At 42.3% G+C, this 72,089-nt stretch overlaps 2 protein-coding genes and 1 pseudogene across 4 annotated transcripts; 2 read left to right on the forward strand and 1 right to left on the reverse strand.

Moving 5' to 3' along the window:
* Positions 1–14,506: 14,506 nt before the first annotated feature.
* LOC120737800 (low affinity immunoglobulin gamma Fc region receptor II-c-like) lies at positions 14,507–17,202 on the forward strand. 3 transcript variants are annotated; one of them, XM_040038653.1, is made up of 6 exons: positions 14,507–14,700; positions 14,780–15,025; positions 15,111–15,233; positions 15,637–15,714; positions 16,532–16,618; positions 17,113–17,202. In XM_040038653.1, the coding sequence occupies exons 1-6, from the start codon at positions 14,619–14,621 to the stop codon at positions 17,166–17,168; spliced, it is 672 nt and encodes a 223-aa protein (XP_039894587.1). In that variant the 5' UTR covers positions 14,507–14,618; the 3' UTR covers positions 17,169–17,202. The 3 variants fall into 3 exon arrangements, with proteins under 3 accessions (XP_039894587.1, XP_039894588.1, XP_039894586.1); XM_040038654.1 differs by having other exon boundaries at positions 16,562–16,618; XM_040038652.1 differs by lacking the exons at positions 16,532–16,618; positions 17,113–17,202 and having other exon boundaries at positions 15,637–16,037.
* A 3,764-nt stretch (positions 17,203–20,966) lies between these two features.
* Positions 20,967–25,313, forward strand: LOC120737799 (Fc receptor-like protein 5; the record flags this gene model as incomplete). Its single annotated transcript, XM_040038651.1, has 3 exons — positions 20,967–21,066; positions 24,792–25,007; positions 25,087–25,313. Coding segments are annotated over exons 1-3 (543 nt in total), but the record flags the coding sequence as incomplete, so codon positions are not given.
* Positions 25,314–55,467: 30,154 nt separating this feature from the next.
* On the reverse strand, positions 55,468–57,563 carry LOC120737798 (annotated as a pseudogene).
* Between the last annotated feature and the right edge of the window lie 14,526 nt (positions 57,564–72,089).

Below are 72,089 nucleotides of genomic sequence, written 5' to 3' on the forward strand. Positions count from 1 at the left end.
TCAGCTTTGTCCAAGGGCGCGAAATGAAGAATGTTCCAGAATGGGGGGACGGGTTTGAGAAAACCTCGTGATATTTCATGAAATAACGCGAGATTTCGAAAAGCACTCCTACATGGAGTGAAATTTTTTTCCCACTCAAATGTAAAACCATTTGTTTTATTTTATTAAGCGTCTTACAATTTTAAGTCACATCTGTTCTTTGTGTTTCACTTATATTAATATATTTTATATGTATATTTTGTTATTAATTAAATATACATATGCTGCCTCTGGCATACTTTATTATCAGTTATTTCATCTTAATTCATGTTTATACTTACACATGACTAATAATTATACTTAACTAAGATCGTTAAACTCAGTTGCCTGTTCATGCAACTTCCCATATGTTACCCATATGGTGCCCATAGAACATAGCCCATCTGGGCTGGCTCAAGTGGGTCCTACTTGGCTAACCCAGGTGGGTCCCAGATTGGATGCCCATTGTAAGCCCATCCCCACTTGGAACCCCCATAGCCCATGTGGGGCCCACATACTGGTGTTTACTGGGGTGTTGGTCCAAGCATCGCCCGCCTAGACACCAACTACAGGCGCTCAATCCCACCTGCAGAGCGCCTGGCCATCTGCCTGAGGTTAGTAAAAGTGTTTAATACGGTAGTCCTTTATTGATACCCGTGCTAATATATGCTAAACTATCCATTTATACACTGCTAACATGGATGTGCTATGCTATCAATGAATGCCGTCGGTGTTTACTGATAGCAAACTGTGGTATGGAGACGGCTGTTTATAATATTTCTAGTGATAATCAAAAGGTCTCATCAAGTCCCGATTTAATTCAATTTATGCTGTTATCAGTGTTTGCAATGATAGCATGGCTGTGGTGTCATATCAGTGTATGCTCTCGGTGTTTGCTGATATCAAACTGGTACGAGGACCACTGTGGGTTAATCTTTGTTGTGATACTCACTCCTTTTTTTTTATTCAGACCTGGTTTAATTCTGGTATAGATGAATATTTGTATATAATCCCTGCAGCTGTCAGACTCTATAGCAGGGGTCACCAGCCTTTCTTAAAACTGAGAGCTAGATAAAACTGAACAGTTTGGTTCATCTTTAGTTATATGGGTCTATCTAGCATATTCTATCTTGATATGCTGTCCTATTACAGGTTAATCTTTCAAAAATATTAACAATGAATTAAGCAAGGAAAGGGCCACATGTCAACATACAACTCTTTATTCCTATTAATCTCTTACTTCATTCCTACCTGATTGACATGTTTAGGAATTATGAGTGATTGGCACACTGTAGTTGTAAAAGTTGTTACCGATCAAATTATATGTTAAAGTTAAAACAAAACACAACTGATTGTTTTATATTATATCTAATATACATTATGTAATTATCCTTATAAAATGTTTTATGTAAGATTTAAGTTTTGTGATTTAAATCTGACATCACAAAAGTGTTTTGGAATTTGAATAATGTATTTTGTAACTGCAGTACACATAATATTAATTTTGAACAATTTTGTCCAGGTTCCTTGTCACCGGGGACTCCTTCAGGACCAAGCGTTCAGTTACAGAGTCGGTGTGTCCACGGTGAGCCAGATCACCCCACAGGTAGCGACGGCCATCTGGGACTGTCTAGTGGATGACTTCATGGCTGTGCCTTCACCTGGAGACTGGCGGTCCATCACAGAGGGATTCCAGGAGCGCTGGAACTTCCCTCTCTGCTGTGGAGCTCCGGATGGGAAGCACGTCCAGACAAAGGCACCCCATATATCATATAGGAGACACACACATTGATATACACTAAATATTTATTTCATTTCTTTTTTTGTGGTGCCCAAATTTATGCACCTGCTTGATTTTGTTTAAATAATTATTGAACACTTTTTGTAAATCCAGTAAACTTCTTTTCACTTCTCAAATATCACTGTGTGTGTCTCCTGTATGATATTTAACTGACATTTTTTATTGTAACAACCAAGGATTTATACAGGAAAATAATGTCTATTAACAAGGTTGCCCAAACTTTTGCATCCCACTGTATTAGTATATTTTGTCATTAGTATAATATGAAATAAATTCTACTGTACATGTGTCAAGTCGTGTGCTAACATTTGCTGTGTAGTAGAACTGAGACATTAGTCATTATAAAAATGTATTTGAAATAATATTAAAATTCTCAGACAGAAAAACATTAAGCATAAATATATAAAATATAAGTATTTACAGAGAGACAGGAATAAAAAGGACCCAGCTGCTCTCCAGAGCAGGAACAAGGCTGAGGAGGAAATGCTCCATTGGAGACTGGTGTGAACTCTTCAGGGACACCAGGATGGCCAGCTCCACCGCCGATGGACCGTCCTGGGACCCGTCCCTCATCTGCCTCGGAGCCGTCCTCCTCTGTGGGCCTGTAAAACAGCACAAAACAAAAAGAAATGAGAAGACTGCTACTAGATTTTAATTTCAACATTGAAAAAACAAACAAACCAAAAACAGGATATAATCAGATTGGTTGTAGATTTTTTAGTCAAGCTGATCACAAGGCAATCCCACCGAGTAAAAAGCTATCAGTGCTTGCTGTACCTGTGGGACTGGGAAGCCAGGAGAAGCAACAGGGGATGCTCTGCTGCAGAATCAGTTGGTTCTATCAAGACAATATTAAATGTTAACAGGTTGAATACAACAATCATAGAGAAAGTATATACAGTGGTCCCTCATTTATTGCAGCAGGGGTTCTCAGAATAACTAGCCCCTCGCCACGCACTTTATACACTTTTTTTTCACACACACATGAACATTAGTCACAGTTCTCACAAGTTGATTCTCAAAGTGCAAACCTTTGTAGATTGCAAAATGTAAAAGTATTATTATGCCGCATTTTGTCTTCATCTGCCTGCCACTTTTGTGCGCCTTTTTCCCTCCCGGTGCAGGTGTCTATTTCCGAATGAAGGTCATAGTTATGGGTGTTTTTGTGCTGTTTTTTTTCTATTGGTCGTGATGGTTATCAAAACCAAACGTGATAAATTTGGCAAACGCAGGAGACACGACACGGAGCAGATTTGTCAATCAGGCTGCAGAATGCAATGCTGTACTGTGCAAAAAAAAAATCAGCGAAAAAGCGAAGCAGTGACGGATGAGTGGGACCACTGTGTGCTGTTTATTAATAAACAAAATATATTCCTATATGACAACATGCATAAAAGCAGAACGGTATTTGTATGTCAGTGGGAAAATAGCGGTGGCTTGCTAGCTTTTGTGCGGCTTCCCCCGGGTCAGCGAAAACTTTCAAAAGAGAAATGAATGAACTTACCAGGTTGCCCGATCTCTTCACATATCATCCTCCAAGCTCGTCCTTTATATTCCTGTCTCGGTACAGAAAGCAGCTCCGGGTTGTTTGCTACAGCGTTGATTAGCCTTCCCTCCATTGAAGTATGAAAGGCTTTGGCTGGATCTGCGCCTTTGACCTAGGTCACAGCCACGTCACCAGGCTCCTGATTGGTTGTTTTTCCAACTCGAGCAGTAGACGCGAAACACACGTATGCACAAAATGCAACACAAAAACTCACGTGCTGGGCTTTTTTTGCAAGTCAAACGCGCCAGAAGCGCTACACTGACGCGCGTTTCATGCGTTTTCGCGACGCAAATCAGCTTCCGAATTTTCGCGGGACCCGCAATCGCGTGTCATCGCGCTTTTGCATTGACTTTACATGTAAACCTGACGCTCTGGCCGCCTCTATCGCTTTCAGTGTGAACACAGTCGTGATGATGGCACGTTAATGCTGACATCACAAAAGAAAAGTTGCCAATATGGGATTTCTTTAGCTTTAAACCAGATGAAAGAAGTAAACCTAACAATGTACCCAAAGCAGTGTTCCACTTCTGAAGATGAACATGTAGGTATCCCCCATCCATCTGAGTATGCTAGGCTTTTACCAGCTCCATAAACAAGCATTTGGGCTTTGAGGAGGTGCATTTGCTCACAGATAAAAGAGGGTGCCTGTAGAGCAGCGTTATTATTATTTTTTCTGTTGACTACTTCTGTGGGGCGATCGTGGCTCAAGAGTTGGCAGCTTGTCGTGTAATCGGAAGGTTGTCAGGTTGTCCTGACTCGGACAATCTCGGTCGTTGTGTCCTTGAGTAAGACACTTCACCTACTGGTATTGGCAAGAGGGGCCGATGGGCACAATATGACAGCCTGGCTTCTGTCAGTCTGCCTCCACCAGTGTGTGAGAATGAATGAATAGTGCGCTTTGAGGGTCTTGAAAATTGCTATATGCAATCCATTATTATTATTATTCTATTGGCCCCATCGTTATTAGCAAACTTACTCATGGGCAAATAAATGAATAAATCGCCCTTGTAAAAACAATCAACGATGGGCTCAGCCTATCATCAAGAGTATATATATTTGTCCAATCTATGAACAACATGTGACGTTTAGTGGTCCTCAACGTCACATGTTGTTCATAGGATTCAAATTGCTTACAACTGATATGGAAAAGCACTTTGTTCCAGGACATATGTTACATTTCACATACAGATGCTTGCCTTTTATCTCTTTGAGAGAAAAAAATATTATCTGTACCTCCACTTAACTTTTTGGTGAAAGAGGTTACAGCAGAGCTACTGCTTTATAACAACAGTTAAATAGTTTAAGATCCACTAGTAAGACCATAAAACCAATGTAACCAATTAACTGTAGGTTTAGGTTACATTTTACCTACATGCTGAAGAAAAAATAAGTGGAATGAATAGGAGGGTATCATGAAATAACAGCAACCTACGTGTTATTTTATCATCGGCAGTGTTAATTTAAGTAAGTTTTTTTTAAGAAAAATAATTCTTCCATTGTTTATATTAGAAGTATGACACCATTTCCACAGTCCGTTTCATTACATCAGGCTTTACCAGGAACTGCACATGTGTGAGGACAGTGTTATTGTAAAATGTGAATCATACTGTTCCAGTCAGTCATCAGCAATTTTCCCTCTAAGCGTGTGTGTGCGTGTGTTACGTCCCCACTTAAAAGTCTAGGTGATGAGGGTGGGGGACAGTAACAGTTAGATCCAGGTGGAATGAAAAGAACGCCAGGCAGAGGTATTTAACATAAAATAGATCTTTATTGTAGGCAAACACCTCAATAATCATATAAATGGCAACAACAAAAGGAGACAGCACCGCTGCTTTAATGAGAAATCAGGGAGGTCAACCCAAAGTGGTAATGACCACTTCAACAAAGAAAGCAACAATAAGGCTTCAACAGAAAGAGACAGCAACGCTGCTAGCAAACAATATCCAGGCAGGCCACACAAACTAATGAAGGCCGCCGTCACTCATGGGCAATCACTGCTCAGTTAAACACTACTCACAAAGAGCCACACACCAGAAGGCTGGTCATACGCAGCAGGCTGTTCCACACCTAAGCCAGTAGCAGACTCTGACCAGCACAGAGGAAATCCACCAGAAACCTCTCCCTCCTCCACACTGCTCTTCTCCAGCTTATATCACCCCTGAGGGTAATTGGTTGTAACGAGAGCAGATGAGCAGCAGGTGTGACCTAAAGGAGGGGCAGAGAGAGACAAGGGGAGGGGCCAGAATGAAGGAGGAGGAGAGGGAGAAGACAACACCACGCCCACACACTCCCACAGCCTCCCAGGATGTAACATTCCCCCCACCCTAAATCCACACTATACGAAACACAAAAGAAACTCATCACTATGCACTGCGTGAGAGTGCATCAACCACCAGATTTGGGCGTAAGTAAAAATGGAGAGCTCCAAGGGCTGTGACTCTGTTTCGCCAAACCATTCTCCGCTAGATAACTGACCTCCTTCCTCATCACCTCGCGCTTTCCCATAGGGCAGCGGTACGCGTGCTGTTTGATTGGGGTTGCGTCCCCAACATCGATATCATGTTCACAAACATTTGTACGCGAGGGCACATCACCAAAGAGAGAGGGGTAGGAGTGCAGTAGATTAAGCACATCTTCGCATTGTGAAGGGGACAGATGAGACAAGTGGGCCGTTACTTCGGCTAAGTAAGCTGAATTCGCCAACCGTCCACACTGTTGTCCCTCAGAAAGTATATGCAGATCGTCGTCAGCACTGGCCTCTACACTCAGCACGGTGGCGGAGACAGAGCCGGAGGTTGCCGCACTGGCAACAGTCTCATGGGTTTCCCTATCATGGTAGGGTTTTAACATGTTGATGTGGCACAGGCGTGTTTTCCTCCTGCGCTCTGGGGTACTGAGAACATAATCTGTCTCAGACACTTTCCTCACTATGTCGTATGGTCCCGCGAAACGGGCCGTAAGAGCAGAACCAGGCACCGGTAGCAACACTAAAACCTTGTCACCAGCCTGAAAATGCTTTTGCACAGCCTTTCTGTCATGCCACGTCTTCATGCACGCCTGGGCAGTACACAGGGCCTCTTTCGCTAATGAGGTAGCACGTTGCCAACGATCCTTACATGTCTTCACAAAATCTGCCACGTTAGTTTTTGGAACACCCCCACTAAGGAACCTCTCTTTCAACATCTTTAGCAGGCCCCGCACCTCGCGGCCAAACACAAAGGTAGCTGGGCTGAATCCTAAGGACTCTTGCTTAACATTGCGTATTGCAAACAGTACAAAGGGGACACCCTCATCCCAGCTTCTGCCCGTGTCATGGCAGTACTTTTTTAGCATGGCCTTAAGTGTTTGGTGCCAACGCTCAAGTGCACCTTGTGACTCTGGGTGATAAGCACTAGACACAGAATGAGAGACGCCCAGGGAAGCTAAAGTCTGTTTAAATGCTCGAGATAAGAAATTGGTTCCCTGGTCTGTTTGCACTGTTTTTGGAAGACCAAAGGTGGTGAAAAACTTGATTAGCGCCTTAGTAATGTTTGCAGTGGTGACCCTCCGCAGAGGAATTGCTTCGGGGAACCGCGTGGACAAACACATTATGGTCAACAAAAACTGATTGCTTGCTCGTGTTCTTGGCAACGGACCAACACAATCGACCAAAACATGCTCGAATGGCTCACCAACAGCAGGTATTGGACATAGTGGGGCGGGGGGCACAGTTTGGTTTGCCCACCAGTTGACACATATGACAAGTATTACAATACTTCGCAACATCTGCCTTCATTGCCGGCCAGAAGAAGTGCTGCAGAATACGGTCATATGTTTTAGTTATCCCCAAATGTCCTGACCATGAATGGTCATGGGCTAATTGTAGCACGTGCTGACGCAAACTAGCCGGGACCACTATCTGTTGGACTACACTCCAGTCCTCCCCTAGCTTTGAAGTCCACCTGCGCATTAGCAATCCATCACAAACAACAAATGTCTGCTTCCTGTCTCCTGTCAGATGATCACTCATCTACGGCAGCAAAACATTTGGTTAACGATGGGTCTTCTTTCTGAGCGATAATAAGGGCCTCCCGTGTGAGGAGAGGGGGGGCTGCGGGTTCAGGAGCAGGCTCAGCCACTTCTTGAGCCAGTTCCTTGGCATCAGGACCCACCTCCTGCTCCGAGGGCATCACATCCATCTCCAGCATAGAGCCGACCACTGACCCTGACAAGTCAACCACTTCTCCCTGCCGATGGGCCTGTGACCGGGTAAGAACACCTACGGGAAATACATCCGGGTGCTGCCGGTTTGAACCATCTGGCAAGGGGTTTGGGTCAGGGGTCTTTGTGACCTCTGGGGTAGGATAAACCTTCCCGCCTGCAATGTCATTGCCCATTATGAAGTCCACACCATCAATCGGGAAACAAGGACACACCGCTACAGGAAAAATGCCACTTACTAGGTCACTCTGCACCCAAATTTGATGGAGGGGGGCTGGCACATAAGTCATTCCAATGCCCCTAACAATAACATCAGTGCCACTGGCGGTCTTTTCATCAAAGGCAAGTGCACTAGCCAGTATGAGGGACTGTGAACCACCTGTGTCGCGTAGAATGGTCACAGTACGCCCATCTCCAGGCTTACCAGAGAGTGACACCGCTCCTTTGAAAATGAAGGGTTTAAAACATTCGTCAGGCGTTTCAGTGCTAAGAGGTCTGCTACCAGGAGAAGCGTTTTTAATCAGCCCTATCCCTTTTGGTTTACGTGGTGTTGAAACTGGCTGTCTCCGCCTGTAGGCCTCGCAGTCCGCTATTAAATGGCTGGATTTAAAACAGTAGAAACATTTCCGGTCTGACCTGGGACGAGGCACAGGCACCTCTCTCCTTGTGTCTTGCTCACCACTAGGCTTTTCTAGTGTATCGCATCGCTCATGCTTAACAACACTGGTTTTATGGACGAGTGCGAACTCGTCAGCCAGAGTCGCGGTCTGCTGCAACGTAGAGACCTTCTGCTCGTTCAGATATACCGCCATCCGCTCGGTGACGCAGTTTTTGAATTCCTCAATGAGAATTAATTCCCGTACCGAAGCTAGGTCTGCAGCTTTACAGGCCATACACCACCGATCAAAGAGGACACTCTTTTCTCTTGCGAAATCCAGGAAGGATTGACCCTGCACCTTTTTCAGCCCCCGAAATCGCTGCCTGTAAGCCTCGGGGACTAGCTCATAGGCTAACAGGATTGCACTTTTCAGTTTGTCGTAGTCCAAGCTGCATTCAGCGGACAACGAGGAACAAACTTCCTGTGCCTTGCCCACCAGCTTGCACTGTAGCAGGATGGCCCACGCATCCCGCGGCCAACGCAAGGCTGTCGCTATCCGCTCAAACGATTCAAAATAAATCTCCACCTCAGTGTCACGAAATGCAGGGACCAGACGACTATTTCGTCCTACATCATACTGTACGTCTGTCTGTGACAGCGAAGCCACCACAGGAGGGGAGGAGGCCTGCTGGAGTTCCAGCTGTCGCAGCTTGACCTTTGTCTCTGCCTCCACCTTCATCAGCTCAACCTCCCTAGCCCTAGCCAGTTCCGCGTCCAAACGCCTAAGCTCTATCTCCCTTTTCAGCTGGAACTCTCTCTCACGCTCCTCCTTCTCCAGCTGGAGACGAGCCAGACGGATTTTGAGCCTAGCATCCTGCTTAGAACCCTCTGATGACTGGATGGAGAGTGGATCAAAACGGGGCAGCGTCACTAGCCCCCCCTCGGGCAACCCCTGGTCCATAGGTGTAGACACTGATGGTTCTACAACCTGGCCTGGAACGTGAGGCGCCACACTTGGTCCAGCCGGACCGGGTGTGCTCGGGGGTTCTTGCATTACAACCACCCTCTTCTCCAACAACCCGGACACCAGAGCGGCTTTCAGCTCGGCTTTGCGTAGACCAGTGGAGACACTGATCCCGTAATATGTAGCCAGCTCATGCAGATCCCTCTTCCTACAAACATCCAGCAGAGAAAGCGACGGCTCTGCCGTAAACCCAGCAATATCAAAAGCGGCCATGAAAACTCAAAACGGCCTGCAAAACACAAGCAAACCACTAAAGGGCCACACACAACGCCTTCACTACAGAACTACACACAGGCGAAAGAAAAGTGTTGTGTCAAGTCAACCATTAAAAAAAATTCTACCCACACTCCCCCCAGTCCTGCCTGCTCAGACTCTAGCCTGTCCTAGCTTCTGGAGCGTACCAGGCTCGAGGCCACTTTAAAGGCAAATCATCAAGTGCCACAGGCACCAACAAGCCTACCCCCAACAGAGAATTAATCCCCACCCGGGTTTGCTCCGAAAATAAAAAAGGCAAAACAAAAAACGAGTGTCCGAAGGAAGAGCAATTGCTCAGCTAGACACTCCCCTGTGCTAGCCGGGGAGAGCAGCAGCTAGCCAAATGACCTTCACACAACACACAAACACCTGTTCACACTTGCAATCAACCCAATTCCTTTCATTCCGATCCCGGACGAGCCCCCACTTTGTTACGTCCCCACTTAAAAGTCTAGGCGATGAGGGTGGGGGACAGTAACAGTTAGATCCAGGTGGAATGAAAAGAACGCCAGGCAGAGGTATTTAACATAAAATAGATCTTTATTGTAGGCAAACACCTCAATAATCATATAAATGGCAACAACAAAAGGAGACAGCACCGCTGCTTTAATGAGAAATCAGGGAGGTCAACCCAAAGTGGTAATGACCACTTCAACAAAGAAAGCAACAATAAGGCTTCAACAGAAAGAGACAGCAACGCTGCTAGCAAACAATATCCAGGCAGGCCACACAAACTAATGAAGGCCGCCGTCACTCATGGGCAATCACTGCTCAGTTAAACACTACTCACAAAGAGCCACACACCAGAAGGCTGGTCATACGCAGCAGGCTGTTCCACACCTAAGCCAGTAGCAGACTCTGACCAGCACAGAGGAAATCCACCAGAAACCTCTCCCTCCTCCACACTGCTCTTCTCCAGCTTATATCACCCCTGAGGGTAATTGGTTGTAACGAGAGCAGATGAGCAGCAGGTGTGACCTAAAGGAGGGGCAGAGAGAGACAAGGGGAGGGGCCAGAATGAAGGAGGAGGAGAGGGAGAAGACAACACCACGCCCACACACTCCCACAGCCTCCCAGGATGTAACAGCGTGTGAGCAATCGCGCACTGCTGACACGGACTCCCCACACAGAAAAACAAAATCCAGCCTGAATTGGAATTAAAGTAAACACATGTATTTATTTTATGTCGCTGATTTTCTGTGCGTGGAGTGTCAGCAGTGCGATTGCTCACTCGCTCAGCTTAGAGGGAACAGTGGTCATCAGTGTGTCTCTGCACAGCTGTAATTAAAATGTGTTCAGAGGGCCTCAGTGTCTGAATGGTTCCAGTTCAGCTCCATAATAGCAGCGTCCCTGGTTTGATTCCTGTGTTTCAGCTCATATCTGCCTCTCTCACTGAGAGGGACGTCCACTACATGGACATGGATTTGTTTATCAACCAAACTACAGATCACTGAGAGCAGAGGAAACTTGAGTTTGTTATGTGTGTGCATATATGACTGTCTAAAGGCAGGTTGGATACATATTCTGCTGTCTTTTTAAAACACTGCTTATTTTATATATTGCACAGGTTTTTATGTCTGCTGGTCATTATGTTTAACACATCTTAGTTATGAGACAGGCAAACTGACAGGCAGATTTTAAAAGCTGTCTACCGATATAAGGTGAAATAATGTTAGCATTTGTACCTTTACATGAAAACAAAGGTGACTCTCCTACCACTTTTGGGGACTCATTATTTCTTGTGCCAATAAGAACAAACCACAGACTCAGAGGAAGAGGGCGGGCTTTAATTGGTGTCAGTGAGAGAAATGAGAAAAAGCTCAAATGAGTGAGAAGGACGATGAAGGAAACATCTGTGCTGTGTCTGCTCTGTAAGTAGAATCTCTGTGTTTGTTTGAATTCTTGTACTTTGACTGTCTGCTCTCCTGATAACTGATGATGGAGGAGAAGACATGAAAAACAAATCAGGCTGAATTCAAGTTCAAACACCACGAGGACCAACTGCAGGTCTGAACTGACTCTTTATCTTTGCTCAGGAGTCGAGGAAACACAGCAAGCAGTGAAAAGATCAAATCATTTTATTTTTCTTACACAATTTCCTTTTTTTTTTTTTTTTACGTCTAAACCTCTTCCTGCGGGAAGGAAATATGTAATCAGTTCTGTTAATTTCTGTTGTCTGTCTGTCTTTGTTAGCAAATTAGCATTCACGATTTTTCAACAAAATTTTTCAAAATAATATTTACAAATTATTTACCAAAATTTACAAAAACATTTACAAAAACATGTAATGATAGATACCAATAACAGCTCAAGCTGATTTCATTTTAGTAAAAATTGCTCTCAAGGTCACACTGATATTTATATATATATATATATATATGTGTGTGTGTGTATGTATATATATATGTATGTATATTAGGGGTGGGGAAAAAAATAGATACTGTGTAGTATCGTGATATTTTGTTTGCTAATAATGTGTCGATACAGGGACAGCAGAAACCGATATTTTGTTACAAAAAAGGTTTTTGTGCTCTGACTTCAGAGCATGTTGATCCTTTTTCTGAGCAAGAATCCGGACATTCCTTCACTGTCCAAATGTGTTTAACTTTTTTTGGCAGCAATAAACATGACAGTTTACTTATTTTAATTTAAGACATGTTTTATTTTAATTAAGTTTAAAACTTTTTTTATCTAATGTAAAACTATATTTTGTTTTAATTTACTTTCAAATTCTTCAGTTGCTGAATGGGCTGCATAGTTTTCATAAATTGCATAGTTCAGAATAGCTATAATTGTACCAGATGGTTGCATTCAATTAAGTTGGACTAGACTGTAATACAAACCGTTCAGTTTGTCAACAATAAAACTGACTGAAATGAGAGAATGACTGAGTGCGAGACTTTGATATTAGATAAAATGAATATTGATAAAGTTTACCTTTATGTACAGAATCTGAATATCGCAAAATATTTTTAAAAAAAATTGCAATAATATCGTATCGTGCGTTAAGTATTGTGATAATATCGTATCGTGGGATGTATGGTGATTCCCACCTCTAATGTCTATATATATAAATATTTGCCAAGGCTCACCAGACATTTGATTTTAATTGTTAGCGCCCAATGTCAAAGTCATGATTGCTGATTATTTTTAAAATATGAAAGAGCATGGAGGAAGTTTTACAACACAATTAACACTTTGATTTGATTTGATTTGATATACCTTTATTAGTCCCACAAGGGGAAATTTCATAAGGCTGCCGACCTATTGCACGCAATGGCGGCGCCATCTTACCCTCCGACCATACATACATTACACAAACATCACATGGGGAAGACAGGTCAGAGAGGTATAACAATGGAAAATGCACCACATGAGGAAAGATAAGGAGAAAAAAATAACTCCCCCCAGACTGAGCTCCAACAGGGAGATCAGTTTGAGAACAGAAAAAAAACACCTCTGCACATAGCGCATGAAAAAACTCTTAATACACCAAAGAAACACATGACAAGCAACAGGGATGGGTAAAGGGTGCAGCATCGGAAGGGAATAAGCGTCGAAGGCATTTGGAAAGGGAGGGGGGATGAGTGTGTGCATATCAGTGTATGTGTGTGTGTGTCCATAGTTCAGCTGAGACAGTGTCCTTCGCCCTGCCAGGCTAAGTAAACAGTCTTCCAGCCAACCCAGGTGGCCTTGCATAGAATGGGAAGGAACAGACTAAACACAGTCGTTATCAGGGTGTTGTTGTTCAGCTCCAGCCTTGCAGCTGGCGGCAAAGTGGGTATCTGCATAAGTGATGGTATTTTTTACTTTAGTGCAAACAGCTCATATGAATTTCAAAGCAGTTCTACAGTCTAACACTAGCTTCACCATGCTTGCGTTCTGTGATGTTGTCATTTCTTGTGCTCAAGGAGCCGATTTCTGAGAACTCACGGCAGTGTGCCTCCCCGAGATGTCATCCGATTTGCGCCCAGAGATGTTATTCCGAGCTAGCCCTTCCGAGATGTATCCAGTCTGCAGTCAGAGATCTTATTCTGAGTAATCAAAGCAGCCGTAGCCTCTCCAAGATCTTATCCGTACTGACTCAATGAGCCCATTTTGAGAAACTCACGCCTCTCCCATCGTTCCAATCCCAGCGAGCAGCCTTGTGGGGGTTTGAACAGCCGGTTCCGCTTCCTTAATTCTTCGATAAGTCAGGGCCAAGCCAGCTCCGATCAGCCAGAACCCTGTTACCATGGTTCCGAAAAGGTAGATATCTTCAGCACTCAGGCTCACCCAAGCCCAAACTTCTCGTTGAGAGAGGGGTGTCAGTTGCATTTAGGGACCAGTTGATCAAATCCATAATTCCTCTTTTAGGTTTTAGAGAACAGACTGTGAGAGAATGTTCCAGGGAAAATACAAAAAAAAAACCCCATGAGACTAGACAAGGACATAAGAGGCTAAGCAAGGAAGCTAAGGGAGAGGAGAAAAGTTATGAGTACAATACCCTACGATGTCACCAAGACACCAAAAAGTTTCACAAACGCAATATTAAAACTCTTTTTTTTTAAAGATTATTTTACAGAAAATGTCTTATAACATCAACATTTTAGTTTAGCCCAAACTCTCAGAGGTGAGTTATTGACAATTTGAAGGCATCAAAACAGAAAATGAGCAGATACATGAGAGAGATGAGTTTGTGTGTTTGTCAGCTGTTTGTGTGGAGTTGTTCTTTATGTTCCCCTCAAATCAACCTGAGTGTCATTTCTCTTTAGTTCTGATCTCACTGCTGAGCTGCACAACAAACCAAGGTCAGTAACCTTCTTCTGTCACAGTTTAAACCTGATAAAAGTTCACTGACATGACCTGATTGGGTTCATGTTTCACAATGGAGCTCACATATAAAACTGAAAAAAAAAGTTTGATGAGATGAATCTTCCTGCAAAATACCATTTTAAAATGGTTTTGACAAAACTCTAACAGTGATCATCAGTTTTTCATTGTAACCCTCACAGCTCGTCTGACTGTGAGTCCCAGCAGCTCTCAGTTCTTTGAAGGAGACTTTGTGTCTCTGAGCTGTGAGGAGGACGACAACTCTGCTGGATGGACTCTGAGGAGAAACACAAGTAAAGGACAGAGGACTCAGTGTGGAGATGGGTGGGGAAAACTAGCTGATTCTTCTTGTAACATCACTTTGATGGTGCCTCATGACAGTGGAGTTTACTGGTGTGAGTCCAGAGAGGGTCCCATCAGTAACATGGTTAACCTGACAGTCACTGGTAAGCTGAGTGTGTGGAGTTAGTGTTGATGAAGCTGTGTGTAAATGGATGAAATGCTGTAGTTTGTCTCTGTGTTGAGGTGGATCAGTGATCCTGCAGAGTCCTGTCCTCCCTGTGATGGAGGGAGATGACGTCACTCTGCTCTGTAAAACAAAGACCACTCCCTCCAACCTCCCAGCTGCTTTTTTCAAAGATGGTGTCTTTATTGGGGATGAGGCTACAGGTCACATGACCATCCAGCATGTTTCCAGGTCTGATGAAGGCCTCTACAAGTGTGACATCAGCGGTCATGGAGAGTCTCCATCCAGCTGGATCACTGTCACAGGTGACACACTCACCTGTCTGTGTTTCTGCAGGTTCAACATTCACAATGTGACGACAACTTAATGACTGTGTTTGCTTTATTTTAGGGGAACACACCACCTCTCCTCCTGTTCTCTCTGTGTTGTCATCTGTTCGATCAGTCTGTGTTCTGGTTCTACTGGTGTTACTGGTTCTGCTGGTGAGACGATATGTTCACAAGAAACCCGAAGGTGAGATATTAAATATGTGCTTTAACGGAAGCATTTATTATCACTACATGTCTTAAATACACAATAGTTAGAATATATAAATATGGGAAATTTTTTTCACATTACATTTTTATGTAAAAATTTAAATTTAATCTAAAAGATTAAAACAAAGATTCAGAGAATAATGTGACAGACAACATAATGTAGAGCAACAACATATCAAATAGTGAAAAACAGCCGATTTAAAACAGTACCCGTAATACTGTGAGACGCTAGCTGTTTTACCATTAGTGTAGATGTTGGGTATCCAAGAGTCCACATTTCCCACATGCTCTTTATGTTACACCTTCCACTCGAGTTACTTATGTTGTAGCATTGAACAGAGGCCTCTTCTCATCCCTTGTCCTGTGCCTTCCTATTACAGTAGCCAACCTCTCATCAGTGTGTCCTGGTTTCTCAACACCTGACACAGCTCTTGGTAATGCGGGTGACGCCCAAGCTGGTATGGCTTCTGTTATCTGTCTCTTGTTCATACCTCAGGTAGGTTCTGTTAGCATGGGGGGAACTATCATAGGGAACCTTACTGGAAACAGACACCCTGGTCGGGAGTCTGAAACTTCAAAGGCGAGTTGTGTTAACAGTACACTATCCAGCTGCATATATACATATATACACAAATGTGTTTTAGGAAGAATAAAATATCTCAGACCTGTTTAGTTCAACTGTTGCAGATCTACAGGTTTTGTGACTTTTGGCAGAGCCATAATTGAGCATTAAATCTCTCAGCAGAGTTGACTATTATTTAGTTTGTATCAGGTAGACTTTACTATCACCACGGTGTCTAAAGAAACAGACTCTTCACAGTTAATCATTCATTGATACAATGAAGTATTTTTACTTCTTTCTTTATGTGAAACCACAGAAATGACTTCCTTTTGTTGACACCAGTTAACTGTAGTCTGAGACTGATCAGACCTCTCACCACAGTGTGTCCTGGTTTGGCTAACAGAAGTGTTCATGTTGTTAGAACAAGTTTGCTTTGTGCTCTGTGGTGAAGCGTCTCAGTCTGCATTAAAAGAAAATGGCAGCTTTGTGGTCTTTTGACTTCTATTCTCACTGCTTTCTGGCAACATGTTTTTCAGCAGAGGTGGTAAGAAAGGGGGAAAAACAACTGTGAAAACCCACATCTGTGTATAAAAGCTATCATTTCATTTCTGCCTAACCCGAAATAAAACTGTACTGCCGCAGCTATAGTGTAATAATAACACAATACTGTCATCATTGTACATGCAATCATTTCTGTTTCTTTCATTGTGCAGAGAGTGATTCAACTGTAATCTACTCAACAGTGAGAACACAACCCATCAATTATGAACAAGTAACGATCACAACACACAGGACCAGAGGTACAGCTACTCCTGTTTTTTAACTTTGGATGCAGCCAAGTGAGCTACTTGTGTCTGATTTCAGTCTTTATGTTAATGTAAGCTAATCTTGACCCAAGTTCACGATATCAAACTGCCCATCTCCCCGAAAGGAAACAGTTTTCTAGTTTTTTAGAACAATTGAGTTGGTCGGTTTACAAGTCTGAAGTGACACCACTCAATCAGCCAGTGAACAGAGCAAAGAGAAAGAGAGACAGAAAAGGTGGAATTATATGGCTTTTGTCATTTAATGTCATTTAATGCTGTTTATAAGCTAAGTGCTACAGATCTGTGGGATTCAGGTTTGACCTTTGTGAATTGCGTCAACCTTTTATGAAGCAGTTGTAAATGAGCTGGTTCCCGGTAACGTCTGAAGTGGGACTGTGTGATGCAGAAAGGTGTTGATTGGAGGTCTTGATTTAACTGCAAAGCTTGTAACAATGTTTCCTGTTTGTACTGTTTCTGTTTGTGTTCAGACTTTAAACCAGAGCCAGACGTCATCTACTCTTTACTACCATTCCAGCAGAAGTAGTCCACCAGTCCAACCACTGATGTCCAGCTGCTGGTCCCCGCAGTACCTCAAACCCCTCTAAACTCTGAAATAGCGCAGCTTTAACAAAGCTCTGTTCCTTACCCCCGCAGTACCTCAAACCAGAGGACATCCACATGTTACCTGTATCTTCTTTTTCCAATTATTTCGCCATTTCAAATTGGATGTATTCTGAGCAGAGTTTTAAACGTGGACTTAAAATCACCAATAATAATATAATGGTTTCTGTTCTGTTCATACTAGTGATCTATTTTCTATGTTAGATTAATAAAACGTTTTTCTAATTTGTTTTCTTCGTGTGGTTCTGTGGGTTTTACTGAGACCTCATATGGAAAATTGGACTTATCCCAGTTTAGTTGTGGCTAACAAATACACGGGTCATTTCACTGGATAAAATTAAGAATAAGCATTAAACTGGAACAGCAGCAAGATTCAGTGAATGTAACCAGTAAAGAAGGGGTTAGTACTGAGAGTGTGTCAATAAGTTTGAGGTCTCCATTTCCTCAGTCACATAGAAAATAGGTGTATTTTTTATTTTAATTTTAGGCAGACGAGAGAAACAAAACTGAATAGATATGAATCCTTACATCTCCCTATTGTATTTATATATTGATTGCAATTAATATAAACTAAAGTAATTTTTACATGTTAGGTAGGACTTCAGAAAATTATGAAGGTTTTTCAGCTGTACTGGAACAAAAAAACAAAACAACAACAGGTAGACCCAGCTGACTCAAACAGCTGAGCGTTTACTGATAAGTAACAAACTTATGAACATGTGACCCAGAGTGGATTTCCTGAACCAGCACAGAGTCCGCACCTCAGACAAGTTTGAAACAGACATGATTCCCATTTTTAAATGTGCTGCAACCTTTCGGTGAAACAGGTTACAGCAGAGCTGCTATATAACAGCAGTTAAACATTTTAAGATGCACTATTTAGACCATAAAACCAATGTAGCCAATGTGTAGGTTTAGGTTACATTTTACCTACATGCTGAAGAAAAATCAAATGGAATGACTAGTAAGGTATCATGAAATAAAAGCAAGATATGTGTTATTTTATCATCATTAGTGTTAGTTTAATTAAGTTTTTTTTTTTTAGAAAAACAATTCTTCCATTGTTTATATATCAGAAGTATTACACTGTCTCCACAGTCTGTTTCACCAAGTCAATCTTTATGCATAGTTAAACATAAAACTGTCACTGTATCAGGAACTGCACATGTACAAATATTTCCCTCTACTGGCCATAACCATGTGGAAGGATGTGTCACAGTCTGGCTTAGGCAGTATGAAGTGAGATAGAGGTCCCAAATGCAGCCACGCAAAACAAAACTTTACTATTAACCCTTTAAAACCGGTCGGAGCAGGCACGCTCCATTTTGCGTAACTATTTTTAAATCTCTGTAGAACTGGAACCACAAAAGGAGTTAAACTTACATCTTATGCCATCAGCTTGTCCTAGGTCACGGTTTCCTTCCACATAAAGCTTTAGAAAAACTGCATAAAAAACACTTGCAGCAACAAAAACATAATATTCCAGAAAAACACTTTGTCGATCCGATCAGATGTTCGCAAAACTTCCTAGGTTTGAATAGACATTAGCGCAAACTATCGTATGTCGGCCATTGCCTGCCTAAAGCCGGAAGTGACATAATTTGCGCGAAAAATTTTGTATTTTACCTTCAGGGCCTTATAAGCCTACACTGGTGTTTTTAAAAGTCATATTTGACTTTATGCTTTTCTGTATAGTTTCTGGGATGCTTTGAAGTCAAATTGTACGTTTCTATGGACTTCATTCATACATATTATTACAATTTGGGCTATAATGGTTGTATTGATGTATAGCAACTTGAAATGCTCCCAAAATTGGCACTACAGCATGTAAAAATATAAAGATAATCTCTGGCTTACTTGGTTCTATGGTAGGTCTTAAAGGGTTAAACCTATACTGAAAAAGGACAATCTTGACAAGACACAAATGAACAACTACAGGCCGATCTCAAATCTCCCATTTTTAAGTAAGCAGTTTCTCAACAGCTCAATTACTTCTTAAAACAGAAGAACTGCTATGATGCCTTCCAGTCAGGTTTTAGACAGAACCACAGCACTGAAACTGCTCTGACCAAAGTGTTCAATGACATATGTCTGAATACAGACAGTGGAAAAATGTCAGTCTTAGTTTTACTGGATCTCAGTGCAGCATTTGATACAGTTGACCACAACATATTACTCAAACGACTGGAGAACTGGGCAGGTCTTTCAGGAACTGTACTAAACTGGTTCAAAACATACTTAGAAAACAGGAAATACTTTGTATCAATAGGTAACTTCACATCCAAGCAGACAAGTATCACATGTGGAGTTCCCCAAGGTTCCATCTTGGGACCCTTCTGTTTAACATTTACATGCTCCCACTGGCACAGATTATAAAGAATAATAAAATAAACTATCGCAGCTATGCAGATGACACACAAATATATATCACAATGTCACCAGGAGACCGAGGCCCTCTACAGGCTCTTGGTAAATGCATCGAGGCAATTAATGACTGATTGTGCCACAATTTTCTCCAGCTAAACAAAAATAAAATTGAAGTAATAGTCTTTGGTGCCAAAGAAAAATGATTTCAGGTCACCAGAGAACTTCAATCTATACATCTAAAAACCACAAACCAGGAGAGAAATTTGGGTGTAGTGATGGATGCAGACCTAAACTTAGAAAAAACACATTAAGAAAAGAGCAAAATCAGCTTACTATCACCTCAAGAATATGTCAAGGATAAAAGATCTGATGTCTCAACGGGACCTGGAAAAACCAGTCCAGTCCAGCTCTGAGGTCTTTACACTGGCTGCCTGTCAGCCAGAGGATAGACTTTAAAGTTCTGATGCTGGTCTATAAAGCTCTGAATGGTTCAGGACCAAAATACATCAGTGACCTCCTGACCCAGTATGAACCTTCCAGATCCCTCAGGTCATCTAGATCTGGTTTTCTATCAGTTCGCAGAGTCAGAACTACACACGGAGAAGCTGCATTCAGCTTTTATGCTCCATATATCTGGAACAAACTCCCAGAAAGCCTCAGATCAGCTGAAATACTCAGTTTATTTAAATCCAGGTTGAAGACCCACCTATTCTCAGCTGCATTTGAATAAAACACTAAATACACACTTTTAAGCTTAAATTACAAAACTTACATTTAACTACTGATTTTATCTACTGTTCTGATTTTATCTACTGTTTTTTTTAATAAATTTTAAGTCATGCTTTTTATTTTTTTAAATGTCTCTGTAAAGCACTTTGAATCACCTTCTTGTTGAATTGTGCTATATAAATACATTTTCCTTGCCTTTCCTTGCCTACTATCCTTGGAAAGGTAAAATGATTGGCTAGAATCCAAAGTGTATGGCGTCTTAGGGACAAAAAAGTATAATGTGCGCTACTTTTCGGTCTGGTTACCCTTTATATCAGAACCATGATGCCATAATGGCACCGGATACCGGTTCCCATCCCTAGTGCTGATGCAGCAGATCAGGAGGGTGACCACGTGGAAAGAGGCAGTGGCAATGGAATGACTGGTCACACTTGGACTGCTTGGTTAGCGGCTGGCAGCGACATGGGTGGGTACGAAGACCGTCAGTTGGCTTGGCTGGCAGTGTTAATGTGACCTCTCGGGTAGTTCCGTGGGTTTCTGTGGGCGGGCTGTCTTGACAGGCCCCAGATGCAGTCATGCCAGACGTGGACGTGGTTTGGCTGCAGGACCATAGAGGGAGGACCAGATGACGGCGTGGCAGCCGCAGCCTAAAGCATGGAAGCTGCTGGTGGTGGCTGAACGGACTCCCCAGAGCTATCAGCGGACATGGGGAGGTGCTGGACAAGGTCTCCAGAACCCCCAGCTGACGAGGCATGAAGATTGTGTTTGTCTTTCTTTACTTTATTTCCTTAAAACATCTTACAGCCTATAAAGTCTGTGTGGTCTCCCACTTCCTTGTCACATCCTTAGAGCTGGGTAGTGACATTCTGTACATATAACAGGTCTAAAATAAAAACTTTTGTTCAAAGGAAAAATAGACAGGCATTTTGAAAGGTTTTTACAGAAACAAAGTTAAATAATGTTTCTCTACACGTGTTTCTTTACATTACAAAAAAAGTGGGTCCCTCACCCCTGTGGTGTATTCATTATGTCTTGTACCAATAACAAGAAACCACAGACTCAGAGGAAGAGGGCAGGCTTTACTTGGTGTCAGTGACAGAAATGAAAAAAAGCTCAAATGAGTGAGAAGGACGATGAAGGAAACATCTGTGCTGTGTCTGCTCTGTAAGTAGAATCTCTGTGTTTGTTTGAATTCTTGTACTTTGACTGTCTGCTCTCCTGATAACTGATGATGGAGGAGAAGACATGAAAAACAAATCAGGCTGAATTCAAGTTCAAACACCATGAGGACCAACTGCAGGTCTGAACTGACTATCTTTTTAATTACTGATTTCCAGAAATCAGTGATTACAAGCATATTGTGATTCCCTGACTTACTCTTCTTAACGGGTCCAACAAAATCCATTCCGAGGCGCTCAAATGGGGTACCAATAATAGGCAGTGGTTGGAGTGGAGCTTTGGAAGGGACTTTGGAGGATGTCATTTGGCACTGAGGACAGCTCTTACAGAAGTAGGCTACATCTCTATGGAGGCCAGGCCAGAAAAAAATGTTGTTTAATGCGAGCTGTGGTTTTGTGCTTACCAAGGTGGCCAGCCCAGGGAAAAGACTGTCCCAAATTAAGCACTGTTTCTCTAACTTCTTGGGGGACCACTAGCTTCAGAAGTGAGCCCACCTGATGGTAAAGTATGCCATTTTGCAAGACACAGTCACTTTTGTTAATGCCTGCCTCCTCTACTTTGTCTTTGTCTATTGCTCGCTGAAAACAGAAAGCTAAACTAGGATCAGTTTTTTGCAACTCTATTAAATTGACAGGAATTTGAAGTCGCAAAGGCAAGTCTGAATCAGTATGCATTTCTGGGTGTACTATAGTATGCTGTAACTTCTCCTGTCTCCTCTATCTTCGACTTTTCCGAGGCTTCCCAGGTGCAGCGTCCCATTCCTCATTTAAAAAAAAAAATGGCAAGGCACTCAAAACCTCTGAGGTTTCGCTAGATTTTTGAGCTCAGGCTCTAGTAACAGTCACATTGCATTGAAGATTCTGGTCTGACTCCAACAAATCAAAAAGCACTGGAAAATCTCATCCTAGAATAGCTGAATATGGCAAGTTCTCAACCACCCCAACATTTAGAAGGCCCATTCACCTTAATGTACAGCTGTTGAGTATATCTTCTCATCTCCGTGCACACCACAAATGGGGATGGTATCACTGACACAGACAATATTGGGGGGCACAAAATCTCTGTGTATCAACGTACGAGAACTACCAGAATCAAGTAAAGCTCTTGAAGTTGTTCCATTAGCTTCATTTTTTTATCATTTTAACAGTCTGGTCACACTGGAGCCCATGTTCAGCATGTGGATGTGGCATGAAACACATTTGAACCATCTTAGCTGAGGTTTTTGGGCACATTGGCTTTGTGTGGCCCCCTAACCCACAGAGTTAACAAAAGATCTTTTTTGAATTTTTTAATGGTCTGCCAGCAAACTGGTTCTCACCCACAGGAGTTTTATCTGCTGACAATGGCCTTTGATGATACATCTGGGCTGATTTGGGGCCTTCCTTTGGCATTTTATTTGCATTACAGGTCCAAGGTTGTCCTTTCCTCCTGGCAGCTACAAATACTTCTGCCAGCTCAGCTGCCTTCGCTGCAGAAGACGGATTGTGCTCTCGAATCCAAACCTGTAGCTCAGGGGACAACATTCTCAAATATTGTTCAAGGATGTTTATTTCACCAATTTCTTGGTTTGTTCTACCTTTTGGCTGAATCCATTTGCCGTACAGATCTTTAAGTCGAGCATACAACTCCTTAGGGTTCTCGTCAAGCCCGACTTCCAGTGAACGGAATCACAGCCTGTAGGTCTCAGGGTTAACATCATACTTGGACAAAATTGCAGCTTTAACTTTGTCATAGCTGAGAGAGTCATCAATATCCATATGAACGTATGCCCCTCTTGCCTTGCCCGTTAGCAGTGGTATTAATCGAAAAACCCAGTCTGTTTTTTCCCAACGATATGCTAAGGCAATGCGTTCAAATGTAGTCAAAAAATGCTCAATATCATCACTATCAGTCAACTTTTCCAGTCTGGGTTCATGCAATGAAAACTGACCTGATAATGACTGACTGGATTCAGCTTGAGCTTGAGGTGAACTAGAAATGTGAGGTAGCTCCCTTGACTCTGGTGACTCTGTGGTAGGTAATGGTAGCTCTGGTACTGGTGATGTCCGGGACTGCACCTCTAACTGTAAAAGCTGAAACTAATGTTTCAATGCTTTGAATTTTTGTTCTTGTCGTGCAGTTACCTCTTCTTGGCTTGCTTCCCGAGCCTCCTGTTGACCCATATGCAATATTGACATCAGATCTGACAGAGATGGCTCCCTTTCTTCAACCTCAGTGCTCTCCACCATTTCAGAGACTCCAATTTCCTCCTCAGCATCAGCTTCCTTCTGAACAGTTACTCCTTTCTTCTTTTCCACCTTTCCTCCCTGATGCATTTTCCTTTTTTCTGGGGGTGAAAAAACCTCAAAGAAATAAAAAAAAAAAAACAAAACAAAAATGTGTCCTCAACTGGTAGGTCCCACTGCTGCCAGCAGTTGTGAGGGACCAAGCAGCCAAAGCATAGAGGACACAGGCAAAAAGTATCTTCACAAAAGGTTTTCTTTATTGTAACCCTCAAAAAGTGCAAAATTACCAAAATTCAAAAACATACTTAGCAGGCCCATAAAAGAGGTCAACTTAATATAACTCTATGGAAAGTAATTTCCAGAAACTTAAACAAAACAAAGTGACCTGATTACAAAGACAAACGAGGGTAGCTTTTATAATGATTTGGCCAAACCATTTACACACAATAGGGGGAAAAACAAAAAAACCCAAAACACAATATTAACTAAGCACAGAATAACCTAACTAAACCATTTATCAGCTGTTGATAAATGTTTTCTACTGGCCACTCAAATACTTTTATTCTCCCTCATGGTTAAGTCTTTAAGAGGATGGATGTGGATGGACCTTCCACCATTTAAACACTTTTTAAAAAAATGTTTTATTCAAACTTGGCATCAAATAGAAAATGAGCAGATATATAAGAGAGACGAGTTTGTGTGTTTGTCAACTGTTTGTGTGGAGTTGTTCTTTATGTTCACCTCAAATCAACCTGAGTGTCATTTCTCTTTAGTTCTGATCTCACTGCTAAGCTGCACAACAAACCAAGGTCAGTAACCTTCTTCTGTCACAGTTTAAACCTGAGAAATGCTCACTGATATGACCTGATTGAGTTCATGTCTCAGAATGGATCCCACATATACAACTGGTGAAATGAACTATTAAAAAATGTTCCTTGAACATTTCTTACAGCATGTAGCATGATCAGATCATCAGTTTATAATTTTAACCCTCACAGCTCGACTGACTGTGAGTCCCAGCAGCTCTCAGTTCTTTAAAGGAGCCTTTGTGTCTCTGAGCTGTGAGGAGGACGACAGCTCTGCTGGATGGACTCTGAGGAGAAACACAAGCAGACGACAAAGGACTCAGTGTGGAGATGGATGGGGAACATCTGCTAAGTCTTCCTGTAACATCAGTATAACAGCACCACATGACAGTGGAGTTTACTGGTGTGAGTCCAGAGAGGGTCCCATCAGTAACATGGTTAAGCTGACAGTCACTGGTAAGCTGAGTGTGTGGAGTTAGTGTTGATGAAGCTGTGTGTAAATGGATGAAATGCTGTAGTTTGTCTCTGTGTTGAGGTGGATCAGTGATCCTGCAGAGTCCTGTCCTCCCTGTGATGGAGGGAGATGACGTCACTCTGCTCTGTAAAACAAAGACCACTCCCTCCAACCTCCCAGCTGCTTTCTATAAAGATGGCTCCCTCATCAGGAAGCAGCCTACAGGTCACATGACCATCCAGCATGTTTCCAGGTCTGATGAAGGCCTCTACAAGTGTGACATCAGCGGTCATGGAGAGTCTCCATCCAGCTGGATCACTGTCACAGGTGACACACTCACCTGTCTGTGTTTCTGCAGCTTTCAACATTCACAATGTGACGACAACTTAATGACTGTGTTTGCTTTATTTTAGGGGAACACAACACCACACCTCCACCTAGATCCACCTCCATCATTCTTCCTCCATCACTATCTCCTCCTCCTCTCTCTGTGTTTTCATTTGTTGGATCAGTCTGTGTTGTGGTTCTACTGGTGTTACTGGTTCTGCTGGTGAGACGATGTGTTCACAGGAAACCTGAAGGTGAGACTCAGACTTCCTGATCTTTCATGTCTGAGTTTGTTTAGTAGAATAAAGTTCACACTCATGATGATCACAGTAACGACTTGATTAAATGTAATCTCTGTTTAGATATTTAATTTGAATTATTTTTCATTTTGTAAAATTTCAGCAGATCAACAAGCTGGAGAAGATGACATCATCACACGTGTCATGTACCATGCTGTCAAAATACAAAGTAGAGGTATCGCCGTGTTTCCTACACTCGGTTTTTAGTGTTTTGTGTCTGTGTGTGTTTTGGGAGTAGATGTGTCGTGTGTTTTATAATGTGAGGACATTCATAAATAGGTAAGGCATACTTTGCTTGAAAGTTGTAGTAACAAACATGATGGCTGCCACACTATCAAAGAGCCAATCAGCAGCACACAAAGTATATGAACATCAGAAAGTTTCAGCTTCTTTTTTATCATAGTAAGGATGGAGTTCAATATACTTATGGTAACTTCCTGGATTACTTTGTAGGTAATAAATTATTTTAGGAAAGTGATTATTAGAGGAACAGCAGCTTTTTTCACTTGTTCTTTTCACCTCTGCAAGTTTCTGCTCAGTCTGTTTATTGTTCTAATGAAGACTTATTAGAAAATCCTTACTAGAAGACCAGCTCACACATAAAGAGTAGAAGTATAACTTGTGTGGTTTACTTACTTATTTTCTATGACAAAGTCATCAAACCATTAAATCAAGTTTTATCAGATGGTGTCTGGTGATTCTGCATCTGCCCTTGTTGTTTCCCTTTCATTTAGGCAGAGGTTATAAAACAACAGCACATTTCTGCTCAGAGTCAATATAAGACTGCTGCTGAGTGTTTGACTGGAGGTAGAATTAGATTTAGTCCATGAAGACTGTTTATGACTTTGGTGATATGATGAATTTTGAGGACATTATGAAGCAGTGAGGGATGATCAGAAGTGTAGAAATGCAGATTATTGTAACAGTAAAACTATTTTTGATCAAAAGCCTGAAATCGTAACAATTAAGTTCACACCTATATATATACACATCTGTGTCCTTTTAGTAAACATTGGCTAACTTAGACGAATGTTACCATGTGTGTTTCATACTGTACTTACTGAGTGTTGTTCACTGTGAGCTGGACTGTGTGTTTGTGGTCTGTGGTTAACTGAAGCTAACAGCTCTGCAGTCGTCCAGCATCCTGTTTCTGATAGAAAGACACTTCAGCTGCAGGCGTTTCAACACAGAGCTGCTCATTTTAAACACAGGAAGGATCATGTAGACATAACTTGGAAAAGCGTTTCTCTAAACTCTGCACACAGACCATCAACTCATTGATGATAACAATTCATTTCAATTCAATTTAATTTATATTGCGCCAAATCACAACAACAGTTGCCTCAAGGCACTTAACAGTGGTCGTGTTGTGAGAACATGTTTACTTTGAGCACTGTGGTGAAGAGAGTCAATGTGCATTGAAAGAGATGGCAGCTTTGTGGTCGTCCACCTTGTTATTCTCAGAAACTCTCAGCAGTTCTTTGTGGTCAGTTTGTGTTTCTCAGCAGAGCTGTTAAAAAGAAAAAGAAACTGTACAAAGGTGCTGATTTGTTTAAAGAGATGTCAGTTAAAGTTTTCATGATGCAAGATTAAAAACATTGTAATACAAATAATAATAAAATAAAGTTAGATGTAGTAGTTGTGCCTAATGTGTTTTTTTATGTATTCAGCTGCAGTCTATTCAGAAGTGAGAACTGAAGACATCACTTACCAGCCAGGAACCATCCGAACAAAGAAGGCCCAGGTAAAACTGCTCTTTACTTTAACTTTGGATAAAGGTCACTCTGCTTCCAGGCATCCTCCTAACCTAAGCTAACCAAATCACAGCACGATTCAAGTTCAGATCTCAGATTTGTGAAGGATATCACACTCACACTTCTCATCTCAAAAAAAGCAAACACATAATATATAAAAACAAAAAACCTGTTCCTATAAAAAGAGACATGGACAGAAAAACGTTAGATCAATGATAGAGGTGCTGTCCTCCTTCTCTTGAAACAACAGTCAAGAGTTTGATGTTACATAACTTGTAAGATTTAAAGACATTTTGTAAATCTAATTGGATTGACTGACTGACTACAAACAAAAAAAGCCTCCTGATAGTCACACCTTTGGTATCCCTTTCAAAATCCTGTCACCTTGTCTTCCAGTTGTTGCATTTACAAGCAACAGCTGAAGAAAACTTGACCTCTGATCTTGACCTTGGAGGTTAATGATACTGAGATCTGAACTGATCCAAGAGTGTCAGTAGATGTGTCTATGATATCAATTTGAAGCTCATATGCCACCCTGCTCAAATGATCACATTCACAAAATTAGGTGTCCACGCTGTCCGCCCACCAGGGTGACAACAATACCCCATCAGCCTGTTACATCTGAGAGGTAAAAACTATTTTGCACAGCAGGAAAAGCAGATTCTGACAGCAGCCGGGTCCTGTTTCTATATAAGCTAATAATGATTATCCCCCAGGGTTGCAGTTTTGTGATGGTTAGCAGTATTTCCTAACAGCAGAAAGGTAACAAGTTAAAATCCATGTGCTTTTATGTGTGGATGTGCATGTTCTCTTGCATAGTCCAAAGACATCCATGGGTTTATTTTAATTTGTGATTTCAAACCGAACGTACGTGTGAATATGAGAGTTTGTTTCAGGTCTTTGGGTTCCAGTTTGACTTTTGGGAACTTCAAAAAGCTCTGTGATCTGAGCTGGTTCCCAGTAAAATCTGAACTGGGACTGTGTGTGATGCAGAGAGGTGGAGATTGGAGGTCTTGGTTAAACTACAAAGCTTGTAATCATGTTTCCTGTTGTTTGAACTGTGTGTGTTTGTGTTCAGACTTTAAACCAGAGCCAGACGTCGTCTACTCTTCACTGAAGTAGTCCACCAGTCCAACCACTGATGTCCAGCTACTGGTCTCTAACTGGTCTCCCAGCACCTCAGACCAGAGGACATCCACATTATATTATCTTTTTTTTTTCCTATTCATGGTCACTTAACTGTTTTTTTTTTTTTTGTTTGTTTTTTAATATTTCATTTATGTTTGTTGCTCTTGGGAGTAATTTTTTTCTCCTCGGGATTAAGAAACTTTTGCTGTCACTCTATTTTTATGGTGTGGTTCTGTGTATTTCACCAGTGTATCACATGGAACATCACACTTCACTGATTATCAGTGCAGATAACAAAGAATATGCATTAAACCAGAACCACACTCAGTCATCATTCAGTGGCTGCACAGAAATGATTGAGTAGAGGATGTATGTGTTTGAGAATGACTTTGTTTCCTTTGTCACCCAGAAACCAAAAGCAGCCACTGACACGACAATGATTCATTTTGTTAAATTTTAAAAGCAAAAATTAAATAAAACTCTCTGGTTTCAGGTTTCTAATTGTGAGTTCTTGTTTTTTTATGATTGCACATTCAAAATTCAGAGGAATATTGACTGTTAGTCAAATCAAATTAGGCAATTTGAACAGATGCAATTGGACTACATGGATATTTTTTCTGTTGTGATTCATCACAAACATATAATAATAGGAGTCAGTCTTTTCAATGTTAAATGTTTATCTGTCTATTATTTATTTCTAACATCCCTGTGAAGCATTTAGTGTCACACTCAGTAGTTCAGATTAAAAGCAGAGCTGAAGTGTTAATGGCTAATAAACAACAAACTCACGAACATGTGACTCAGGATCTCAAAATCTGAACCAGCCCAGAGCTCCTCCTACTAATCTTGTCAGTGAAGCTTGAAATGGCCATAAGTCATTTAAAGTCTGCTGCCATCTACTGGTAAACTACTAACTTCATAATTTTCATAGATAACTATTTCAAATTACTTGTCAATTTTATAAGAAGCTATAGTTCTTCATTTTTCCCAGGCAGTTCCTTCATTTGTGTCCTTAGTGAGATGACAGCTTTTTAACAACATCTCTAAAGACATGAACAAAAACTCTACTAGCTCACCTGGAGGAACGCTCTGTTGATGATGTCATATATGAATGTGCCATCCTGGAAAATGTTTCCAGTCTTACTGGACTGCAAGTACCATTTTATTAATCCAGGGCTGATAAATACACAGAATAGGCAAAAAGTGAGTTTTGTTATTTTTATTTAATGGTATTCTACATATAGCACTTTATAAAATATGCTTCACAACCCAAACACTTTTCTTCTACATCTAGGAGAGAGCATTCTAAATAACATTCACACTCCAATGAAGACACTGGGAGCAGCTTGGGGTTCAGTATATTGGATTAGACAGGGATTAAATTCAAATTATTATTTGTCACATACACACACATACACAGTACGATATGCAGTGAAATGCTTACACAACTGCTCGTGACCTGAAAGGAAAAAAAGAAGGCTATGAATAAGATGGGAAATAAATATGAAAAATAAAAAGGGTAAATTTAACTGGAAAAAATAAGATAAATATATAAATTAAAGTTGAAAATGAAATAACTGTACAACAAAATACACAGTATAGAAATATATAAAAATGTATGAAGATATATATATATATATATATATATATATATATATATATACACACACACACACACACACACACACACACAATAACAGCAGCCGTACAAGTATTAAATGGAATTGAAGAAATATAATGTCCAGTGTTGTGCAATCCACATTTGTAAGTGTCTTGTGCAGTGCAAATATCCTTAAAGTGATTTAATGATGAAGTGATTCGATTAGATGACCACGCATCTAACCGAATTAGTGTAAACAATGTCCAGAATGTCCAGTGTGTGTGTAAGAACCATATGTGTGGGTCAGTACTGTGTGGTGGTGTGATTGAGAGACCATATTGCCTGCGTGAAGAAGCTCCTCCTCAGTCTCTCTGTGTTGGTCTTCAGAGAGCGGAATCGCTTTCCTGACCTCAACAGAGAGAACAGTCTGTTGTTGGGATGGCTGAGGTCCTTCATGATCTTCCTGGCCTTGGTCCAGCACGGCCTGCTGTAGATTGAGTGCAGGTCAGGGAGCTTGGAGCGGATGGTGCGCTCAGCTGATCGCACAAACCTCTGTAGAGCTCGTCTGTCCTGCTTGGTGCTGTTCCCGAAACAGGTTGAGATGTTTCCCGTCAGGATGCTCTCTATGGTGCACGAGTAAAAGTTCCTGAGCACCTTGGAGGGCAGTTGGAAGTCTCTCAAGCGTCTGAGGTGGTAGAGACGCTGACAGGCCTTTTTCACCACGGTGTTGATGTGACAGGACCATGACAGGTCCTGCGTGATGTGAACTCCGAGGTATTTGAAGCTGTCCACTCTCTCCACTGGGCACTTGTTGATGACGGGGGTCTGGTAGTTCCTCTCCTGCTTAGTGCTGAAGTTCACTATCAGCTCCTTTGTCTTACTGACGTTTAGAAGGAGGTTGTTCCTCTGGCACCAGTTCTCCAGATTCCTAATCTCCTTCAGGTAGGCCGTCTCATTGTTATCAGAGATCAGGCCCACCACGGCGGTATCGTCAGCAAACGTAATGATGGTGGTGGAGCTGGTAGTGGCCACACAGTCATATGTGTACAAAGAGTACAGCAGGGGGCTCAGAACACACCCCTGGGGGGCTTCAGTGCTGGGAGTGATGGAGGCTGAGACATGTCCGCCCATCCTTACTGCCTGTGGTCTGCCAGTTAGGAAGTTGGCAATCCACTGACACATAGATGAGCTGAGTCCCAGATGCTCCAGCTTGGTGGTGAGTGTGGAGGGAATTATGGTGTTAAATGCAGAGCTGTAGTCTATGAAGAGCATTTTAACATAATTCCCCCTTCTAGTGTCCAAGTGAGTGAGTGATGTGTGGAGGAGATGAGAGATGGCATCGTCTGTGGAACGATTTGGACGGTAAGCGAACTGTAGTGGGTCCAGTGTGTCTGGTAGTGAAGAAATGATGAAGTCTCTGACCAGGCGTTCAAAGCACTTCATCACTACTGAGGTGAGGGCTACAAGGCGATAGTCATTGAGAGAAGCAGGGTGGGGTTTCTTCAGGACAGGAACAATGATGGATACAACAGTGTTGGCAGTATCTTCCTGTCTGCGGCCGTTAGCGCCGCTAGCACTAGCATCGTTGGAGTCCTTAGCTGCAGCCTCGAAGCGAGCATAGAAGGTGTTCAGCTCATCTGCCAGGGTCACGTCCGCATTCATCATACCGGTTGTTAGTGCTTTATAATCCGTTATTGTCCTTAGTCCCCGCCACAGGCTTCTAGAGTCACTCTGTTGGAGTTGTGACTGTAGTTTCCTCCCGTAGCGCTGCTTCGCCTCTTTCACCGCCTTCCGCACGTCATATGATGCGGCTTTGTACAGGTCTAGGACTATTTGTCAGGCCTTGAGGCATCCTGTTATATTCATGAAGGCCAAATGGGGAGGAGAATGCCGTGTATTTTTTGTCGTCCTCGTGGAGTCTGGAATTGTAAAACCCCGATGTGAGATCCATTGTAGAAAAAAAAAAAACATTCCCACCAAGTGCTGCGAGGGCGTCTGACTGATGAGGCAATGGATGTGCATCTTTAACTGTTCTTGCATTTAACCATCTAAAGTCATTGCATATGCGCAGGTCACCATTTGGCTTAACAACTAAGACAAGGGGGGATGAGAATTCACTCTGGGACTTACGGATTATCCCTGACTCCTCCATCTCATCTAGGGCAGTGCGAAGCTTCTCGTAATGGCATGGTGGGACCCGTCTGTATGGCAGTCTGAAGGGCTTGTCATCCACCAGGCGGATTCTGTGGACAAAGTCAGCAGCCTCACCGCAGTCCATTTTGTGCCTTGAAAAGATGGACTCATACTGCTCAACACTTAGAGCCCCCAAGAGCAGCCATTTGGCTTTTCTACCTTTAAAACCCGCCTTCCAGCCAAATGGCTGGTAGGCTTTTAGCTAGGCTTTAGCTTCAGCCAAGTGGAAGCTAAATTGTCTAGTCATTCATATGTAAATTAGGTTGTTTTCTGGGAATTCTGGAGGGGAGTGGGGGTGTGTGAATGAGGGGGTGGGGGAGCTGCTAAAAGCTGTGAACTTCCTTTTGTGTTCGTCTTGATGCATTCTCAATCATCCAGGGAAATAAATCTCCAAAATTCACCAACTTGGAGTGTTTCAGTTTCAGCAGGGAGCTTAGTCCACACTAAATGTTCAGACAAGGGCTGCAAGGTGACGCGTCTCTTAAGCTTTGCAGTGCCAAAACTTGGAGGCATTGCTCTGCCATCACAGTCATCAGAATAGGACAGCAAAGTTGCCAAATGAGGAAAAGCGTCATCCTGGGTACCAACAGTCATTTTTAACTGTGAAATAAGCCACTTTATCGCATTTCTGCCCAGAATCATGTCATCAGCCTGGCCCGGAACCACCAGAACAGGAATCACCACCTTAAAGCCATATATTGACACTGTAAGATCATACGTAGCAGAAGGCGTAACGAGGTGACCCCCACAACCAACAATGACAACGTCTTCACCTGAACGTCTCTCAATATCAGGTATCGATTGTGAAAGTTTCTCATCAACTGTTTCACTTATGGTGCACGCCATAGATCCACTGTCCACTAATGCTTTAAGAACTTGTCCACTACTAGTAGTCACTGCAGAGTAAAATAAGCTATCAGTGTTTGAGAGCCTATGCAAGCCCTGTGCAATCAGTGTTTTATTTGGTGGGACAATGCCACTCTCAGTGGAATACAAAGTGTCATAATCATTAATATCAGTCATTTCCAAGATGGGAGGCTTACTTGCTGGATCTGCGCTGTCCTCCCCTCCACGCAGATCGTTCAGTTTCCCTGATGACCACTGGAAGGAGTACACTTGCCCTCTGGGCAGTTACGTCTCGAATGACCAGGTAGGTGACACAGGAAGCACAATCTGTTTTCCCGACAGTGCGTGAGTGTGGAGTGGGAGCTATCTCTGCAGATGGAACATGGTGTGTTATCTAAGCCCGGTATTCTCGGCAGTCGGGCACTCTGTCGCCTGGCATTAGCTCGAGCATAGCCTGGGCCTTGAAGCAGCACCTTCTCTAGCATGCTGATCAACCTCTCAATAGCAGAGCCATCCTGACTCACAGCTGGCCTCTGCTCATGGTCAGCCAAGCAAGGAGTAGCATTTGTGCTAACCTCTGCCTTATTCACATAGACACAGTTACCCGTCTGTGGAGGAGACTGGAACTCCTTACCCAGGTGATACTCATCCAGTACCTCCTGAACTTCACGAGCTGACCATTTATCACATGTTTTGGTTCTAAAAATAAGAGCAAAGTCTCTGCAGGGGCAGTGTCTGATGAACATGCGTGCAACCTCCACACCAGAGTTCTCAAAAGATTTCCCCTGCTCCTTAAGACAGTTGCCAACAACATCAGCAGCCTTGTTCAGCCTCAGCCAATACTCATATGGATCCTCTCGGTCCTTCGGTAGGGTGGAATAAAAGTCAGCCAGGGGCACAGACGAGCACTGGGTGGAACTAAAATGTTTGTGCAGAAATCTGTAGATAGCTTGTGGATTATGCTGGACATCAATTCCACCATTCCTCACACCAAATTTCACAACATCTTTTGCCCTGCCTCTCAGATGCATCAAAATCTCCTCAGCTTGGTTTTCTCGAAGAATGCCACTCTTCTTTATAAAACTCTGCATGGCTTCCTGCCACTCATCAACAGACAATGAGTCCGAACTCTCCCCCCAAAACACAGGTGGGTCTTTAACCTGTCGTGGAGCCACCAGCTGGACTTGAGAGAGATCTAGTGAGCGGCTGGAGGGGAGATCTGTTGTTTCATGTGCCACCTCAGGACATGTATATGTAGCAGATGCAGGGCTCGAAGTGTATGGCGTAGTCAGGTGTGACAGAATGCTATCAGCCAGGCGTTGCCCAATTTGCTGCACAATGTCACTCATTTGGTCGACTAGACTCACATCAGTTATTGGGGGGTCTGAGGTAGATGACTTAGTGCACTGTACTGACTGCGACTCAGCCACAAGCTCACAAGAACTATCTGCTGCTCTATGCCCCACCCGACAGTCACCCAGTGAAAAAGGAACAGTTGTGAACCCTCTACCCCTACCCACAACAAGGGGAGTCACATTTGGGGTGTCATCAGAGTCACTTAGATCCATATCTAGCAGGATATTAATAGAGCTAAGGTGGACTTAATACAATATGGCAATATACAAAGCCAATATAAAAGTATGTCCAACAGTCCCCAAAGTTTGATTCCGTTACCCAACAGGCTAAACAATAAGGAAGCTGATGCTCCACGATGATGCTGCGATGAGAAGACACCAGCCCGATTCAGCAGCGTCACGAACAAGTCACGGCACCAATGTGACCTCTGTGTAGGGTCTTCTCTGGTCTGCATTCACAACACAAAGGCAATGGTTAGAATGCTCTCTTTTTAATGTCGTGCGCAATCAGCACAAAATCTCGCAGGAATCCTCCATTATTCTCAGGATTACATTTCCACTTGCAGTGTGATCGTATAGTGGTAAATTTATACAACCAAAATAGAAAAACTTCAACACCATTAACATTGCCTGTTAAATTTCCCAAATGAAAGGAATATAGAAATATATTTTAAAGATGTACATGAAACAATGTAAATTCTCTAAACAGTGTGGCACAGTCACATACCTGCATTCACAACAAAAAGGCAATGGTTAGAATGCTCTCTTTTTAATGTCGTGGGCAATCAGCACAAAATCTAAACGGGAAAGCAACAACAGAGTTAGCTAACTATGCTCCCATTTTGTTTCCTCTCCTCCCAATAAATAAATCTCACATAAACGTGCACTCAGTTCAACATAAAGACTGGAGAAATGACCCGCAACAAATGATGTATAAACAACAAAAATAATCGGGTCAGACTGTATTACTTTAACAGCCTGCGATATTATTTTTCCTCCCCACGACATTTGCGCATTCCTTACCTCGCAGGAATCCTCCATTATTCTGAGAATTACCCAGAATCCCTTGCCCTTTGTGAATGTTGCAGGGTGACTTTTTCAACAGTAGGTGGCACCAATGTCCCATTTAGCGGGATTTAACTTCAACTCTAATTAACTATGTTACACATGTCCCCCGCCGCGAGTCCCGTGTTGTAGGCAGCGGTGCGGGATCTCAGAGCGTCGCGGATGGTTTTATCCACCCAACACCAATAAACTAACAACCTTCAAATTAGTAGATAACCTGTTCTTCCTCCTGAGCTACAGGCACTCCTACAAGAAAGCATCAGGTTATTTGGGGCTATCTTGATGCTGCAGCACTTTTAGATGTGTCAAAACAGATAAACTTGATTCACATTAGTTTGTGGTTCCAATTCAGCACATTAATATCTAATATCGATTTAGTCGTTATCAATTCTGGCATCCTTCCACAGCAATTCTTTTTGCCCCGTCTTCTATGCCTCACCCCCAACCAATCAAGGCAGCTGTCTACCCCTCCCTGACCCTGGTTCTGTTGGAGGGTTCTTCCTATTAAATGAGTTTTTCCTTACCACTGTCGCCAAGTGCTCACTCAAAGGAAATCATTTGATTGTTGGGGTCTCAGTGATTTATGTTCAGAGGCGAGTAAAGCCCGCCCTCTTCCTCCTGCTCAGAGGAAGAGGGCGGGCTTTACTTGGTGTCAGTGACAGAAATGAAAAAAAGCTCAAATGAGTGAGAAGGACGATGAAGGAAACATCTGTGCTGTGTCTGCTCTGTAAGTAGAATCTCTGTGTTTGTTTGAATTCTTGTACTTTGACTGTCTGCTCTCCTGATAACTGATGATGGAGGAGAAGACATGAAAAACAAATCAGGCTGAATTCAAGTTCAAACACCACGAGGACCAACTGCAGGTCTGAACTGACTCTTTATCTTTGCTCAGGAGTCGAGGAAACACAGCAGGCAGTGAAAAGATCAAATCATTCACTCACTATATCAACACAGCTGCACAGTGGACACATGACTTCACTGGGTTGTTATAAGTAGTGGATATTTTCTATAAAATCTGTGTATTCAGTTCACATGATTGTAATCATTATGATCACTGTAAGAACTATATTTTAGATCAAACTTGTTTAGAAAGCAGTGAAGACTCCAACCTATGCAAATACTTTAATATCCATACAGGTTTTCCAGAAAGGTTTGGATTTGTTGAGAAATGTTAATGAAGCTAAGTGATCCATAAATTATATTTAACGGTACAAGTGTCACAGAGGTGTAGTGGTAGTCATTCCAAACATCAGCTGGTGATTAATGTTTTCTACTGGCCACTCAAATACTTTTATTCTCCCTCATGGTTAAGTCGTTAAGAGGATGGATGTGGATGGACCTTCTACCATTTAAACACTTTTTATCATTTTTTTCTTCAAACTTGGCATCAAATAGAAAATGAGCAGATATATCAGAGAGACAACGTTGTGTGTTTGTCAGCTGTTTGTGTGGAGTTGTTCTTTATGTTCACCTCAAATCAACCTGAGTGTCATTTCTCTTTAGTTCTGATCTCACTGCTGAGCTGCACAACAAACCAAGGTCAGTAACCTTCTTCTGTCACAGTTTAAACCTGACAAATGCTCACTGATATGATGTGATTGGGTTCATGTTTCACTATGGAGCTCAAATATAAAACTAAATGAAATAAGTAATCCAGAAAACACCTTTTATATTCTTGTATCACATTGTTGGTTTTTTATTTTAACCCTCACAGCTCGTCTGACTGTGAGTCCCAGCAGCTCTCAGTTCTTTGAAGGAGACTTTGTGTCTCTGAGCTGTGAGGAGGACGACAGCTCTGCTGGATGGACTCTGAGGAGAAAGACAAATGCAAGACAGAGGGCTCAGTGTGGAGATGGGTGGGGAAAGCCAGCTGATTCTTCCTGTAAGATCACTTTGATGATGCCTCATGACAGTGGAGTTTACTGGTGTGAGTCCAGAGAGGGTCCCATCAGTAACATGGTTAACCTGACAGTCACTGGTAAGCTGAGTGTGTGGAGTTAGTGTTGATAAAGCTGTGTGTAAATGGATGAAATGCTGTAGTTTGTCTCTGTGTTGAGGTGGATCAGTGATCCTGCAGAGTCCTGTCCTCCCTGTGATGGAGGGAGATGACGTCACTCTGCTCTGTAAAACAAAGACCACTCCCTCCAACCTCCCAGCTGCTTTCTATAAAGATGGCATCGTCATTGGGAATGAGTCAACAGGTCACATGACCATCCAGCATGTTTCCAGGTCTGATGAAGGCCTCTACAAGTGTGACATCAGCGGTCATGGAGAGTCTCCATCCAGCTGGATCACTGTCACAGGTGACACACTCACCTGTCTGTGTTTCTGCAGCTTTCAACATTCACAATGTGACGACAACTTAATGACTGTGTTTGCTTTATTTTAGGGGAACACACCACCACACCTCCACCTACATCCACACCTCCACCTACATCCACACCTCCATCTACATCCACACCTCCATCTACATCCACCTCTGCTGCTGTTCTCTCTGTGTTGTCATTTGTTGGATCATTCTTTTTTGTGGTTCTACTGGTGTTACTGGTTCTGCTGGTGAGACGATGTGTTCACAGGAAACTCGAAGGTGAGTCTCAGGATTGTTCATTTTAAAAACAGGAAGGATCATGTAGACATCATTTGGAGTTAAAGATCATTTTAAATTCCTTCTCAGCGTCTTTATTTAAATTCTTAGCCGGACTTTAATAAAGTTAATAATTTTGTCGTTTCTGTGACATCCTAATGTGTTAAAGCTTCAGCCTGATGATGAACGCTGACAGCTCTGTGAGTGTGGTTGGTCACTTACGCCTGTATTTCCTATATTTTATGCATCAAAAACTTTTCCCGGCTTCTCTGCTCTCTCTGTTCTCTCTGAACGCAAAACTGAATTTAACAACCAAAATCATATTTTTTTATTCTTTCTCCTAAAACACCCAGTAAACGTTACTTTCAAAATGAACAAAATTAATTTGTTAATGTTTTTTGTCTTTAGCAAAATTTTGTGTGAGTCACAGCAACCTGCAGTGTGTTTTCATGATAATGAAGAATCACCTCTTCATAACACCAGCTACATATACTCAGAAGCACAAGACACTTCTCTTTTGGCTAATAATAGTGTTCATGCTGTGAGAACATGTTTGCTTTGAGCTTTGTGGTGAAGCGCATCAGTGTGGAAATAATGGCAGCTTCGTGGTTGTGCACCTTTCTTGTTCTTAGAGACACCTCGCTTTTCTGTGTGCTTGTTGGCAAAAAAAGAAGAAAAACTGTAAAAAGGTGCATAAAAGTAATTAATATTAAATAATAAAACTTATTTATGTGGCTGTATTGCAATAATATCACAACGCTGTTGCAGTTGTACCTGCAATAATTTTAATGTGTTTTATTCTACAGAGAGTGAACCAGCTGCTTTTGATTTGTCACAGAGAACTGAATATGTCAGTTATTGACTAAAAACCATCAGAACGTGGTCCAGGTACAGCTGCTTTTTATCTTTCACTTTGGACGGAGAAAAGTTATCTGCTCACCTTGTTTCCATTCACCATGCTAAGCTAAGCTAACCGCATCAGGACTTGTGAAACAGACTTCTCATCACTGTCACACAAAAAAAATCGTTTGCGTTAGTACCGACTCAGATCGACTCAACAAGATTTGATTTGGATCAAGTAATTTTTTCATTATAGTCTAGTACCATAGACTATGATGGTACTAGACTCACATTATAGTCTAATGTGAGTGGTCATCGCAACAAAGGTGGGTAACAAGGCCATAATAGACCTGCTGCTCGGTCTGTGGCTTTTCGTCAGACTTGGGGACCACAGCGTTGTTTTTTCTTTGCTATTTCAATTTCTGGGTTTCACAAATGGTGTGACGCTCTCAAGACTCATCGAGGGACGGCACTGACAGTCCAATCGGTGGCATGCAGTTTGTTGACATGATATTTTCAGATGGCCTTGGATAGTATCACAGTGCAGTAGATACTAAAAAAGTACCGGATACCAGTTACTATGACCTAATGGAAAACCCTGACAGCTGTGGCGAGCTAACCTGAGTAGGTACTAATGGAAAAGTATTTCCTGAATAACTGACCTGCTCCTTTAATGAGATATGAGCAGCAGGAAGTGAGGGCAGTTACAGATGTGTGTTCCTCTTTATTCCTCTCAGAATAAAACTAGCTCCTACACTTAGTGTATTTTGTGTCACACTAAATATAATGTTTTTGTGATAATGTTCTAGAAAACGTTTTTGTCTACTTTTTCATAAGTAAGAAACACTTTGGACAGTACAAACAGAACCTGACAGAAGCCAGTTTCTATTGAAATGTAAAGAAGAAGAAAAAATGGTGATAATCTTTGTTTACAGAGGACCTGTTCTGGTGTTTCTTATTTTTTTTTGTCATATGCCTCATGTTCCTCTTGTGGATGTTTGTATTGAACAAAGTTTCTATTAATGGGTTCAGTGTATATAAATGTAACTGTGAACCTAAAGCTCAGGCTGCAACTCTAAACTAATCCCTAATATGACAGATAAGCTCCAGGGAACAGAGGGAGAACAGACAGGGAATGCAGAGGGAATAAATTCAAAGTAAAAATTCAAAGTAAAAACTGAAGCTGAGAGAAGAAACAAACTAGAAGAAATCATGTGATCAAAGTTAAAGATCAGCACAGATCTGTGAGCTCTAGGTTTGAAGAAGCAGCTAAAGTGTGAACAGAATGGAAGCTCTGTGATTTGTATCTGAGCTGGTTCCCAGTAAAGTCTGAACTGGGACTGTGTGTGATGCAGAGAGGTGGAGATTGGAGTTCTTTACTGAACTAAAAAGCTTGTAATCGTGTTTCCTGTTGTTCTAACTGTTTGTGTTTGTGTTCAGACTTTAAACCAGAGCCAGATGTCGTCTACTCTTCACTGAAGTAGTCCACCAGTCCAACCACTGATGTCCAGCTGCTGGTCTCTAACTGGTCCCCCCAGCACCTCAGACCAGAGGACATTCACATGCTAACAAGACTTCTGTGGGTTTCACAAAGGTCTCAGATGGAAACTGGACTTCTGGTTTGGTTCTGGCTAAATGACACATACCTCTATTAACTGAAGAAAACAAAGAATAAAGACTAAACCACAACCTCAGCCTAAATACAACCGGAGCATCAACCTGTGTCTTTAAATCTTCTTTTATTTGTGTTTGAGACTGAAGAGTGTTATCTCTTTGTTTACTCAGTCACCTAGAAACCAACCAGCAGCCACTGGCACGGTGAAAAAGTTTTATAATTTTTCCACTTTTCTGAGTAAATAAATATAATTGCCTGGTAGTAGTTATTTGTATTATTTCCACCTCTTCAATTAATTTTTAAATATTAATAAACAAGTCAATAAAGAATTCTTTTTACTGATGGTATGAGTTGCAAGATCTTTGGGTTGATATTGTTACAGCATCACCTTGATCACAAACTACACCGTTGTTGATCTAAAACTCATCATAAAATTCAATGTGATAAGACGGGTAAAAAAGAGACATGAAATGATCATGAACAAGCATGTCCAATTCAGCTTTGGAGACAACAGTCTTGACTTTAGCCATATTTCTTAAATGGAAAAAGCAAATAGGTCACAACCTTGATGTGAGCATAAAAAGTCAAATATTGGTCAAAAAATAACCAAAGAGTCTGAGCAGCAGCTTTTACCATGGATGAGAAAGAACCCAGATGTGAACAGTGTTCTTCAATAGTTGACTTTAGTTTCCACAAACCATTGTTGTTACAGCAGAACGGCTGATGTTTAACAACAGTTTAACCCTTAATTGACCAAGGTTCCAAGATAATTAATTGCTATGAACTGGTGGTAGTGTGGACTTGAGGCAGCCAGGTATCCCAGAATGCATTTCAATTCAATTTTATTTATATAGCGCCAAATCATAACAACAGTTGCCTCAAGGTGTTTTATACTGTAAGGTAGACCCTACAATAATACATCATTTCAATTCACAAGCAGCAATGGTGGTGGTGATCTAAACTGTAAGTAAAAGTTTTAAAATTTTTCTGTCACCAACTACACTTTAAATATTGTTTTGATATTGAATGTAGTGGCGTAATCTTCACATGTGTGCTCAGGTTGTCAGCATAGAACGTGTTCGCTAAAGTGCTCCATTCTTTTCGGTAATTTCGTTAGCTCTGCTAACAGTCAGCTGACAGTTCCATATGTTGCATCCGCAGATTCTTATTTTCACCAACGTGTCATGATTCGGCTGTGGCGTGGATCTAGGAACCAAATGCAGGACAGTCAGACGGAGGAATAAACTCAAAGAGGCTGCTTTACTGCAGTTGCAGAAAAACTCCATAAACAATAAACTTGCAATAACAAACCAATACCAATGCTAAATAGTGAGAAACCTTGAGAAAAGAGACTAGGGACGAGAAGCATGGAGGGAAACACACACACACGGGTATGAGGCAACAACGAGCACTGGAGGACATACACACAGGCAGGAACATGAGGGAACAGGTGGAAACACAGCTGGAACTAATTTGGCAGGACAAGGCAAGGTAAGCAAAACAGAATACACTGACATGAGACAAAGACCTTCAAAGTAAACTGAACCCAGGTGCCCAACACACTAAATTTGCAAAAAATAATTTTATTGTGTAATTTATATCTTTGTACAGCACTTTGGCCAACACTTTGTTGTAATTAAACTTGCTTTATAAATAAATAAACAAAACAGTACAGATAGAAACACATTGGCAGGAAAGACTAGACACGAAAAAACCGAGGGAGCACATAACCCAAAACCTAAGAACTAGAAAATCTTAACCAGAATAACACCAAAATGAAAAGATAATAATAATCAAAACAAAACCACTGAGTCCGAAAACTCAGGACGATAACAGAATGGTTGTCTCTTTCTGTCAGTGGTTCATCATGTGGTTTAACAAGATTAAACACTCAGCAAAAAAGGTCTCCATCCTCTCCAGCTCCAACAAATACATATATCTCTCAATATTATCCTCAGACAACAATTAAATTATTTTAATTGAAATTCTGCCTGGTCTACTGTCTCTATATTTCAGTCATATAAATAATGAGCCAACATTTTCCTCACGACACAACCAATCAGCTCGACAGAGCCTCAGTTTACCTGCATACATCCTGGTCACCTGTCAGCTGTTTAACACTTCTGCTGATTCAAGAAACACACCCATGTTACCTGGTGACAGTCACAGTTTAACATGGGCATTACTCGATATAATGTAATGTTGGCACGATATTGTGCACAAGATAAGTGAATGCTGTTTGTTTCCAGAGCGCAGAACTGCTGGATTAAAGATGAAAAACAGGATTGAAATGGACGAGACTGATACTGAGAAAACTACAGAGCACTTTATCTTTATCTCTATTATCTGGTGTTCATATGAGTTGGAATTTTTTAACTGTGAATTTTGAGTTAAAACTAATATTAGTTTTAACTGTCTCGAAATATTAAATCATCTTTTTTTTAATAGTTATTCAACTGTATTCTAAGTAACAGCTGTCTGTTAGAATGTTCATGTTAATAAAATAAAAATAAGTAAGGTTAACATATGATTCATGTCAGTTGTTTTTTTATGTTGGTGTTTTGGTCATGTTACGTTTAGCTGTCAAAGGCTTTGTCAAAACTATGAAACACATCACAGACTTCTGGATTTTGGAAGACAATTAGTAATGCTCATGAATGAGGCTAAAGGCAGTAAGCTGCCCTTTATAACAAAACATGTTAATAGCACCTCCACATTTATATTGTAACAGACTGGGTTACAAGTTAGTTGACCGTTGTGTTATCAGTGTTTTGTGTTCAGAATTGCCACTCACTTATGGCATAGTTGATCCACACCGGTAGCAATGTGATTTACTGAGTGTCTTGAATCAGTAATCGGCCTGTCAGATAAGCTACCTATGACAGAGAGTCTTGAGGAGAGCATGTGTGTGGTTTGACTGATAGTGTTTGGGGGGTGGATGTTAGAGAGTGTTGTCGTTGGTGTGTGCGGGGAAAAGGAGCACAAGTTGGGGCAGAGAGTAAGTGGGGGTTTGTTTTAATTCAGAAGAGCATGTTTTTTCCTGTTTTTTTGGTGTTGGCTGCAGTGTTGGTCAAGTTACTTGAAAAAAGTAATCAGTAACTAATTACCGATTACTTCCCCCAAAAAGTAATCCCATTACTTTACTGATTACTTATTTTCAAAAGTAATTAATTACTTAGTTACTTAGTTACTTTTTAAAAACACGATTTACAACCTGAATAGGTGATAAAGCGATAGATCTTTCAGCCCAATTCTACTTTATCTGCATAACCCATCATACAAAATGTAATCAAATCAAATGGAAAAGTCTCTTTTTAAAACTTGTTTTATTAGTTTTACTCTTTTAACTTTATGCATCAAGCAAAAATTTAATTATATGCAACATTCTCTGACTTGAATAAATTAGTTTAACATTTAAACCTATTTTCTGCACATTCCAGCCGGCCCTAGCCGCAACCTGAACTCCCCTTCCACTGTTTATTAGCTCCTGTGTCACAGTGCTGACAGGTAAAAGCATATCCTTGGAACTCTGACACATTTCCCCAATGCAGCCGAGCTACGAGCGGAGCCCTGCTGCCCGCGTTAACCCGCGAGCTGCGGGCAACACGTCAGGCAGGCTAACCGGCTGGAATGCTACTCGCAGGCCGGCTAACGATAGCTGGCATGAACCATAGCATAATTCCCCACTGTTTATTCCCACAGTGTTAAGCAGGCCAACAGCGAACGTTTGGAACGCTGAAGCCGTATCCCCTCTGTGTTAACACACTTAGCAGCCGAGCTGCACAGTGCCAAGGCGACAGCGTATGCTTGAACACTGAAGCCGTGTCCCTGCCGCGTTTCCACACTGTAGCCGAGCTACTCGCTAGCCGGCAGCTGCACAGCATGGTCCGACCAGCGCATAAGCCTGTTTTTTTTTTTTCGAGGCGATATGCTGGGGAAGGGGGACCAACATAGGGGAAGCAAGGGCCAGCTAGGGGGAACCAAGCTAAGGGATACCAGGGGAATACCGGGGCTACCAGGGGACCTAGAAGGAAGAAATACATCGCCCACGAAGGATGCCGAAGCACGCTCCAATAGACGCACACACACAGTACTCTCAAGGTAAGCATTCTTTCGCACACACACACAACAAGTGGAGATCAAATGATCACTGGTGTCACGTCTGCACAGCTGTTTTATATGTAAGTTGTGGAGCATAGCCGGGTGTGCCAGAGTGTCTTAAAGAAATATCCACACACCACGACCAAGGGGGGTCATACCCCGTACATATGGAATATGTAACGGTGTGGAGAGATAGTCTCGATATGCTAGAGAACGTGTTACTGCCCATCTCTGGTTGGCTGTGGCCCACAGTAGCCTGTGTTACTGTTTTTAATAAACAGCTGGTAACGTCTTGATGCATGCTCAATCGTCCAGGTAAGTAAATTCCCAAAAGTTTTTTTCTGTTCATCTGGACATAGCATTTTCATCGGGAGAAACGTTTTGTCACTCATCCAAGTGACTTCTTCAGTCTCAGCTGACTGCAGGTTTCCCAATCAGTACACTTGCATAATGACTGAAACCAGCCCACTGAAGGAACAATGGGCTGGGAGGTCAGTTCATAATCATAATTATGCGAATTCTCATGTCCATTGATCAACAACCACTGATCAAAGCTCACTGATCAATGGAAGAGTGAATCTACAATAGGCAAGCAGCTTGGTGTGAAAAAATCAACTGTGGGAGTGTAACAGTGTTTATGTGGTATTATTCCACTTGCCACAAATATCAGTGTAATGGGGAAACAGCCCCCCCCCTCTCGGTGTGGCTGGTTAGGTGAGGCTGGCTGCAGTAATCGCTGCCAGTCTGCCGTAGCCATACGAGAGGTGAGTTGTATTGTTCCGCACACAAGATAGCTAAGTAGTACAGACACATAAAACATGTTTGATTAGCTGATGAGCATCGAGTGTAATAAGTGCTTAGTGGACACATGCCCAACACCAGTTTTATGTACTTTTCATTTGTTTATTAATATGTGAAACTGTATGCTAAAGCGAAATGCTAATGAGATGTTCTGCCGTAGTGTGCTGTGCGGAGTGGTGTGTGGCGAGCCTGTGCACTGATAATACACCGTTGTTTCCATTCAGGTACATCATTTGTTGTTGCTGTTATTGTATTGTATATTAGAAATTGTAATATTGCTGCAGTAATCGCTGCCAGTCTGCCGTAGCCATACGAGAGTGTGCTGTGCAGAGTGGTGTGTGGCGAGCCTGTGCACTGATAATACACCGTTGTTTCCATTCAGGAAATAAAGTGGCAACGATCGATCAGCGACTCCTTGTCTTTTTAAAAACACTACACAACGCAGAGTCGAGGAGTCTGTTTGGGCCGAACTGTTGCAGCGGGATGAAGCAGAAACCGGTTACACTGGTGCCGTGACCCCAGCTCCTGCTATCCTGCGACCGCAACGGGGGCCGTCTACTTCCTGGAAGGTGGAAAAGTCGCGGGAGACTGGCTTTTCTTAGTCCCGCCATTTTCTGCGTTCTTTAGAGACATCGGGGCGGGGCTCTGTGCTTTTTTTTGGAGAGTTAAAAAAAAAAAGAAAAAGGGAGGGACACATTGCTGAGCCATGGCAGATTTTCCCAGTTTTGGCAGGGGAAGGGGGGCAGTTGGTTTTACCCCTCTGCACTCATATGGCAGAGGCAGATCAAGGTTGCTGACAGCCCCAGTTTCCTCCACACCTAAGCCTGTCCTTGCTGAGTTAAATGAAAACCCTATTGTTGGGAACTGTGATGATCTACAAAATACTAGATCAGAAACCAGTCCCACAAAAGAGAACCTTTATGCAGAGATTGCAACGCAAATTGGGTTTTCTATTGGGGAAAGCATTGCCTCTTGTCTTGAATCTCGGTTGGGCTCTGGAGTGGGAAACAGTGTTGTTGGGTCTGCCAATAATGTGTTATCTGAACCCTCACTATTGAATGTGATTGTAAAGTCTGATGTTAAAGAACCTGTGTGTTTTAGAGGGGATGGCTGTGATACATGCAGTGTTCAGGAAAGGGAGGAAATGATGATGACTTTTTTTAAGAGAAGAGGGGTACCAGTTGCTGAACAAGCCGATGATGTGCTAAGTAAACTGCTGGGGAGGGCACAAGAAATAGTCAAGGTGGGCATACGTAGTAAGCCATCGGTGTGTCTTGAGAGGGGCCCAGAGCCCATTTTTGAGATCTTAAAGCAGCACTTCAGTGACACTGCCTGTTCAAGCATGCCTTTAGCTGACTTTTATGCAACACTACCCAACTCAGGTGAAACACCGTTTGATTACTGGCTCAGGTTGAACAGAGCCATGGAGGTGACAGAAGACTGTCTGAAGAGACAAAATAAGTCCTTTGCATATCTGACAAAGGAGCTGACTGCTATGTTTATCCGCCACTGTCCAGACTCAGAACTGTCTCTTATTTTCAAGTGCAAGCCCCTGCAGCAGTGGACGGTTGCTGATGTGCACGAGAAATTGCTGGAGCATGGCAAGGACTGGAAGTGCACCCCTCAGTTTAGTGCAGTCAGTGCCTTGAGTTTTCAGCAACAGGAGGTGAGTCCTAATGTGCAGCAGGCGACAGGCAACAGTAAGTGTATTACACCATCACCAACCTCTACCTCAGCATCACTTACCGACCTTCATGCAAAACCACCTACTGATCGTCTTGATCATGTGATAGCCCTGTTAGAGAAAGTCCTGGAGGGACAGCCTCGACAAGCAAAGCTGCCTGCTAAGGATGATGTAAGGGTTCCCCGGAACCAAACACACAAAATTGTGCCTTGCGTGATTTGTGGTGACACTGAACACTCTACGTATCACCACTGTAGAGCCCATCAGCTATGTTTCATCTGCCATGCTGGCGACCACACACGGACTCAATGCCCCAGGGCCGTGTCTGTCAGAGTGAGGGGGCCTGAATCAGCCACCCAGCAGCTGGGAAACTAGATGGCCTACATGTGGAGGGGGCAAGTGTTAGGCCTGAAATCGCCCCCAAAGAGGATGATTTTGATGATTTAGAATCTGTATTACACACTGTTTGTGAGGAGCGCCAGCTAGGCCGGAGACCTATTCTTCAGAACACACACAGACTAAAACAGCATGATGAGCTGTTCTATGAAAATGTGACCCTGGGTGGCAAAGTGTCTGTTAAAGCCATGCTTGACAGTGGCTCTATGGCCTGCACCCTCAGCACCAATATGATGCCCCAACTGTTACATCATGCAGTGCTGCAGACCCCCACCTTGCAACCCACGGATGTCGTCCTGATTGGCTGTGGTGGTTCGAGGACAGTTCCATCAGGTGTGTGTGACATTACAGTGGAGATATATGGCTGTAAAGTTGTTGTGCCAATGTTGGTGATTGCAGGGCAGAATGAGGACCTCATTTTGGGCAGTAACCTAATGAGGTATCTGAGTAATCGCTTGAGGGAAGAGGGACATTTGGGAGAGGAATGCAGCAAGACTCTGAGTGCAGAAGAACAGCTTAATAAAAATCTGCTGAGTTCAATGTCAGGAGTGGTGGCCCCAGGGCATGTTGGTGATAAGATCGGAACTGTCAAGCTAAAGAGAGCTGTAACATTAGAGCCCTTGACAGAACACCTTGTTTGGGGCAGGCTGCAGCTAATGAATAATGGGGAAGTGGGCAGTGCTGTCATTGTAGAGCCCACCGGGTCAAGGTCTGGACCGAGGTCAGTTATGGTTGGGAGAACTGTAGCACATCTAAACAGTGATGGGTGGCTCCCTGTGAAAGTGCTGAACCCCTTTGACAAGCCGATAACACTGAAACGGAACATGAAGTTGGCTGACGTGTCCCCCTGTGCAGCAGTGGAGAACTTCACCCCCACTGGCTCCTACTTGCAACAGAACATGCAACGGTCTACTGGCTCAGCTTGGTGCCATGATGAGCAGAGTCTAGTCACTGAAGTTTCCACTCTGCCAGATGATTCACCCTCACAGGAGGTGACAAGTGGTTGTAGCCCCCTACATGCAGTGCTGCAAAATCTGGGGCTGTCTGATATTGACATTGATTCATGTGCAGTTTCGCTGGCTGGCAAAGAAAAACTGGTTGGCCTTATAGCCCAGTTTGAGTCTATCTTCTCGAGAGACAAGCTGGATTGTGGCAAGGCTAACGGCTGCCTACATCGAATTCGAGTTGTGGACGACAAGCCATTCCGGTTGCCATGCCGACGTGTGCCACCGACTCATTATGAAAAACTAAGACAGGCTCTGAATGACATGGAGGAACGGGAAATAATTCGGAAGTCTTGCAGTGAGTTTGCATCACCCCTGGTCTTAGTTTGGAAGAAATCCGGTGAGTTGAGAATCTGTAATGACTTTCGCTGGCTTAATGCTAGAACTGTCAAAGATGCTCACCCACTCCCACATCCGGCTGACGCACTGGCTGCTTTGGGAGGGAACGGATTGTTCTCCACAATGGACTTGACTTCGGGTTATTATAATGTGGAGGTGCATGAGGAGGACCGTAAGTACACGGCATTTACGTCTCCATTTGGGTTGTACGAATATAATCGTATGCCACAAGGACTGTGCAATAGTCCAGCCACCTTCATGAGGATGATGCTAGGCATTTTTGGGGATCAGAACTTCCTCAGTGTGCTGTGTTATCTTGACGATGTTCTGGTTTTTGCCCCGACAGAAGAATTGGCACTGGAGCGCTTGCATATGGTGTTCCAGAGACTCCAGGTTCACAACCTTAAGTTGGCTCCAAAGAAGTGCCATTTTCTGAGACAGTCTGTGAAATTCCTGTGGCACATTGTAAATGCTGATGGGATACAGTCAGACCCTGACAAAATAGCATCCATTACATCCCTTACAGAGGCAGACCTTATGGAAGAGGGTTCGAGTGTCCCATCCCAACAGAAGGTCCGCTCATTTTTGGGGATGGTAATGTTCTACCAACAATTTATTGAGAACTGCTCATCCATCGCAAAACCTCTGTTTCGGCTGACATCTGGGGATAAAGGCCCTCGTGGTTCACGGCGAAAGCACCGGCTGGTGCGTAAAAAGCTGTGTGAGGAGGACTGGACGGATGAATGCAGGGCAGCTTTCAATGAGGTGAAGCAGGCCTTGTTGGATCGAGTGCTCCTGGCCCATCCTAATTTTGAGGAGCCCTTCTTGCTCTCTGTTGATGCCTCCAGCAGTGGCCTTGGTGCCGTGTTGTCGCAAGTTCCTTCTGGAGCTTCTACATCAAGACCGATCGCCTTTGCCAGTAAGACACTCAATCATGCACAGTCCAAGTACCCAGCGCATAGGCTGGAGTTCTTTGCATTGAAGTGGGCGGTGTGCGACAAGTTCCATCACTGGTTGAGGGGTCATCAGTTTACCGTATGGACGGATAATAACCCTCTCACTTACATACTTTCTAAGCCAAGACTGGATGCATGTGAACAGAGGTGGATCGCAAAGCTAGCGCCTTTCCAGTTTGACATAAAGTACATTCCTGGTCCTAAAAATGTGGTTGCTGACGCGCTGAGCAGGGAGCCCTTCGTGCACCCCAGGGCCTCACACCGTTTGATAAGAGTTCCATATAAGGAACTTCTGGCAGAAGCAGAGGCAGTCGCCACTGGTGGGGTTCAGGAGGCCTTCAGATGGACTGTTCACTCAGCTGATAAGGCCTCAAGCAATGACCAGCCTGTTGTTTCGCACTGCACGGCTGTTGCACAGACAGGAATGCTGACATCTTCTGAGGTGGGAGCTGTCTTCCAGGCCCATAGTGAACATGAGTCCAGGGTGTGGCCACATGCTCTCCTTCTGCCCCAATGCTCTCAGACTGTGCTTACGCCAAACCAGTCTGACTCTGAACCCTTCTCGCATGATGACCTAGTGGGACACCAGTGGCGTGATGATGTGCTATGCAGAGTGATCTCCTATGTGGAAAGGGGACGGAGACCCTCGAGGAGGGAGCAGGCAAGTGAACCGGTTGATACGAAGAGATTTCTAAGGGCTTGGGACAAGTTAACTGTGAGGGATGGTGTGCTGTATCGAGTCTCCAAGAATCCCGTCTCAAAGACAAAGACTTATCTGTATGTTGTTCCGCCAACCTTGCGGCTCGCTGTACTGAAAGGCGTCCATGATGAAGCCGGTCACCAGGGACAACAACGAACACTTTATCTGGCCAGGCATAGATTCTACTGGCCTGGTATGGCCAAACATGTGTCAGAGTATGTACGGTGCTGCAGAAGGTGTGTTGTTAGCAAGTCGCCTGAGCCAGAGGCGAGAGCACCTTTGGAGAATATCAGAACATCAGAGCCTCTTGAACTGGTCTGCATAGATTTTTGGTCTGCGGAGGATTCGGCGAACAAATCAGTGGATGTGCTTGTGGTCACAGACCACTTTACCAAGATGGCTCAGGCCTTCCTATGCCCCAATCAGTCTGCTAAGGCGGTGGCACACCAACTCTGGCATAACTACTTCTGCATCTACGGCTTTCCGAAACGCCTTCACTCGGATCAAGGAGCTAATTTTGAGAGTGTGCTCATTGCCGAGCTATTGAATGTGGCAGGTGTCCAGAAGTCTCACACGACCCCATACCATCCGATGGGAAACGGCTCCTGCGAGAGGATGAACCGTACCTTGGGCAACATGATTCGTGCATTACCCCCAAGAGCCAAGCAAAGGTGGCCTGAGGCACTGAAAGCTCTCACATTCGCCTATAACTGCACAGTCCATGAGACAACTGGCTATGCGCCATTTCTGCTGATGTTTGGCAGAGTGCCAAGACTGCCGATTGATGTGATCTTTGGCTCTGTTATTGAGCACCAAGACATCATGAACTATGATCGATATGTCCAGACATTGAGGAGGGACCTCAAAGAGGCCATGGATTTGGCGCAGGAGGTGGCACGCAAAAATTTGAAGCGTCACACGGACCTCTACAACCGGAAAGTGCGGGGAGCCCCAGTAGCGATTGGTGATCGCGTCCTTTTGGCCAACAAAAAGGGACGTGGCAAAAGAAAACTTGCTGATCGCTGGGAGAGTGTTGTCTATACAGTTTTTGACAAAAATGATGAGAGTCACACCTTTAAGCTGATGGATGATTCCACAGGGCAAGTGAAAGTTGTGCATCGCAACCTGATAATGCCAGTGAACTTCCTCCCTCTCAGTGGTGTTTCAGTTCAGGATGATGGAGATGAGCTTTCTGAGTCTGGCTCGCTGATGGTTGGATGCGACGGAGAAGCTGTCTGCAACTCATCAGTGGGCACGGCTGAATACAGGACGAGAGCTTGGGTGTCTGACTTACCGTCTGCAGTGTCCAGCGACTCGCTGATGACAGAGGTTACTCAACCAGAAGGCAGCATGGTGGATCGAGAGCTTGCCTGTACCAGCGTTCCCCCTGTTGACACTGAGGAGCAGGTAGATGCCACCTCTGGTGGTCAACATTCTGACCTGCTTATGTCTGTGGCCCCAGTTGCAGCCTCCTCTGTTTTGGAGTTGGCAGCCATTACGGACGGTGACCAGGACAATGAAGCTGCTACTGAGGGTCATGTCTCAACCACAGTTGTTCCACCCAACGCAGACCCGATTGATGTTAGCAGGGTGGTGGGGACCCGTGCTAGATCGAGAGTGGGACGGTTACTTAAGCCTGTTTCCAGGTTGATTGAAATGATGCATCAGAGACCTGTTAAAGTGTAAATATTGTTGATAACTGTGAGTTGATTCTATTGTTGTTGAAGTGGGACTTTGATCTTTAAAATTGAAACTGATTATTTGTCGTTGATTTTTCTGTGTCGGAGTGGCGTACAGTTATGATGTGATGAAATATGTAACTGGCATATTTTGTTCTTTTTTGGAAGGGGTCTGGCCAACTTCTTCTTCTACTTCCTTTGGGGATAGTCCTCTGACTGAATTTTCTTTGTGACTGTACGACCTGGTATTACTGAACAGATTTATCACATGTTGATAGCTATGGATTAGCTATTGGATTTTTTTTTTTTATCTTGTTCTTTTTTTTGAGGACTATTGGGTTTTTGTCCTCTGTTTGTGTTATGGTGACTGTGGTGTACCTGATTTTTTTTAAGGGTGTTTTTTTTGTTTGTGGTGTTTGTTTATTTGAGTGTGCAAGTGGAATTCAGCAGGGGGGGGATGTAACAGTGTTTATGTGGTATTATTCCACTTGCCACAAATATCAGTGTAATGGGGAAACAGCGCCCCCCCTCTCGGTGTGGCTGGTTAGGTGAGGCTGGCTGCAGTAATCGCTGCCAGTCTGCCGTAGCCATACGAGAGGTGAGTTGTATTGTTCCGCACACAAGATAGCTAAGTAGTACAGACACATAAAACATGTTTGATTAGCTGATGAGCATCGAGTGTAATAAGTGCTTAGTGGACACATGCCCAACACCAGTTTTATGTACTTTTCATTTGTTTATTAATGTGTGAAACTGTATGCTAAAGCGGAATGCTAATGAGATGTTCTGCCGTAGTGTGCTGTGCGGAGTGGTGTGTGGCGAGCCTGTGCACTGATAATACACCGTTGTTTCCATTCAGGTACATCATTTGTTGTTGCTGTTATTGTATTGTATATTAGAAATTGTAATATTGCTGCAGTAATCGCTGCCAGTCTGCCGTAGCCATACGAGAGTGTGCTGTGCAGAGTGGTGTGTGGCGAGCCTGTGCACTGATAATACACCGTTGTTTCCATTCAGGAAATAAAGTGGCAACGATCGATCAGCGACTCCTTGTCTTTTTAAAAACACTACACAACGCAGAGTCGAGGAGTCTGTTTGGGCCGAACTGTTGCAGCGGGATGAAGCAGAAACCAGTTACAGGAGCAATCATCAGAAAATGGAAGACATACAAGACCACTGATAATCTCCCTCGATCTGGGGCTCCACGCAAGATCTCATCCCGTGGGGTCAAAATGATCATGAGAACGGTGAGCAAAGATCCCAGAACCACACGGGGGGACCTGGTGAATGACCTGCAGAGAGCTGGGAGCAAAGTAACAAAGGTCACCATCAGTAACACACTACAACGGCAGGGAATCAAATCCCGCAGTGCCAGACGTGTTCCGCTGCTGAAGCCAGTGCATGTCCAGGCCCGTCTGAAGTTTGCCAGAGAGCACATGGATGATACAGCAGAGGATTGGGAGAATGTCATGTGGTCAGATGAAACCAAAGTAGAACTTTTTGGTATAAACTCAACTCGTCGCGTTTGGAGGAAGAAAAATACTGAGTTGCATCCCAAGAACACCATACCTACTGTGAAGCATGGGGGTGGAAACATCATGCTATGGGGCTGTTTTTCTGCCAAGGGGACAGGACGACTGATCCGTGTTAAGGACAGAATGAATGGGGCCATGTATCGTGAGATTTTGAGCCAAAACCTCCTTCCATCAGTGAGAACTTTGAAGATGAAATGAGGCTGGGTCTTCCAACATGACAATGATCCAAAACACACCGCCCGGGCAACAAAGGAGTGGCTCCGTAAGAATCATTTGAAAGTCCTGGAGTGGCCTAGCCAGTCTCCAGACCTCAACCCCATAGAAAATCTGTGGCGGGAGTTGAAAGTCCGTGTTGCTCGGCGATGGCCCCAAAACATCACTGCTCTCGAGAACATCTGCATGGAGGAATGGGCCAAAATACCAGCTACTGTGTGTGCAAACCTGGTAAAGACCTATAGTAAATGTTTGACCTCTGTTATTGCCAACAAAGGTTATGTTACAAAGTATTGAGTTGTATTTTTGTTATTGACCAAATACTTATTTTCCACCCTGATTTACGAATAAATTCTTTACAAATCCTACCATGTGGATTCATGGATTTTTTTTTCACATTCTGTCTCTCACAGTTGAAGTGTACCTCTGGTGCAAATTACTGACCTCTGTCATCATTTTAGGTGGGGGAACTTGCACAATCGGTGGCTGACTAAATACTTTTTTGCCCCACTGTAGATGGTTTCTTTTACTCCTCTTTCAAACAATCTGTCTTCTCTCTCCAAAATGTGAACATTGGCATCCTCGAAAGAGTGACCTTTGTCCTTTAGTTGCAGATGGACAGTCGAGTCTTATCCTGTGGAGGTGGCTCTTCTATGTTGTGCCATGTTTTTATGAAGTGGCTGCTTGGTCTCTCCAATATAGAGGTCCGAGCATTCCTCGCTACACTGTACACCATACACGACATTGTTAAGTTTGTGTTTAGGAGTTTTGTCTCCTGGGATGAACCACTTTGCCTGAGTGTGCTGCTGGATCTAAAGTAATCTGTGGTGTCGTGCTTGGAGAAGACTCTCCTGAGTTTTTCCGATACACAAGCTACATAGGGGATGACAATGTTGTTGCATTTGTCTTTCTAATCCTCCCTAGTTGGTGTCTGATGTTCTTTTCTGTGAATCTTTGCTGTCTTAATGAAAGCCCAATTAGGATGTTTTAAGAGCGGGCTTTGTGTGTGTGAGCTTTCAGAAGCCCAGGGTTAATAATCAGGACCCTACAAAACCGGGCAGAAAATGTTCCCTATGAGCCTGAAAGGAAAAAGAGGGAACACACACATGTAAAGGAAGCTCTTAAAACATGAGGTTATCCCAATTGGGCTTTTAGCAAGTTTCCAAATGCCGTTTGTTATTGTGGAGAAACACCTACTAAAGAGAAGGGCCACCAGGCCAACGCAAAGGTTTTGACTCAATCAGCGTTAACTTTGTGTTAAAATAAATTCATGAAGACAGCCGAAGGGTCAGGACTGCCAAAATGAATTAAATAAATACATCATTAAAGTTGATAATACTGATGATGTGCCCCTGGACACATCATCAGTGATGTAACCTAGGGTCATTGAGGGTTTCGTGTCTTTCAACAATCAGACCCCCTCTCCCAGGAGACCCAGCCAGGGTTGATCAAGCCCCAGCTTGTGTCCAGGTAGCGCTACCCTACATGCCATGCCTCTCCTCTTTTGATCCACAGCCACTTCGTCACTGCTTCTGCTGCGTTGGTAGCCAACTTAATGGCTCTTCGCTGGTTAGCCCCTACAATGCCTAGCATTTTGTATGCCCTGCAAAGGGATTGACCCGCGAATCCTCGAACATCCCACTTTGATGGGTTGGCGTCTTGCCCGCCAGCCATTACTCCGGCACTCGTCCACTAACTCGGAATACTTTGCCCTCTTTCTCTCATGAGCTTCCTCCATACAGTCTTCCCAAGGCACAGTAAGCTCCAGAAGGATTACCTGCTTGGAGGCAACTGAAGTAACAACAATGTCTGGCCTCAGAGTTGTCTTGGCTACCCCTTCGGGGAACTTTGCCAGGTCAACTCTCAGCTCCCAATCGTGCGCCATTGCCAACATGCCAGGCGAGGTGTTTTGGACTGGTGCTGCTGGGTTCTCCCCAGTTTTTATAAATGTTACCTTGTTCTTAACTGAGCAGGTGCTCTTATTATGACTGATCCCACTTCAGATCGAATCCGCTACAGCCTTCAGGACTTGATCGTGTTGCCAGCGATATTGCCCTTGGGCCAGGGCTTTTGGGCAGCAACTTAAAATGTGCTCCAGGGTTCCTCTGTTCTGACAGAGAAGACAGCCTGGTGTCTCCACTTTCCCCCAAGTGAAGAGATTTGATGGACTTGGTAGCACATCATATACTGCGTGAATCAGGAATTTTATCCGCTGGGGTTCTGCTTTCCACAGATCATTCCATGTGACCTTGCACTTGTAACCTTGGGTTGTGTTGCGTGGTTGAGAGGAGGCGGCAAAACACTTAGCAGGCTAGTCGGAAGAACACACACCCATGCTGGTATCGGTAATCCACGGTGGTTCTTTAATACGCCTTCTTCAACAACCATATAAAAGCCCGGCTGAACGGCTGCGGCTCAACAACATAACACCCAGCGTTCATACAACCCAAGCGTTGCAAACAAAACAAAAAAAGGTCTGGAGAAGAAAGCATAAATCCATCCCTCGTTAAGCACAAGCGTGCAGGCACGTGTCCTCATAATCCCAGAAAGAGAGAGCAGTGGCACAAACTGATGACACCATCAACCCTCGACCTGGATGTCTTAAAGGGACACCACACCATAGTGGCTTTTACACACTCTACAACTTGCTCCCATTTTGTCCAAGCCCCCTGCTGCCTCAATTGCACGCTGACTTCCCCTCAACTCCTGCTCGCACCTCCTCACGGATCAGCGACCGCCTATCTTTCCCCTGTGCCTTGTTGTAGTTAGGTGTTCTACTGCTACCCAAGCCCACTCTTCCCTGGGCCACTGTACCCACTATCACCCTTTGCTGCAGCCTTGATACTGTAATCTCAACAGCCTCAGCAGCCCTCCACTTCCGCCCGGTCCTAACCTCTATTCCAGCCAGGGCAACCCGGGGGTCACTGGACTCCCAATATTGGAGCAGCTCCCTGGAACGGCTCACCATAAACTCCTTGCTTAGGCTGCTAAAGTGGAGCTTCTGCTTGTTGTTATGACCATACAGAGCGATGCTACTCAGGCTTCGTGGCAGACCCAACCACCTGCGCAGAAACCTGCTGATCCTCATCTCGAATCCTTCCACTGTTGAGATGAGAACTTTATAGACTAAGAGGGGACACAAAATCCGGGTTAGAATTTCTTGCTGATAAATCCATGCTTTAAACTTGCCAGGAAGGCCAGATTTATCCACTGATGAGAGCCAGGCCTCCAGGTCTTCGTTGGTCGCTTGTATAATTAATTAAATGGGTCAATAATTAATTAAATGTGTTAATTAAATAAAAATTAAAATAAATAAATAATTGATTGATTGAATGTTTTAAATGAAATGAATGGCCATTTAATTAATTATTGTAATATTTGTATAATTAATTAATTCCAAATGTAATTAATTAATGAAAAAATAATTAAATATTTAAGGGTCTATTTAATGAATTCATTTTGTCACTCCTGGCCCTCCATGGCATACTATTTCCTGTAGTATCAGCTGTACCACTGTCTCTGTACAAATGAAGGAAGAGGACATCTTCAGAGGAAGAGGGCGGGCTTTACTTGGTTTCAGTAACAGAAATGAAAAAAGCTCAAATGAGTGAGAAGGACGATGAAGGAAACATCTGTGCTGTGTCTGCTCTGTAAGTAGAATCTCTGTGTTTGTTTGAATTCTTGTACTTTGACTGTCTGCTCTCCTGATAACTGATGATGGAGGAGAAGACATGAAAAACAAATCAGGCTGAATTCAAGTTCAAAACACCACGAGGACCAACTGCAGGTCTCATCTGACTCTTTATCTTTGCTCAGTAGTCGAGGAAACACAGCAGGCAGTGAAAAGATCAACTCATTCACTCATTATATCAACACAGCTACACAGTGGACACATGACTTTACTGTGTTATTTAATTACACTGAATATTTTGTAAATACCCACAGTATAGTCAGTGCAAATAAAATAATTATTTTAATTATTGCTGTTAAAACAATGTTGCTCATTTTCAGAGCTGCTTTTTAAAAATGCATGCCAAACTAGAGGTACAGGAAACAGAGGTTCGTGAGATCTTTCAATAGTTGCTTTTCAGCATCTGCTGTTGAAATGATTGTAGTATTAGAGGCATCATAGCAGTCCGGTTGTTAGTGCTGTTTGTGTGGAGTTGTTCTTTATGTTCACCTCAAATCAACCTGAGTGTCATTTCTCTTTAGTTCTGATCTCACTGCTGAGCTGCACAACAAACCAAGGTCAGTAACCTTCTTCTGTCACAGTTTAAACCTGAGAAATGCTCACTGATATGACCTGATTCTGTTCAAGTAGTGATAATGTCATATGTCAGCACTCGAGATGTGATGCAGAGGAAAGTTTAACTGAAGGCTTTTTATCAGCACTTTATTGAGCTGATGAAAAACAGATTTTGACAAAAGCATATCATAATTTTAACGCTTACAGCTCATCTGACTGTGAGTCCCAGCAGCTCTCAGTTCTTTGAAGGAGACTTTGTGTCTCTGAGCTGTGAGGAGGACGACAGCTCTGCTGGATGGACTCTGAGGAGAAAACCAAGCAAAGGAAATACCACTAAGTGTGGAGACGGGTGGGGAACATCATTTAACTCTTCCTGTGACATTAGTTACATCGTTGAACGAGACAATGGAGTTTACTGGTGTGAGTCCAGAGAGGGTCCCATCAGTAACATGGTTAACCTGACAGTCACTGGTAAGCTGAGTGTGTGGAGTTAGTGTTGATGAAGCTGTGTGTAAATGGATGAAATGCTGTAGTTTGTCTCTGTGTTGAGGTGGATCAGTGATCCTGCAGAGTCCTGTCCTCCCTGTGATGGAGGGAGATGACGTCACTCTGCTCTGTAAAACAAAGACCACTCCCTCAAACCTCCCAGCTGCTTTCTATAAAGATGGCTCCCTCATCAGGAAGCAGCCTACAGGTCACATGACCATCCAGCATGTTTCCAGGTCTGATGAAGGCCTCTACAAGTGTGACATCATCGGTCATGGAGAGTCTCCATCCAGCTGGATCACTGTCACAGGTGACACACTCACCTGTCTGTGTTTCTGCAGCTTTCAACATTCACAATGTGACGACAACTTAATGACTGTGTTTGCTTTATTTTAGGGGAACACGCCACCACACCTCCAGTTACATCCACACCTCCATCTACATCCACCTCTGCTGCTGTTCTCTCTGTGTTGTCATTTGTTGGATCATTCTTTTTTGTGGTTCTACTGGTGTTACTGGTTCTGCTGGTGAGACGATGTGTTCACAGGAAACTCGAAGGTGAGTCTCAGGGTTGTTCATTTTAAAAACAGGAAGGATCATGTAGACATCATTTGGAGTTAGAGATCATTTTAAATTCCTTCTCAGCGTCTTTATTTAAATTCTTAGCCTGACTTTAATAAAGTTAATAATTTTTTCGTTTCTGTGACATCCTAATGTGTTGAAGCTTCAGCCTGATGATGAACGCTGACAGCTCTGTGAGTGTGGTTGGTCACTTACGCCTGTATTTCCTATATTTTATACATCAAAAACATTTCCCGGCTTCTCTGCTCTCTCTGTTCCTCCTGATGAACGCAAAACTGAATTTAACAACCAAAATCATATTTTTTTAGTCTTTCTCCTAAAACACCCGGTAAACGTTACTTTCAAACTGAACAAAATTAATTTGTTAATATTTTTTGTCTTTAGCAAAATTTTGTGTGAGTCACAGAAACCTGCAGTGTGTTTTCATGATAATGAAGAATCAACATCACCTCTTCATAACACCAGCTACATATACTCAGAAGCACAAGACACTTCTCTTTTGGCTAATAATAGTGTTCATGCTGTGAGAACATGCTTGCTTTGAGCTTTGTGGTGAAGCGCGTCAGTGTGGAAAAAAATGGCAACATTGTGGTCGTTTATCTATCTTGTTCTCAGAGGCACCTCGCTGTTCTGTGAGCTCGTTGGCAAAAGCTGCATAAAAGTAATTAATATCACAGCACTGTTGCAGTTGTAACTGCAATAATTAAATTTATTTTATTCTGCAGAGAGTGAAGCAGCTGCAGTTGATTCATCTGTGAGAACTGAATATGTCAGTTATTTACCAAACACCATCAGAACATGGTCCAGGTACAGCTGCTCTTTATCTTTCACTTTAGACAGAGACATGCTAGCTGCTCACCCTGTTTCCATTCACCATGCTAAGCTAAGCTAACCACATCAGGACTCCAGCTCAGAGCTCTGACTTGTGAATCAGATTTCTCATCACTGTCACAAACAAAATACCCTTTTGCATTTTGTCAGACTTGGGGACCACAATGTTTTTTTGTAGCTATTTCCATTGCTGGGTTTCAAAAATGGCAAGATGCTCTCGTGACTCATCAAGGGACGCCGCTTACCATCCAATCGGTGGCATGCAGTTTGTTGACATGAGATTTTCAGTTCGCCTTGGATAGTATCACAGTTAAGTAGATACTAAAAAAGTACCTGTCAAGAGATGTATTCTGAAACACTTCTTCAGCAGAGAATCAGAGAGAAGAAACACACAGGTTTTCTTGATAGCAAGGGCAGCCACCAGAGCATTCGCACATGAGTGAGGGCTCAGAGCTCTCAAGAGTAGCAAACCGTCCATCTCCCGTTAGACAGGAAGTAATGAGAAGTAGCACTTCCGGTAGGATGTCAAAATAAAATGAACAGTGTGCCAGAAACAAATAAAGATTGCATGAACTTATATAACATTACATAACATGAGGGGCGACTCTTAAGGAGCCAGAACATAATGAATTACAGTAGTCCAGCCTGGAAGTAATAAATGCATGAACTAGTTTTTCAACATCACTCTGAGACAAGATGTTTATAATTTTAGAGATGTTGCGCAAATGTAAGAAAGCAGTCTTACATATTTGTTTAATATGTGTGTTGAAGGACATGTCTTGGTCAAAAATGACTCCAAGGTTCCTCACAGTATTACTGAAGGCCAAGGTAATGCCATCCGGGGTAAGAATCTGGTTAGATACCATATTTCTAAGATTTTCAGGGCCGAGTACAATAACCTCAGATTGATCTGAATTAAGAAGCAGAAAGTTAGCAGCCATCCAGGTCTTTATGTCTTTAAGACATTCCTGCAGTTTAACTAATTGGTGTGTGTTATCTGGCTTCATGGATAGATAGAGCTGGGTGTCATCAGCATAGCAGTGAAAATGTATGCTATGTCTTCTAATGATGCTGCCTAAGGGAAGCATGTATAATGTAAACAGAATTGGTCCTAGCACTGAACCCTGTGGAACTCCATAATTAACCTCAGTGTGTGAAGAGGACTTTCCATTTACATGTACAAGTTGGATTCTATTAGACAGATATGATACAAACCACTGCAGTGCAGTACCTGTAATACCTACAACATGTTCTAATCGCTCTAATAGGATATTATGGTCAACAGTATCGAATGCTGCACTAAGGTCTAGCAGGACAAGCACAGAGATGAGTCCACTGTCAGAGGCCATAAGAAGATCATTTGTAACCTTCACTAAAGCTGTTTCTGTGCTGTGATGAGCTCTGAAACCTGACTGAAACTCTTCAAATAAGCCATTCCTCTGCAGATGATCTGTTAGCTGTTTGACAACTACTCTTTCAAGGATTTTTGATATGAAAGGAAGGTTGGAGATTGGCCTATAATTAGCTAAGACTGCTGGGTCTAGAGATGGCTTTTTGAGTAAAGGTTTAACTACAGCCAGCTTGAAGGCCTGTGGTACATAGCCGATTATTAGAGATAGGTTGATCATATTTAAGATTGAAGAATTAATTAATGGCAGGACTTCTTTGAGCAGTTTTGTAGGAATAGGGTCTAAAAGACATGTTAATGGTTTGGAGGAAGTAATTATTGAAGTTAACTCAGAAAGATCAATTGGAGAAAAAGAGTCTAACTTAACATCAATGGTACTAAGAGTAGCTGTAGATAATATTACATCTGTGGGATGATTATTGGTAATTTTGTCTCTAATGATTACAATTTTATTTGTGAAGAAATTCATGAAGTCATTACTAGTTAACGTTAAAGGGATGGTTGGCTCAACAGTGCTCTGGCTTTTTGTCAGCCTGGCTACAGTGCTGAAGAGAAACCTGGGGTTGTTATTATTTTCTTCAATCAGTGATGAATAGTAAGATGTTCTGGCTTTGCGGAGGGCTTTCTTATAAAGCAGCAAACTATTTCTCAAGGCTAAATGATGATCCTCTAAATTTGTGACACGCCATTTCCTCTCCAGATTACGGGTCATCTGCTTTAGGCTACGCGTTTGAGAATTATACCACGGAGTCAGGTACTTCTGATTAGAGACCTTAGTTTTCACAGGAGCTACAGTATCCAGAGTCGTACGTAGTGAGAAGGTAAAATTATTAACAAGATAATCGACTTCTGTTGGGGTAGCGTTCAGATAGCTGCTCTGCTCTATGTTGGTACAGGGCATTGAAGATGATAACAGTGGGTGGATTATATTCTTAAACTTAGTTACAGCGCTTTCAGAAAGACATCTACTGTGATAAAGTCTACTCTCCAATGCTGTGTAATCAATTATTGTAAATGTAAATGTTATCAGGAAATGATCAGACAGGAGAGGGTTTTCAGGAAACACTGTTAAATGTTCAGTTTCTATGCCATATGTTAAAACAAGATCTAGAGTGTGATTAAAGTGGTGGGTGGGTTCTTTTACATTTTGAGAGAAACCAATTGAGTCTAATAACAGATTAAATGCCATGTTGAGGCTGTCATTCTTAGCATCTACATGGATGTTAAAATCACCCACAATAATTATTTTATCTGAGCTGAGAACTAAGTCAGATAAAAAGTCTGAGAAATCAGACAGAAACTCTGTGTAAGGCCCAGGTGGACGATATATGGTAACAAGTAAGACTGGTTTCTGAGTTTTATAACTAGGGTGGACAAGGCTAAGTATCAGGCTTTCAAATGAATTAAAAGTAACTGTGAGCGTAAGGTTCAGGCTGCAGACTACACTAAACACATCTGAAGCTGAGAGAAAGAAACACTAAACCACAGTAGAAGAAATCATGTGATCAAGGTTAAAGATCAGCACAGATCTGTGGGCTGTTCGAAGAAGCAGTTAAAGTGTGAGCAGTATGGAAGCTCTGTGATTTGTATCTGAGCTGGTTCCCAGTAAAGTCTGAACTGGGACTGTGTGTGATGCAGAGAGGTGGAGATTGGAGTTCTTTACTGAACTACAAAGTTTGTAATCATGTTTCCTGTTGTTTTAACTTATTGTGTTTGTGTTCAGACTTTAAACCAGAGCCAGATGTCGTCTACTCTTCACTGAAGTAGTACACCAGTCCAACCACTGATGTCCAGCTGCTGGCCTCTAACTGGTCCCCCCAGCACCTCAGACCAGAGGACATCCACATGCTAACAAGACTTCTGTGGGTTTCACAAAGGGAAAACTGGACTTCTGGTTTGGTTCTGGCCTAACAACACACACGTTTCTTAACTGAAGAAAACAAAGAATAAAGACTAAACCACAACCTCAGCCTAAAAACAACCGGAGCATCAACCAGTGTCTTTAAATCTTCATTTATTTGTGTTTGAGACTGAAGAGTTTTGCCTCTTTGTTTCCTCAGTCAGCTAGAAACCAACCAGCAGCCACTGGCATGGTGAAAAAGTTTTATAACTGTTTCACTAATTTATTTGTATCACTTTCACTTCTTCTTAAAGTCAATAAAGAGTTTTTTTTAATTTTTTTTTCTACTGATGGCATGAGTATGAAAATCTTTGGGTTGCTATTGTTACAGAATCATCTTGATCACAAACTATGCCACCACTGAACTAAAACACAACATAAAATCGGGTATATGGGTAAAGGAGAGACATGAAATGATCATGAACGATCATGTCCAATTTAGCTTTGGAGACTACAGTCCTGACTTTAGGCCTATTTCTTAAATGGAAAAAGCAAATAGGTCACAACCTTGATGTGAGCATCAAAAGTCAAATATTGGTCCAAAAAATAACCAGAGTCTGAGCAGCAGCTTTTACCATGGATGAGAAAGAACCCAGATGTGAACAGTGTTCTTCAATAGTTGACTTTAGTTTCCACAAAGCATCATGCTTTATGCATTCCTCCTTCACTTGGGAAACATTCATAGTGACTCAGTCTGTAGTGTTTTAGTGTCTGATAAACTACGAACTAATGAACATGTGAATCACACTGGACTTCCTGAACTAGCTCAGCTCACAGCTCCTCCCATTAACCCTTTAAAACTGATCGGAGCGGGCACACTCTGTTTTGCGTAACTATTTTAAAATCCCGGTAGCACTGCAATGGCGTAAGCTAGCGCAAAAAAATTTTTTGCATATGAAACCGGAGGAGTTGTACTTACATCTTATGCCATCAGCTTGTCCTAGGTCACGGTTTCCTTCCACATATAGCTTTGCAAAAACTGCATAAAAAGCACTTGCAGCAACAAAAACATAATATTCCAGAAACACGCTTTACCGATCCGATCAGCTGTTCATAACACTTCCTATGTTGGAATAGATGTCAGCGCGAACTTTCGCATGTCCGCCATGACCTGCCTAAAACCCGAAGTGATGTCATTTTCGCGGAAATGTAGTCTTTTTTACCATCAGGGCCTCAGGGCCTATACTGGTGTTTTTAAAAGTTATGTTTGAGTTCCCAACTGGATTTGACCGCGTCAACTACTGGCACTCTCTGGACACGGCTTACACCTACCTGACACCTGTTGTCGGGCTTACGACAATAACCCCACGCCAGCGTCCCCCCCCCCGTCTTCGCTCAGGTGGAGTAAACCCTCAGAATCTGTGGCCGATAGGTCGGGCACCCACATTGGCCGCTGAGCCACCTGTACCACTGAGATTAAGTCTTGTTAATCCACGATCGCTAGCAAATAAAACTTTTATTCTTAAGGACTTTTTTACTGATTGGGAGCTGGATCTAATGCTTTTAACGGAAACTTGGCAGAGAGTCAGTGAGTCCAGTTGTTTTACTCAACTTTTACCGCATGACTGTGAGTATCTTAATGTGCCGAGGATCACTGGGCATGGTGGTGGAGTGGCAGCTGTTTTTAGGAAGAAGCTCTCTTGCAAACACCTCTTGACTGACTCATATTCTAGTTTTGAACTTCTGGCATTTGAATTGGGGCATCCCCGCCCGACACTCGTTGCAGCTGTATACAGACCTCCAAAATACCACAAGGATTTTACCCAAGACTTTTCAAACTTCTTAGCTGGAACTGTGCCAAGCTACAATCGAATCTTAATCGTTGGAGATTTTAATATTCATGTGTGTTGTACCTCTAATTCACTGGCCAGAGACTTTTTAAGCTTGATAGACTCCTTCAGTCTTGCTCAACTTGTGTCAGGGCCAACCCAGAAACAGGGTCATACATTGGATCTTGTGCTGTCTCTAGGGTTACCGGTCCTAAACATGGAAATATGTGATGCTGTTTTTTCTGATCACTGCCCTGCTGTGTTTGACATACTTTTATCTCTCTGCCATTTTACACCTCTTATTTCAACACGTCATTGTCATGTTTTTAACCCATCTACAACAGAACAATTTTCTATTGCTTTTAAAAAAGTTTTAAGATCTCCCCTTGGCTTTGGTACCGAGGAAATGACAGTTAATTTCTATGATAAATGCAAAACTGTCCTTGATGAGGTCGCTCCTTTTAAAACTATAAGTTCGAAACCACGACCAGACCCATGGATAAATAAGGCCACTCGTTCAGCCAGATGAGAGTGCAGGAAGGCTGAACGTAAGTGGAAAAAAGATGGGCTGCAGGTGTCCTTTCTCATGTTGAGAGACAGTCTGTACAGGTATCAGGACATTGTTAAAGCAGAAAAGTCAAGGTTTCTTTCTAATGTTATTGAGAATAGCTCCAATAATCCTCGGGTTCTTTTTTCAATTATTGACTCTGCCCTGAATATTTCCCCAGCTTCTTGTATTAATAGTTCCTCAGACACCTGTGAAAGGTTCTTGCAGTTTTTTATCATTAAGATAAATGATAAGTGTGTGGAGTATGTGATGATGGGAATTAGGTGAATTATGTGGGATCAATAAGATGTTGAGCAGGGGTAGGAATTAATAAGTATGTTCATACTTCTTCCTACTCCTTTTCAGACCAAACATTGTTATATTATGTCAGACGATTTTGTTTTATTTCATTATATATTTTTTGTTTATCTGAACACATACGTGTGTGTGTGCATATCTACATATATATTCGTATCTGTAAATGAAAATATATGTAGTGTGTATATATTGTTTTTTGTTTTATATGTCTGAAACAAATAAAGATACAATACAATACAATACAATACAAAAGATAAAACGGCTTCGATCTATGATCGCCCTGCCTTCACATGATGTGTCTAAAATATTAACCTGCTCTGCTGTTTTTGATCAGTTTGAGCCTGTGTGTCTTGATCAGGTGGAGGAAGTATGTAGTGGCACAAAGACATCATCGTGTCCAAATGACATTATTCCAACACATCTTCTAAAAAAGATTTTTAAGATTGTCAGTTCTGACATTTTAGCTATTTTTAATAGCGGCCTTAGCTCAGGTATTGTGCCAGCCTGTTTTAAACATGCTGTTGTACAGCCTGTACTTAAAAAACCTAATCTTGACTCATCCGTCCTCACTAACTTCAGGCCTATTTCAAAGCTCCCCTTCCTGTCGAAAATTTTGGAAAAGATTGTGTTTGTTCAGCTGCAATCTTTTGTAAATGGACACAATGTTCTCGAGAGGTTTCAGTCTGGTTTTAAAACTCTTCATAGCACAGAAACTGCACTTTTAAAAGTTCTTAATGATCTTTTATTAGCCACTGACTCAGGTGACTCAGCTGTACTTCTGCTTTTAGATCTGACCGCTGCCTTTGATACTGTTGACCACAGCATTTTAATCTCACGGTTGGAGCATTGTGGTGTAAAGGGCACCCCATCAGAGTGGTTCAGGTCATACCTGTCTGACAGGACCTTCTCTGTGAGTTTTGGCGATTTTATCTCTTCCTCAGCTCCCCTTACTTGTGGTGTTCCCCAGGGATCTATACTGGGGCCAAGATTGTTCTCCATTTATATGCTGCCTTTAGGTCTAATTTTTAGAAAATATAACATTTGTTTTCATTCATATGCCGATGATACTCAGATCTATCTTCAATTGAAGGGAAACAGTCCTGCCTCACTAGAACCCTTACTTCAGTGTCTCGGTGAAGATAAATCCTGGATGGCCTCTAATTTCCTTAACTTCAATGAGAACAAAACCGAAGTGATCATTTTTGGACCAAGCGGCAATCCTAACACTTCTAATTTTAACCTGCACAGTCTTGAGCCTTTTGTCAAATCACATGCCAAAAATTTGGGGGTTATATTTGACAGCAATTTCACCTTTGAAAAACAAATTAGCTCAGTCGTACAGCGGTCTTTCTTCAAACTGAGGCTTTTATCTAAGGTGAGATCATTTTTATCTTTTAAAAACTTTGAAGGAGCGATTCATGCTTTTATTATATCCCAGCTGGACTATTGTAACTCCTTATACGCTGGAGTTAGCCAGACCTGCCTGGCAAGGCTGCAGTTGGTCCAGAATGCTGCAGCTCGTCTTCTGACACGTACTAAAAGATGTGAACACATTTCCCCGGTACTTGCCTCCCTTCATTGGCTCCCTGTCTGCTTCAGAATTAATTTTAAAATCTTATTGTTGACTTACAAAGCCCTGAATGGACAGGCTCCCGGGTATTTGTCTGACCTCTTGCAGACTTATACCCCCCTTAGATCTCTTAGATCATTTTGCTTTTAGCTGTACCAAGGTCGAGGCTGGTTCATAGAGGTGATCGAGCATTTGCAGTCGTAGCACCTAAGCTGTGGAATAATTTACCCCTACACATCAGACAGGCTCATACTGTCAATCTTTTTAAATCTTATCTTAAAACGCATTTTTATTTACTGGCTTTTAATACAGCATGAGAGTTATTTATTTCCACTGAAAAAGTAGAGTAACTGAGTACTGTTCATTTTTAGATATTTTAATTACAGTTACTTACAGTTACTTGTGTTACATTGTAAAATAATTAAACTCGCTGAATATCATTATTTAATTTCAATAATTTACCTTCTAAAGGTAAAAATAAACTCTGCCGCTTTAACATCGCTGTAGTGCAGGTGCGCGTCATTGGGCTAGTGTTTCTAGATGTCAAGAAAGCATATGATATGTTATAGAAAAAAGCATTATTTTTTTGTGATCAACATTTTATTGATTTACAACGGGGGTTTGTGTGTGTGTGTGTGTGTGTGGGGGGGCAGACATGTACAGTACAACTGTAAACTGCAGTAGCAAAGCAAACATTGGTCACAAGGCATGGGGACAGGAAAGAAAAAAAGAAAGAAGGATTATTGATTAAAATGAAACAGGTGGGGATCAAGGGTAAAATGTTTCAGTGGATAAGACATTTCTTACAGAAGTATTAGTGCTAGAAAGGGGAAAGAATTAAGTGCAAATTATCAAGTAGAATTTGTACCCCTTAAGGGAGTTAGTCTAGTTTTATTACAATGATCAATTATATTTTTAGCAATAAAAAAAAAGTCTGTGGGTGTCTCTGCGTGTCTCACCTTGCGCAGATAAATGTGTTATTTGGAAGAGGAGAAGAAATATAGGATGCATCAAAGCCAACTTACAGGAGGCATTACACAATGTAGAATCTTGGGCCTCAGAACTGGGCTTTTGATTTTCTTTATCCAAAACAAGGGGAATCATCTTTACATATAAGGAATACAGTCTTCATATTAATCTTAAATCATATGAGAATGCTATAGAAAGAAAAAATCATTTTAAATATTTGGGAATCTGCTTTAGCAGTAAACATATGCACAACAAGATGTAAAAGGATTTTAAATATATTTAGATGACTGAGGGCCAGAGAGTGGGGTGCAGATAAAATGCCATTAAAGTCTATCCACACCCTGTGAAGTAGTCAGACTCGAACGTCAAGGAAGGTGGTAGGGAAGCAGACTATGCAGACATTTTGGGTTTCCAAGGTGAGCAATTTATTTGCAGTGAACTTAATTTAATGTATAACTTAACAAAACTCCCCCCAAATCAATTCATTTAACAAAACTCAACATAACATGGCTCTGGTGACACAGCTCACCTCTCCTCTCTCCTGCATCTGGTAGAGACTGGCTTTAAATAGGGCCATCAATTTCCCTCCAATTGCCCAGCCAGTACCACTCACTCAACTGAGGGATCTAAAACTCTACACAGATTATCTAAAAACACAAAACCTCAACTCACTTCTAATATGCACATTTACACAACTAAATGGCAGTATTAACAAAAGGAAAAACATTCAACAAATCCCTTTAAACATGAACACAAACAAAAGGAAGCATCTCTCTGGAAAAAGAAACCCCTCCACTTGGTTTGACCTGATGTCATGTGTGACATGATCAGGACTTTAAAATGAGGAAATGCCAAGCGGGCGTTTCCCCACACCTGACACTCATGATGACTGAAAAGACAAACAGTAAGTATGAACAAATGACTTAATCTGTAACATAATAAAGTATAAAGAAACATAACTTAGTATTTGTCTTAATTTGCAGAATGTTTGATTTGCCGGCAACAAAACGCTTACACAAACAAACCCGGGATAGTGAGTGAAGCAATGTTACTTGACAAATAGCAAATCATAGCAAATACATAGAAACAGAATAATGTGTACAATGTGCAAAAAAGATAAACACATATGGGACAAATGGAGAGAATTGCAACTGCTCCTCCACTTTGTCACACACCCGGATAATCTGATCAATTCTTGATTATGGATCTACCATTTATGGTTCAGCTTTAAAGATTTTACTAAGGAAATTAGATACAATTCATCATCAAGCCTTAAGACTCCAATTTCTGTGTTACAGGCTGAGATCATGTCAACCTTGTCAAAAACAAAGAAAAACGAAACAGCTCAGTAGTTTGGTTGGATAATTCAGGATAAGTAAACAGAAACAGCTATAAGGAACATTATGATCCGTCCCACCATTGCTATTTCTGTTCCGCCATGGATCCTTGGACATGTTACTGCCTAGATAGCTACACAGTAAAGAGGTGGGTAAATATATAAAAAAGTGAATATTCAGTATATGTCAGAATCTTAACAGATGCTTATAAAACACTTGATATTAAGGTTATCTGTTGTTATTCCAGATTTAAATATTACGACAAATGGAAGAATGACAGTTAATTTAGCAGTTTAAGCAGGAAAACTAATGGCAAATCTGATGGCACTAGATTGGGCAGAGGAAGTCAGAGTGAGGAAGGTTTCAATAGATTCAAGTAGCACATTACCAACAAGTAGCACAATACAAATATTGCAGAGCAATCAAGTTAATGTGGGTTCCTGCACATATTGGCATAAAGGGAAAGCAGCTGGCTGACAAACTTTCTAAAAGTGTAGCAAAGAAAATCCAGATGATTGGTGTACCTGGATATAATGTCGAGGTACAACAATCACTTGCACATTACATGACTGTTCCCACTGTTGCAACTATAACTTAGTTACTGATCAAATGTTCGACTGAATTCATGAACAGATTATAAAGTCATCTGCCTCCATCAGCCTCATCTTTATCTCTGTTATCTGATCATCATCATAATCAGACAGTACACAACTTTTCTAAACATTATTAACATAATCAATCCTCTCTCTCATGTTCATGTTTACTGTCGTTGAATAACACTCAACATACAAACGAGTTGTTGGAGATTAATGTGTTGATCAGCAAAGTACAACCTGCAGGATAAGAGCACTTTTTACTCCCGACTGACTATTAAATATGTTTCCTGTACTGGACAGCCTGATCAGGTAAGATCAGATCAGATGCCCATACATGTAAAAACTTGGTCTGATCATAATAATTATGAACACTAAATTAACTAAACATATTTTTTAAAAGGAGTTAAATGAACTGCAGACATTTTATTAGGAACTGCAAATGCTCAGCTTGTTTATTCTCCAGAACAAAATGTGGAAGCATCTCTGATGATCTGCTTGTATCCATGTTAGTGTTTAAAGTCCAACATCATCATTTTTATGATTTATTTTAATCTGAGGGAACTGATAACTATTAAAGGCAATTTTAATCACCTTTTTCTTATTTTAGAATTTAGTACCCACTCACTGTCTTTGAACCAACAGAAGAACCACAGACTCAGAGGAAGAGGGCGGGCATTACTTGGTGTCAGTGACAGAAATGAAAAAAAGCTCAAATGAGTGAGAAGGACGATGAAGGAAACATCTGTGCTGTGTCTGCTCTGTAAGTAGAATCTCTGTGTTTGTTTGAATTCTTGTACTTTGACTGTCTGCTCTCCTGATAACTGATGATGGAGGAGAAGACATGAAAAACAAATCAGGCTGAATTCAAGTTCAAAACACCACGAGGACCAACTGCAGGTCTGAACTGACTCTTTATCTTTGCTCAGGAGTCGAGGAAACACAGCAGGCAGTGAAAAGATCAAATCATTCACTCATTATATCAACACAGCTGCACAGTGGACACATGACTTCACTGTGTTATTTTTTAAGCTAATATATTGTGTATATTCACAGTGTAGTCACATGAACATATATATTTTTAATATTAATGTTCATATAATTTTGTTAATTTTCAGAGCTGCTATTTAAAAATGCCAAACTAGAGGTAAGAGAAAAAATTGTGAGATTTTCAAATAGTTGCTTTTCAGCATCTGTGGTTGAAATGATTGTAGTATTAGAGGCATCATAGCGGTCCAGTTGTTAGTGCTGTTTGTGTGGAGTTGTTCTTTATGTTCACCTCAAACCAACCTGAGTGTCATTTCTCTTTAGTTCTGATCTCACTGCTGAGCTGCACAACAAACCAAGGTCAGTAACCTTCTTCTGTCACAGTTTAAACCTGTTTGGGTTCAAGTAGTGATAATGTCATATGTCAGCACTCGAGATGTGATGCAGAGGAAAGTTTAACTGAAGGCTTTTTATGAGCACTTTATTGAGCTGATAAAAAACAATTTTGACAAAAGCAAACAGTGATC

This window comes from Simochromis diagramma, unplaced genomic scaffold (genome assembly GCF_900408965.1).
Source record: "Simochromis diagramma unplaced genomic scaffold, fSimDia1.1 OVJJ01000275.1, whole genome shotgun sequence".
NCBI lineage: Eukaryota > Metazoa > Chordata > Actinopteri > Cichliformes > Cichlidae > Simochromis > Simochromis diagramma.

What these genes read in the sequence shown, in the direction of transcription:
- LOC120737800 (XM_040038652.1), top strand. Translation starts at nt 14,619, where the DNA reads ATGGTGCCTCATGACAGTGGAGTTTACTGGTGTGAGTCCAGAGAGGGT. An exon ending in GGTTAACCTGACAGTCACTG is followed by an intron (nt 14,701 to 14,779) that starts GTAAGCTGAGTG and finishes CTCTGTGTTGAG; the next exon opens with GTGGATCAGTGATCCTGCAG. An exon ending in CAGCTGGATCACTGTCACAG is followed by an intron (nt 15,026 to 15,110) that starts GTGACACACTCA and finishes GCTTTATTTTAG; the next exon opens with GGGAACACACCACCTCTCCT.